Source organism: Squalius cephalus, assembly GCF_949319135.1.
Source record: "Squalius cephalus genome assembly, chromosome: 25".
In the NCBI taxonomy this organism is placed as follows: domain Eukaryota; kingdom Metazoa; phylum Chordata; class Actinopteri; order Cypriniformes; family Leuciscidae; genus Squalius; species Squalius cephalus.
The window spans coordinates 6,453,070-6,525,158 of record NC_137146.1 but is presented as its reverse complement, the minus strand read 5'-3'; the positions used below and the strand labels follow the sequence as shown (position 1 = coordinate 6,525,158).

At 37.2% G+C, this 72,089-nt stretch overlaps 3 protein-coding genes across 8 annotated transcripts; all 3 read right to left on the bottom strand.

Annotated features, from left to right (window-relative positions):
• Positions 1-2,749: 2,749 nt before the first annotated feature.
• dtx3la (deltex E3 ubiquitin ligase 3L a) lies at positions 2,750-5,738 on the bottom strand. Of its 4 annotated transcripts, none has more exons than XM_079863928.1 (5): positions 5,453-5,738; positions 5,193-5,312; positions 4,349-4,494; positions 3,783-3,994; positions 2,750-3,219 (listed from the first exon to the last, which is right to left on the bottom strand). In XM_079863928.1, exons 2-5 carry the CDS (start codon positions 5,272-5,274, stop codon positions 3,150-3,152), a joined length of 510 nt encoding a protein of 169 aa, XP_079720054.1. In that variant the 5' UTR covers positions 5,275-5,312; positions 5,453-5,738; the 3' UTR covers positions 2,750-3,149. The 4 variants fall into 4 exon arrangements, with proteins under 4 accessions (XP_079720054.1, XP_079720051.1, XP_079720053.1 ...); XM_079863925.1 differs by having other exon boundaries at positions 5,193-5,336; positions 5,430-5,533; XM_079863927.1 differs by having other exon boundaries at positions 5,193-5,336; positions 5,453-5,529.
• Positions 5,739-30,845: 25,107 nt separating this feature from the next.
• On the bottom strand, positions 30,846-33,719 carry c1ql3a (complement component 1, q subcomponent-like 3a). The gene is made up of 2 exons (XM_079862700.1): positions 32,683-33,719; positions 30,846-31,232 (listed from the first exon to the last, which is right to left on the bottom strand). The coding sequence occupies exons 1-2, from the start codon at positions 33,274-33,276 to the stop codon at positions 31,053-31,055; spliced, it is 774 nt and encodes a 257-aa protein (XP_079718826.1). The 5' UTR covers positions 33,277-33,719; the 3' UTR covers positions 30,846-31,052.
• Positions 33,720-38,321: 4,602 nt separating this feature from the next.
• On the bottom strand, positions 38,322-71,761 carry rsu1 (Ras suppressor protein 1). 3 transcript variants are annotated; one of them, XM_079862931.1, is made up of 9 exons: positions 71,524-71,761; positions 69,605-69,716; positions 69,329-69,379; positions 65,122-65,242; positions 62,158-62,276; positions 59,911-59,993; positions 59,007-59,121; positions 55,002-55,134; positions 38,322-39,350 (listed from the first exon to the last, which is right to left on the bottom strand). In XM_079862931.1, the coding sequence occupies exons 1-9, from the start codon at positions 71,539-71,541 to the stop codon at positions 39,248-39,250; spliced, it is 855 nt and encodes a 284-aa protein (XP_079719057.1). In that variant the 5' UTR covers positions 71,542-71,761; the 3' UTR covers positions 38,322-39,247. The 3 variants fall into 3 exon arrangements, with proteins under 3 accessions (XP_079719057.1, XP_079719058.1, XP_079719059.1); XM_079862932.1 differs by lacking the exon at positions 71,524-71,761 and adding an exon at positions 69,853-70,003; XM_079862933.1 differs by lacking the exon at positions 71,524-71,761 and adding an exon at positions 69,842-69,995.
• Positions 71,762-72,089: the final 328 nt, after the last annotated feature.

The window sequence follows — 72,089 nt, the reverse complement described above, 5'->3', positions numbered from 1 at the left end:
TGAGACAAGACGTTAATAAGAGATAGAAAACAGAAAAGATGAGAGAATAGAGCAGAGGAGACAAAACGAGGAACCAGGTAGTAAACACTAACTATTTTTGGACGAGAAGAGAAAATGAGGTAAGACAAAATGAGGAGAGCACAAAAAGTGCTCAAGACAAAACGAAATGAGACGAGACGAGACAAAACTAAATGAGACACGGAGAGATGAGATAACAAGAGCAAAGAAAGGCAGATGAGAGGAGAGCAGCAGAGATGAGATTAGATGAAAAGAGAGTAAATGAAAATCAGAACTGAGGAAACAAAATGAGGAACTAGGTAGTGATGACTAGTTTTTCTTGAGGAGAGGAGAGCAACTAGTTAGACAAGGAAGAATTGACTTTGGAGTGCACTGTTGTTGTTGGAGAGGATTCCCTGCGTTCACATCCATCTTCACTGTCTGCGACTCTGCCTTTTAATTAACAACTTTAGAATCTGCTTTGTCTTCTAAAAGAGGATGAAGTCTAATTGTGCTCCAAATTAAACAGCCTAATGAAAACACACCCTCAGCTCATTCATCACAAGCTGCCGGTGCACAGACCAACACTCAGCCCCCCAGTGGGGAATACATAGCAAAACACCACAAACACTCATCTCGTGGGAAGGACGACAATGATTTCTAATGACAATTTGAACTTTGTTTTGCATAATGAGGAGGAGAGGAAGGAGTCATTACTAACAAATGATTTCAGTTCGGGCTTTTCACACTGCTCTTAACCCCGGGTTATCATCGTTCTAATCCCCACTTTTAGGAATGTTTCACACTTGTAATTTAGATGCAAGGTTAGCATCGCTTTTAAACCCTGCTCCGCTTTTGTGCTGTTAAACCCGATCTTAACCCCGGATTATCATCATTCTAAACCCCACTTTTAACCCCGGGTAAAGGAACGTTTCACACTTGTAATTTAAGAAGCTGGGTTAGCACTGCTTTTTACCTGGGGTTATAAACCCTGCTCTGCTTTTGCGCTGTTAACCCCACACTTAACCCTGGGTTATCATCGTTCTAAACACCACTTTTAACGCCAGGTAAAGGAATGTTTCACACTTGTAATTTAGAAGCGGGGTCAGCACCGCTTTTTACCCGTGGTTATTACCCTGCTCCAGTTTTGCGCTGGTAACCCCACGCTTAACCCCGGGTTATCGTTGTTCTAAACCCCACTTTTAACCCTGGGTTAAGGAACGTTTCACACTTGTAATTTAAGAAGCTGGGTTAGCACTGCTTTTTACCTGGGGTTATAAACCCTGCTCTGCTTTTGCGCTGTTAACCCCACACTTAACCCTGGGTTATCATCGTTCTAAACCCCACTTTTAACCCCGGGTAAAGGAACGTTTCACTTCCTTCACAGCTTGTAATTTAGAACCGGGGTTAACACCGCATTTTACCCAGGGTTATAAACCCTGCTCTGCTTTTGCGCTGTTCTTTTGCACGTTGCAGTGTTAAAATGTTACGACTAGATTGCTTAGCAGGCGACAGCCAATCGCATCCCTTATATTCACACACTTTGTACAGTCACAGAAAAACCATGCTTTGTATAAACTGTAGGCTATGTTTCAGCGGTGACAGAAAATGCGACAACTGGAGTAAAGAGACTTTAATTTCTTCCTTAATTGTCTGTAAAGTCCATTTAGCATAAACTTATTAGTACAGTTGACAATATATAAAACGAGGAAGCACAATGCCTTTATGTGAACAGGTTGCATGCTCTGTTAATCCAACCATTGACACTGACACCACAAATATTCAAATAAGAACGTTAACCCAGGGTTTAAGAATGTAGGCGACTGAAACGGCAGCTTATGAATATGATTAATTGTTAACCCCTGGTAAATTGTGAGTACTGTGAAACTTGAAGCAAGATAAGCCAGGATTCCATTTACCTGGGGTTTAGCATGGCTCAGGGTTAACTATTTCAAGTGGGAAAAGCTCTAAGATATAGAAAGATTTTGGGCATAATTTAAGGGCAGGTTTAGTCTTAAGCAGGTTTGGTTTGTGACACATTCAGACAGAGCCTGGCTTCTTCAGGTCGTGAACAGAGAGAGAGGGGGATGTGACGGAGGAGGGGAGAGCTGCGCAGATTGAAGGAGGATGGGGCAGGAACAGATTTGATAGCTGTCAGAGTCGTGGTGGAAGCTGACAGTCGGGACGGATGACTCCTGGCGGAGCGTCCACGAGAAAGTGGTTTAAGAACGCCCCTGGAGATGACGGAGCCCTCTCTAATGGGGCCTGCCAATCCGATTACTCTTTATTGTGAGTATGAAGCCTGGTGTGTAATTCAGTTTGAGGAGAACAGAGGGCCACCGTCAGCCTGGGAAAGTTCACACTCGGCAATGTGAAGACACATTTCAGGCACGGAGGAAATATTGCAGAGGATGTGTTGACTTCACCTGGCAGACTACCTTCACCTCACTACCTTTAACATTTTAATGTTGAACTTTTTTCATTTATACTAAATTATAATCAATATTTGAGTCTGATTCATTTAAAGATGCATGTGAATATGAATCTGTTGTGATGGTTAACTGAAACTAAAACTTGAAGTACTAAAATGACTTAATAAATAACAATAAATTAAATAGAAACATAAAAAATTAATAAAAATGACAAAAGCAAATAAAATTACTAAAAGTTAACTAAAATAAAAGTAAACGCTAATTCAAAATATTAATAATAGTATATAAATAATACTAAAATAAAATTGATATGAACAAGTAAAATGTGACAACATTTACTGATTATTTAAAGAAATCCAGAAAGGGGTTATATTCATTTTTCATTATTTAAAAACACTTTAAGCAAATAAGCAATAGCTAGCAGTGTATACAATACTGTCTTACTTCATGATAGAACTCTGTTTTATAGATAATACACAAGTCGCCAGCGTGCCGTATGCAATTCAGTTTCTGGCTTTGCATATAAAGGTCCTATGTCAAATTGAACAGCCATGACAATGTTCTGTTGATTTGGCTGTAAACGTCAAACTCCATGTAATCATGCCACATCCATATCCATATCCATATCCATATCTATATCCATATCCATATCCTCGTCATGCAGATCAGGGTCATGATGAGGTTGTCAATTTTGTTGTAGTCATAGTAGTCCATTTCCTCTCATTTGATCCCTTTTACCTTGAGACTTTTCCTCACTGATTTCAAATAATCTGGATCTGGATAGCCCAAGCTGACACAAAAGGAGAGAGAATGTTCAACATTAAAGATGAACAACACAGAAAACATAAAATATTACAAAATGTATGTTATCCTAAGATGTTAATTAAATGTTTAACATAATTCCTTATGGTTTTAAAGACAAAATATGCTAAAAAAATATTTATATGAATTCTGAATTCAGAAAAAATTGTGAATAAAAACAAAAATATTCTATAGAATATTATATATTTTTTAATAAATAAATAAATGTTTTGTCTTTCTATATATTATGCATTTATTATTTATATTATTATGGTTTTATGATGAAATCATCAACTAACTATAACAAAAACACTTAACAGAAATCTGAAAATAAATCAATTTGAATTGAATTGAAAATGTTTATTTTCAGGCTTAAAAATAGTGGGTAGGGGGGAAAGACACTGCAAATGAATACAAAGTAAATTTAAATTAAAAAAAATGTTTTTTTGGTTTGTTTAGTGAACTAAAAATATGTATATTTGAACTCGGCAATTATGAAGAACTGTGGTGAACACATCTATTATTTGGAATTATTTGATCATTATTATATACCTTCCAGGTCCCCCGTTGTCCCGAGTCTTGAGGGGTATATCTGCAGGCGTCACGCAGTATTCACCGGTGAGATTGGCCGCCACAGTGAACAGCAGCTTGTGTTCGAAGGCCTGCTCTAGTAGCCGGAAGATCTTGGTCCCCGTGGTGTTCTGAGGCAGGTAGGCCACAGATTTATTCCCCCTGTAGCTGTGTCCCGGGTGCGGATGCCTATCCTGCAAGGCGAGTTACTAAAGTTGATCACTTACATACAAAAACAAAATCTCATCTGATTTAAAAAAACAACAACAACTGATGGACACTGTATGAAAGTTCAAGCACAGCGCTTTATAAACACTTTAGGCATTAGTGTCTATATATCATAACAGGGGATTTCAGTTCTGTAGTGTCTGCATGTGCTCTGTGTGAGAAACAGGCCGGACAGGATTCCACAGAGCAGAGACACAGATAGCTGAGATGTTTTAGAGTTCTCAGTGATACACTGAAAGGTGTGTCTATTGGCATTGTTATTTAAACACTGTCAAAGAGATACTGTAAAAAAACAAAACAAGAACTCATCATGAGCTCACCGACTGGATTCCATCATCAAAATGAAAGGTGATTTGAATGGTGTCACAGTCAGGATATCCCGGCAAACTCCGTCTTTCGATGGTATAATTCATCTGCCCTCCATCTGGCTGGTTTCCTTGTTTTATTTTTGATCCTTGAGTTTCCGCTTGAATTGTCATAAAATATAACAGACAGGCATTAATGCTGTTGCATTAGAATATAAATGTCATCTGCAAACAAATACTGCGTGAGCTTTTCTCAGAACTAAATTGACTTTCCTGAGCTACTTTTAACAGTGGATGTATGATATCAGGTGTCCTAGCTATATATCCAGGTATTAGTAGTTTATTACATTAACTACTGTATGAGCAGTTTGCGTTAATGTTTCACAAAAAAAAAAAATCTTAATTTTGAACAATATATTGATTTTTTTAATCATTTGAAACCTACAAAAAAATTAATTTGTGAAATAATTTGATTGAAATGTGAGCTTGTATAAGGTCCCATTAGTTAATGTTAGTAAAAGCATTAACTAACATTAACAATAAGCAATTCATTTGTTACAGTATTTATTAATCTTTGTTAATGTTAGTTAATAAAAATAGAACTGTTCATTGTTACTTCATGTTAGTTCAGGTCCATTAAATAATATGGTCATTTTAGTAATATATTAGCTGTTGAAATTAACATTGAATAGATTAATAGATTAACAAATGAAACCTTATTGCAAAGTGTTACTGATATTTAATTATCTAATGCAATAGCATTCATGCATTCTTAAAAGCGGAAAAACACGTAGATAGTTATTTTTGGGTAATATTTGTGTCTCAGTGTCATGAACTGCGTGTCGGGTCAGAAACTCACCCGTCTCACCCAGCGGTGGAGGACCTTTGCCGTTCAGGTATCTGGTGCAATGCATCTTATCCTTGCTCTGTGAAGCGCCCATGATCAGCTGGGAGTTAAATGAGCAATGATTTCATAGGTCTGCAGGTCATTGAAAAGAATAAGCTATAAGAATAAGATATCACAGAGGTTTTGAATCAGTTCTGTTTATATCAAATCATTTTAACACATTAATATTTAATCTTTTAGTGCACTAACCTGATATCTTTTAGGATGCTCACCTGCTTCTCTCTTTCTTTAGGGTGAACTGCTCAGCTTCACTCAGGGTTGAATCTTTCTCATAGCTCACAGATTGCACAAATAAATAAGGAAGAGAAGGTAGGTGCAGTTAAACCTGTTCTGGATGAGACTGCTGGTTGAGAACGGGAGGGGTTTTAAGGATTTCGGCAGACGAGAAAGACATGTTGTTTTGATGTATTTGCTTGAGGATTCAGAATGCTTCAACAAACTTTTAATGCGATTTGTGTGTGTGTGTGTGTGTGTGTGTGTGTGTGTGTGTGTGTGTGTGTGTGAAAGTAATGATGAATTGTTTAATCTGTCAAAATAACTTCCCCTGCAGTGACTGCGTGTTTACCTGTCACTCACATTAGATCGACCAATAGCAATCCACAACCATCCAATCAATTCCCGATGGACAAAATCAATTCCTGCCCTACATTTGTTCTTGTTTGAGGGGCCATTTCATTCAGATATTTATAAGCTTGTTTCCGCCACAGAATAAAAAATAAAAAAGGTAACTGCGACTTTTTATCTCACAATTCTGAGGAACAAAGTCAGTCTTTTTTTCCTTAGAATTGGACTTTATAACTTGCATTTGCGAGGTTGATATCTCACAATTCTGAGAAAAGGTGTCAGAATCGCAAGATATAAACTCGCAATTGCGAGTTATAAAGTCAGAATTGCGAGATATAAAGTCAGAATTGCTAGAAATAAAGTAAGAATTTCTCGCAATTGCAAATTTATATCTCGCAATTCTGACTTTATAACACGCAATTGCGACTTTATATCACGCAATTCTGACTTTATGGGCCCTATCTTGCACCCAGCACAATTGACTTTGTACACCGACGCATGTATCATTCCTATTTTGCACCCGCGCAAAGCGCGCTTTTCCCTCCACAGAACGTCGCTAAACTAGGGAATGAACTTGCGCTCCCTGGGCGGTTCAGCGCAAAAAAGGAGGCGTATTCCGGCGCAAACAATCCCTGGTGCTATTTTGCTGTTCCATAAAACAATTGCGCCACTGACCAGAAAAAACCTAGTCTAAAGTCAGTGGCGCGTTGCACGTTGTTCATTATACGATTTTAAGGGCGCATGCTTGGCCATAATGTATAGCGTGCACAACGCGCATATTGATTCTCTCATCTACACAGAAGCAGCAGTTTTCATTTTTGCAAATCATACATTATTACGATAGATAGATAGATAGATAGATAGATAGATAGTTTATTATAAAAGCATACATCTAGCTTACACATTAACCCAAATTATCATACGCCTGTTTAACCGAAGTTAATTTGGGTGGGTTTCTCCATCCCCAATGTCACTTCTCTGTGTTTTACGGCCCTGACGAGAACGTTGGTCTCCTCGGCTGTGAACCGCTGCTGGCGCGCGTCTGGCAAATCCGCCGTTATAATAGGAATCCGCCATAGAACAAGCGCGCCTGCTCTTAAAGGGAATGTGAGATGGCGCACTGATTGGTTTATTTCACGTTACGCCCAAACCACACCTATGAATAATGAAGCTACTTCAGACCAACCCCTTTTAGATTTGCGCCGGGCGCAAGAGTCATTTATCCCGCCGGGAAAATAGCAACAGCGCCGAGACCCGCCCACAAAGTTACTTGCGCTTTGCGCTTGACACTTGCGTTTCAGATCGTTAAAATAGGGCCCTATATCTTGCAATTCTGAGAAATAAAGTCAGAATTGTGAGATGTAAACTCTCAATTGTGAGATAAAAAGTCTCAATTATCTTTTAAAGTGTTTTATTCTGTGGCGGAAACAAGCTTCCATTGATATACGTCACAGTAGGGAAGAAAAGAATATCACTACTTCTGTTTCATGCCAACTTTAATCTTTCTCACCAATCTAGGGAGTTGATTCTTGCGTTCATAGCTCAAACTATCAAATAAATCGAATTATTTTTACAATACTCTGTAACGTCCCAAACACAATGTTTGTCTCATGAGGATTCAGAGGTCACATATTTGACTCAGTCTCATAAGTTTCTAGAGATTTGTTCCTTATCATTCACTGAGGGGGGTTTCCAACTCTATAAAGTATTATGTAATAAAGGAAGGATAGAACAACATGTAGTCTACTTCTCCAGAAGCGTGGAGAGAAATATCACTCAGACAGCATGAATCCGTGGATCCACTGCGGAGGCTCAGAGTGAGATGAGGAGAGATGAGACCAAAGACTCCAGGCTGAGAAGAGATTGAGAATTCCTGCTTTCAGCAGACAATAAATCCAGAGATGTGTGCAGAGAGAAGGACTTACTGATCTGCAGACTGGACGGGACATTTGTTTTTGTTTTTGTGTGTGTGTGAGGCGAAACAAGCTGAATTTTTATGACAGTTTTTTCCGTTCGTCTGTGTACATTCTGTCTTTCCTGCCTCTTTGTCACAAACCTGCGCGAGTGTGCGCACACACAAAGTTCCCTACTTTTTCTTTCTGCTCTCATATACATATTGATTACAAATGCTCAATTCAGCCATGAATTTTTTTTTTTTTTTTTTTTTTTTGAGGAGCATTGTAGGGTCTTGATGGCTTGATTAGAAGTGCAAGGAGCTAATCAACCAGATAATTCAAATACACACACAGAGAAGAGAGAAGCTGCTGATTAATGATATTGATAATCACATGCATTTTCAAAGTACATGCCATCTTATAGGCCACCAATCTCCACCAGTTTGTCATTTTAAAGATTTTAAAAGAATCGCAAATATTTAATATATTTTTGCTACTGTAACTTCAAAAATTCTATGTAAACATATCCTTTTTTTTTCACTTATAGGCTAATATTAATCAAGTGTTTGGTCTGTTGCCTGGCTGCCAGCACGCTATTTGAGTGACATACACAAATTAATAAAATTAAAATAAATATCTAATCATCCTCCATAACGCAATCGCTATTTACATCTCATGTCGTCTGTAAACTCTTGCGTACCAAGGCAATGACTTGCGCATTTTTTAATACATTCCAAAACAAGCTCTGTTATCAAACCCACAGTGGAAAATGAAACCATATCCATACTGGCTGGACTGGATTGGCATGGAATGAAACATTCAAGTAAAGAGAGCGGTTTGGTCCGACGGTGAAAAAGCGGCCTTTACATTTACAATTAAACGTGCCATTTTTGCAACTTTTAAGATTACTATGTAAACGTATAAGGGTATCTGTTATGGTTTTTTATCATTTAATATTACTCAAGGTTTATTGCCGCTAAACTAAACGGTAACACTTTAGAATACTACACAGGAACAAATGAGTAACACACGATTAGCATTCTAGTAACTCACTAACAAGAAACTATTTTTCATACTTCCCAGAGGACTAAGAACCACTGTATACAGGTTCATAATTAATGTGAATTATGCACTTAATTCGGTTGCACTCAATTTTACAGTGCATGCACTTATGTGTACTTACAGTGTACTTACCTAAGAAAGTACTGAGTAATATAAGGTACGGGGTTAGGTTTAGGGGTAGTACTTAGTTATTACCCAGTTATTGAAATTACTGTAGTAAGTACACTGTATGTATGGGGAACAGAACTGTAAAATAAAGTGATACCATTGTTAAAGTGAACCTACTAGCAGTGCTGGGTAGTAACTGATTACATGTAATCTGGATTACATAATCAGATTCCAAATATGAAGTACTTGTAATTAAATTATATTACATTTTAAAATACTCGTAATCAGACTACAGCTACTTTTTTATTACATTACTCTCACAATGGCAGTGAATGATTCATAATTCATTCATTCTCCCTACTATCTTTTTAATTTTTTAAATTTTCCTTTCTTAAAAAAGCCTTTTATACGTTCAGAAGGTCTTTAGGGTTTGTGGAATTGCACACACTAGTCATGAGCCGATCACTGCAAACTGAGAGCCACACATCATTTGAACATTTTTAAAGAAGAGTTTTCTCAACATTGCAACACTGCATTTCTAATAAACTTCTGACAAACACATTGATTATCATTTGAATTTTTATCACTCAGTGAGTCATTTAACCAAGGCGTTTGTCTTCCAAACACTTTCAAATGTACAAATTCATGTCATTTCATATTTACATGCAATGTAGGGATTCCCCAACTCTTTGACCTAATATATTTATTTGAAGTACCACCTGCGATTTTAAATTAATAGGTCAATAATACAATTAAGTCCAATAATAGAATCAAGTTCATGGTTCTCCGATGTCTGTAAATAGTAACTCGACAGGAGTATCCTGTTCAAATCAATGTGATAAGCGAGTTAGGTCAAAAGTAATCTAAAAGTAATCAAATAGTCTAATTATATTACCTTAAATGTGTAATGTAATGAATTACATTACTAACAAAACATTTTGTCATGTAATTTGGAATCAGAAACCGACTGCAATTTGTAAGTAATCTACCCAGCTCTGCCTAATGATTCAAGTATTGCCAGAAGGAATTACTAATTATTTGGATCAGAAAGTGAAAAGCATGATAACTCCCTAATATTGACTTAAGCCATTGTAAGCTTTTGAGGTGTTTGTAAGATTTTTGAAAGTAATGACTCTCTCTAAAGGAATTACTATTTGGATCAGTATTCTAAAGGGAAGATCATGGTAACCCACTAGTAATGGCTCAAGTGTTACCATATCCATCGGAATTACTATCCAAAACCTTACAAAAACCTCACAAGCTTCAGTCAATATTAGAGAGATATCATTGTTAGTTAATAGTAGTCACTAGAGTGTTAAAAATGCGTTACTTATTTTTTCCTGTGTCGTTATACATCAATGACGGAACAGTATTCTAAAGTGTTACCAACTAAACATTTTTCCATAGTAGGCTTTGAGTTTGATGAGACCACTTATTTAAGTTAGTATAAAATGGTACACACTTCCTCTGGGCGGCATGACAGCGTTACAGTCAGAGTGTGTTTTTCGATGTCGCATATAGTGAGGAGAGAGAGGCATAGCTGCACAGCGCTCTGGAGCGTGCCGGAACATTCCTCACAGATTTGGGCGTCAGCTTCTTTCTCTTAAATCCCTGGGAGTGCTGCGTTTCCATGGTGATCGAAAGTTATATGAGCCATCTTTATTCATCACTGTGGCCCAGAGGGCTGGAGAAGAAGCACTGACGATAGAGAGAGATAAAGAGGAGGAAAAAGAGGAAGACAAAGATAATCTCCTGTTGGTTTGCGTCTGTCTGGTGTTGAGTTGACGCACTTTTCTCTATAAAAAATCTCAACAGTGAAAGCAAAGATCAGCGTCAAGACTCTTACATCGTGTCTACACTGCAAGTGATGCAACAAAAACATTTGTGGATTATAAAGGGTGTGTATGAGTGCACGCCAAAGTATATTAATTACTCCCATTGATCCCTGCAGCATACGACACATGAAAAATACACAAGGTTCTCAATGGAGACAGTCATTCACCTAAACAAACAATGAACACTCAGTGCTGTACTAGTTTCATTACCCATCATGCCCACTGGCTCTGAGCCCCTAATCTGTCTGTGTCCTGTCTGAAGTTGTCTGCTCTATTAATAGTCAAATGCAACAGAACGACAGAAACTACATTTTGAGTCTGTCTTGTCTCTCTCTCTCTCTCTCTCTAGTTGCATGGCCTGAGAGCAGATGTCCCGGGCAGAGGTGTAAAAAGTACTCAAAAATGTTACTCGAGTGAAAGTACAAGTACTGAGGGAAAATTTTTCTCAATTAAAAGTATCTGGCCAGAATCGTACTTGAGTAAAAGTAAAAAAGTACCACATTAAAATTGTACTTGAGTATTAAAGAAGTAAAAGTAACAGCAAGAATGAAAACTAGAGATTCTTGTTTAAGCTTTTAATCTCTAAAAACATGAAGTGAATGAACCACATACAAGGTTTTATCCTGCTTTAGAACTGTTTGTATTTAATTGTATTTAATTATCAAACTATAAGATGTCTGCAATATGCTTTAAACAATCCACTAATCATGCTTTTTCCACTAAAAGAAAAGAATTCGCTAAGGTACGGCCACGGGTGCTCTTGATCCTGTGGCTGATTTTGGACTGTGTTCGCAGCTGAAGCCATAGACAGTATATAAACTGGACACAGCAACCCCATAGGTTTCAACGGAGAAAAGTGAAGTCAATTAGAAGCACTAACTTCCTGATGGCTGAGCGTACAGCGCAGACTCAAACTGAGCTTGACGATGTAGATGTGACGTGAGCAACCCGTCTGTCTTCTAGTAGCTGTGCCAAGAGAAATCTGAATCATTCCCTTCCGAAACTTGCAGAGACGGAGAGCGTGAGTAGGAGCTGTCCATGAGCTAGGAGCAGGAGAAACTTTTGCTAAGTATTCTGATTAATTATTTTGTCATTTTGCCTCCACGTCCCCCCGATTGCCCGCGAGCTTCTCCTCCTGTCCATACGGTAATCTCTCTACTGTGCGACAGAGAGTCGCGTGGTTATGACGCAATCGTAAGCCTATTTTTACAAAAACTGCTTCTACGGGGCCATAACGTAAGATACAAGGTAATGGAGCCTTTTATACATTTTCATGTTTCTTTAGAAATAAATAATGGACAAATGGATTCTTTAAACGCCTCAGATGTTAAGTTATTCGCTGTCAAAGTGACGCCAAAATGAATGGGGGTCAATGGAATGCTAACAGCAGGTGGGGGTCGGCTAATCAATGGCGGTGCCCGGGGAAGCTTCAGTGTTTTCCGAAACATTGGCCCCCTGGCTGAATCACGTTCTACCTCCATTTTCTTCCACTGATTGACTGTTATAATTTCTCTAATTTCCAGGTCAAGGTGCTGTGCATTGTGGTAATAGATGCGACATGACGTCACTTCCAAAGGACCAATGAACATGTCTGACCAATTTCATGGAATGTGAAAACGAATCTCATTGGCAGAATAAATAACATTTAAATTAAACTGGGCATCAGCGCAATTCAATTGGTTTAGTAATAGCAAGGGAAAATAGAATGAAGTGATCTCCAATAAGAAGTACTTTTTGACTAAAAATAAAATTGTTAGGAGTAAAAAGTACTTTTTTTTCTTACAAAATGTAATTAAGTAAAAGTAAAAGTATTGATTTTTAATTGTATTCAATTAAAGTAAAAATCCCCAAAAATAATACTTAAGTACAGTAATCAAGTAAAATTACTCAAGTATTTTACACCTCTGGTCCCGGGATACTGAAGAGGGCAACGCTTCTTACATCATCTGATCTCAAGTCATGCAACGTTTGAGGAGAGGTGTGCTATTACGTGTCTAACTGAAGGAAGTTATGATTTCCATCTGGCTGACTATAAAACTGGTGAAAATTCTATAGTGTAACATGTGCCCTGAGTCTGTGTTCGTCGATGTCGTCATATGGACTCTTTATTTTGAAGTTATTTTGTGTGCCCGTTGTCCCGTAGTTTTCTTCCTGTGTTTAGTTCATGTTTGCCTTGTTTGTCTCTGAAGCTACCCTCATTAGTTTCCATAGTAACTTATCATCTACACCTGTTCCTCATTAGCCCTTGTGTTCCCTGTGTATTTATACCCCTGTGTTTCAGTTCTTTTGTCGGTCGTTCTTGCATGTCTCTCTTTGTAAGATGTTGAGTTCATGGTTGCCCCTGTTTGGATTATGTTTCTGTGTCTGTTTTTTTTTTTTTATATATATAAACTGTTGCTGCCCTGAAATAGGAACCAAAGCTGTAGCTACACTATAGTATCTGGAGATCAGTGTTCCTGTAGTATCGAGATACTGTTATAGATTTGAGTTGTTTATATATATGTACTGTATATATTAATCTTTCTTTTTTGTTGAAGTAGTCTATTTCCCCAGGAACCATCTTCGAATCTTGAGAAAATCTCTGGAGCCAATCAATGGCTTCAAGTGAAACTTACATGAGATCAGATAAAGATTAATATTTTGGGAAAGTGAACTTTCTTTCTTTTTGTCATGGATGTTTTTATGAATTTATGTAGTAAAACATGAAAAGTGACTTTTTATATATATAAATATGCAGTGTGCACTGGACATTCTAAAAATATATTCATATGAATATTAGCTGTTGTATCATTGACCCTTTTCAAATTTCCAGGTTTCTCAGACTCGGGAGTAATCATAGTTCGGTGAATGAGACTATTAAATATTTTTTTGTGTGTGTGTTCCAATTTGCTCAAATAGAAAAAAGAAAAGAAAAAAAACACATAAGTGTTTTCACAACTTTCAAAAAAAAAAGGGAAAAAATAGAGAGCATTAAATAGTTTCTTGTAATTTGATGCAAATATAATACTAAGTATAGTGTTATAAATGTATACATAAAAAAAAATTGCAGGATTTACGATGCTGATGACCTTTAAAACCACAGTCTGTTCATATGTGTTCAAATGTGTATATTAAGCAGATATCAGGACTTTTTTTTATGACAGGGAGAGTTTGAATTTCAGCCTTTCAGGAGTGTGCACGGTACGTGACTTTCAGGCTGTGTGTGAACAGCTCCAAACGACTGTGATATATTAGTGAGGTGTAGCAAAGTCAGGCATGCACTCCTAACAAATTGGCTGTAGAGCAATTGACAAGAGATGCACAACAAGAGACTGAGGATATAAGGACCTAAGAACAGGCTATCCCAAACAAGTGTGTTTGAATCTACAGTTCAGATAAAACAAGAGAGAGATAGAGAGAGCTCTTGCGGGGCAAGACAAACTCAATTTGTTTCCTATTGACCAAGTTGAGACCCTTTGCTTAACATGAAGTGTGCAGATCGAGTTGCCTATACCTTTATATATAGTGAACTATTTGAGGGGGCAGCTATTGGTAGTGGTATCTGAAATCTTGGACATTATCCAGTGTTCTCATTCAATCCCATACTGCACTTCAATAAATAGTGTACAACCAATGTACACTCAACGGCTAGCCGCTATTGAGAACACCAATGTATCTTTGCATGGATAAGTGGCATTTCCGGTGAACTCAGTGTCCGAATTCGCTCACTTGTTTTCAATCACATATTAAAGGGATAGTTCACCCAACAATGGAAATCCTGTCATCATTTACTCATCCTGAAGTTGTTGCAAACCTGTATGAATTTCTTTTTTCTGCTGAACACAAAATAAGTTATTTGAGGAATATAGGTATCCAAACCCATTTTTTATGGAGAAAAAAAATACTATGGAAGTCAATGGGGCCCATCAACTGTTTGGTTACCGACATTCTTCAAAATATCTTCTTTTGTGTTCAGCAGAAAAAAGAAATTGATACAGGTTTTGAACAACTCGAGGGTGAGTAAATGAGGACAGGATTTTCATTTGTGGGTGAGCTGTCCCTTTAACTCACTCAATAGTGAAAGAGTGTATGGGACGATTTCTGTTGGTTGCACTGTTCAACCAGTTAGTGGCGAAAAGTGAGTGTCTTTTACTATGATATCAGTGAATCACTGAATCTTTTTTGTCTTTTAGGACAGAATTATTTTTCTCCTTTATTAAAATGAAGAGAAACAGTATGATTCGTTCAATTTAAAAGATTCAACAGAAGATTAACAGTATGTTATTCTGCATAAAATTCTAAAATCACAAGAGGATTCGTTTCTCCTCAAATTTGCTGTCCTACCACGGTCTTTATGAGCGGGGCAAAGGATACGTCTGAGGGGAAATACACACGTATTAAAACTATGGACTAATCGTCTGAGGTCTGTTATATAAACCATTACTGCCACAGTCCATGTATTTTTTATCAACCTTTAAATATAGAGAGGTGGGAGCGTTTTAATACCAGCCGGACAAATAAGGGTCTGACCGCTATCGCGATCAATAAACCTCCTTTGCAGGAAGCTTCAGATTCCCTATTATCCAACTCTATAGTTCTTATACACCAAAGAAGAGCAAGCAAAGATACAAGGCCATTGGGACTCGCAAAGTCAATACTGTTCCCTGTTCACAGGCCTGAGGGGTCATGTAATGATCCATCCTCAGTGCCAAATATTGTTCCAGCCCAGTTTTGAGAGATATTTTCGATCTACCCGCAATGTTGTTTGAAACGGGAGACTTTACTTCATTCCCAGTGTCTAACTCTTTGCCCCGTCTATCAGATTGACGAGCCAGATGCTAATGAGAACCACTAAACCAGTTCAGCTATATCAGACGTTTAGGATGGAAAGTGGATTTTGTTAGCAGAATTAAGGCTTTTGCTGAGATTCGGCAGCCTCAGCTAGCTGACAAATAATTAGCTATCAGATGTCCGCCGCCCTACATGAGGCCGTTGAGTGAAATTAAGTGAAAGCGGAGAATAAATGGACAGTGCGTCCTGATAACCCAACGCGGAGCGTCTTAACAGACAACCTGACTGCTGCTCCACGGATAATTCGGCATTCTCCTGTGTGTCTCACGCTAATTAAATGCAAAACGTTCCATCCAGAAATGTCACAATTGATTTATCTTCTTCTGTGCCCAGTGACTTTACTTCAATCTTTCCATAAGTGAAGAATGAAGGAAAACCAGTGATGTTATTTGCCCCTGAACACTTGCTCTTCATGTCCTTTTCAATCAGATGATTCAGTAGTAGGCCTATGTACTGACACTAAACCTTTTTTCCATATGGACATCATATAATGATAACTTACTGATAACTCAACTGAGTCAGATGTTGATTCAGTAACCGGTTTGATTGATTCAGTTCAGTAAGATGCGCAAAACCGGTCATTCGAATTGTTGAATAATTCATTAAAGGAATTGGTTCAAGAGTCATTTGGTTGTGAATCAGACTTCACTGGTTGTACTAGCAGTTTAACTGGTTGTACAACTGTGTGGTTTTGATTCACTACAAAGAGCCAGTGTTCTGATAACATACTGTATGCTACCTATTAGGATACCAGCACTGTATTTGCATGGTTTTAAGGGTAGGCTTAAGGTTTAGGGTGGGTATGTTTTAGGGACTGTTTTGACTGATGACTTTTATTCATCAGATTAATTCATTAGTTTCAGGAATCTGATTACACTCACTCTGTATGTTCATTTAATAAAAAGAGCTGTCTCAAAAGAATCATTCATTTTGCCAGTCTGAATACTGGTCTCGCTGTATGTTATAAAATCACTGAAAAAAGAATTGGTTCATGTATGTTGTTGATTCACCAAAAAGAACCAGCTCAAGAGTCTTTCGTTTCGGGAATCGGTCACTGTTGTTGATTCAGTTCAAAGAAGCGGCTCAGAAGAGTCATTTGTTTCGGGAATCAGACTATAGCTATGTTTTGAAATCGCAATCACACCCTTCTCTACATTACTCTACTAATAAAGTCCACTTGAAGGAGTGAATGGAGACGAGTGAGTGAATTCGAAGGTCTTCCGCTTTTGCATAGTTTGTCCTTGCCGTCATTTGAAACTTAGCAAACTGGCAGCTCCAGTAGAAATGAAAAGATTTATCTTGAACTCTGTCGTGGAAACTAGTCTGTATAAACCTTAATTAAGATAATATTTCATTGGATCAAAATGTTTTGCACAAAACGAGTTTCTGCTTTTCCCAAGGGCACCTCAGGATGTGTCCTGTCACCTTTGTTGTTCTCTGTCTATACATGTGAAATAAGAATAGAGTGAGAATAATAAATTATACAAATATGCAGATGGCATGGCACTTGTGGCACTTTTATGGAAAGACTGTAAATTCTAAGTATGAGGAACGTGTTAAAATTAGAAAAATGGTGTGAAGCAAGTTCTTTATTGATACATGTCAGTAAAACAAAAAAGTTGATTTTAAATTACCCAGAGCCCTTAACAGAAATAAGGTTATGTGATCAACCTGTTGAAATTGTGAAGTCTTTTAAGTAGCCTATATATGATTGACTGTAAATTGAATTTCTCTGATAATGGATCTTATCTGTAAGAAAGCAAATCAGAGGTTATTCCTGCTAAGGTAATGGAGAGAATTTTCTATAAGTCAGGTTGTTCTGCAAAGAGTTTATACTAGGTTAAGCAAGAGTGTTTTAGGGTATAACATAACTGTGTGGTTCGTACGAGTTACATCTAAAGTAAAATTAAACACAATCATAGGATCCAAGCAAAAGTCAGTCGATCAATTATATGAAATTGCTGTTCAGAGAAAAGCTTTGTCTATAACGAGAGACACAACACACACGTTGAATCATGCTTTTAAATTATTACCATCTCATAAACGTCATAGAAAGCAATTAAAGCAATATAAAGCCCCTTTCAAGCCCCTTTCACACAGCGCATTGAACCCGGGAAATTGCCGGCAAATTGCCGGAACGCCTTCTGTGTGAACGCAAACACGACCCGGGATTGATGCCGGGATCGATGCCGGGTTGGGGACCTAGTAACATTGCCGTGTTCAGTCCCGGAACGCGCGCTGTGTGAACAAAAGCCGTAATAATGCCGTGTCGCAGTGATGACGCTGAAGCGCGAGACGTTCGCCAGCTGTGAAGCGGTACGTAATGCGCAAGTTTATGATCGAATCAGAGAAATAAATGCACAAGCGTGGTTTCGAGAGAGAGAAATCGCAGCTCATAAGCAAACTGAAGACGCTGCTGAGACATTACAAGTCACATCGATGTCACGTGTCTGTCCGGGACATACACGGGTTGTGTGTGAACGCGCTCTCTGATTCCGGAAAATCACTCGCAGTGTGAATGAACCAAAATCAAACGAACCCGGGTCAAATCCCGGGTCACTTTATCAGTGTATTTTCCGGAATCTCTGTGTGTTAAGCAAACTTTTGTACCAAATGCAATAAGTCTCGATTAAGGGGTAGGAAATGTGGATATTTTTAGCTTATGATGTTGAAGTGCATGTTGTGTAGGCCTATTGGTAGGCTAATTGTATTGTGATTGTATGGCGAGACCAAAGACTGATTTTCAGCTAAGGCTGATCAATAAAGTACAATAACTTAACTAACTAAACAATTTAGTAATCAATTAAAAAGGACCATTGGACCAGCGGTTTGGAAAATGAATGGATGGATGATTCATCATTCAGCTTGACCCTCACAGTGCATTATGCCGTTGAGTGTACATAAGTATTGCTGTGCATTATGGGATTGAATAAGTACACTTCTTACAAGTGGTGCAGGTATAAAATAAAATGTTTTGTATATATCACTAATATTTAGTAGGCTAATATTGTAGTGGATATTCTAGTGTGTATGTTTTTGGAAGGCTCTTCTGCCATTGACGTCAAAGCTCAAGATAGTTGCTTGTGAAGGGATCTGTGCACGTTCATATGTTGGCATGATGCAATTTTCTGATGGCTCCAAAATATTTAGGCTCTGATGATTGGCTCAGTGATTTGATTGTGTTAAAGCATCACACAGTTACAACTGACTCCACAATGGCAAAGCAAGAGATGGAACGATGAGAGTCTCTTCCTCTCTGTCACTTCCTTTCTGTCAGAGTGGACCGAACTGAAGCGTCATGTCATTGTAAATGTGTCAGACTCTGTGTTGTCATGGCGACCATAGGAACACGAGCCCATTAGGGTTGTGTGGCCCCTGATTGGCTTGTCTCGCCTGTCTTAAGTCCACTTTATTCCCAAGACTGCCTTGTGCACTGGTTTTTAGTCCATGTGCCAGTTCGTTTCCTGTTTGACCCCGCATCCACCGTGATGGACATACGCTATGAGCGCTTGTGATGGTGAGGGTGTGATTTGACATGTCTTGTCTTAAAACGACGAGTCATGGAATGAGAAAGCCACCAGGACATCGATGTCTCAGGGCCTGTGATCTGTGTTTTTAGTCTAGACACACTCACACACACCTGTCTGTGTGTCTGCAACACACACGTGTGCTTTGAAAATTGATGGCTAAACTCTTTCTGGCATTGGGAGAAAACTGAGTGAGGTGTTTCCCATTAGTTTGGTTTGCTTGTCACTGGTTGAAGTCAGGATCTCACAAACGAATTACAAATTTGATATTTTGACTTCATTTTCAACTTGTAAGAGATGAGTATGTTGTTAGATTTATCATATATTCTCATTGGCTTCATTTTGAACCATTGAAATTAATAAACATCAGCTGACATTGTTGTATCTAAAATGTATGTTACTTGATTTTAAATGTTTAAAAGCAATAGCAGAATGGAAATCGTGCTGGTCTGAATCTGAATTATCTTGCTTGTGTAATTTTCAGTGATATTTTAGCATTATTTATATAGTATAGTATTTATTAATCTTTTGAATTAGCTTTTATGTTAATTTTAATTATAAGTTTGGGTCATTTAGGTACTTTTGTCATTTATAATTTTAAAATGTATACATATTTTTATATATTATATACTACAACTTCGGCTTTTTTATAGTGAATATTTAATTATTTTCAGCTTTAACTAATAAAAATTATTTTTAATAGTGCTGTCAAATCAATTAATCGCGATTAATCACATTTAACATTAAAGTTTGTGTGTGTGTGTGCATGTGTGTGCGTATATATATGTATATATATATATATATATATATATATATATACACACACACACACACACACACACACACACACACACACACACACACACACACACAAGTTAGTGTTAGATGTTAGATGCGATTAATCGATACAGCACTGATTTTTTTTATTTTTTTTTATTTTGCTACCAATAACAACACTGCTTAAATCAAAATCTGTTCAAGATTTCAATCAACCTGAATCAAACTCTTGTCTTTCTAATCAAAACTCAGCTGGTCAAATGAATTATTAAACTGAACATTATCACATCCCATCATGTTTGACTTAAAAAATAAATCATAAATCTGTCAATAAGTTGATCCCAAGAACATTTGCAAGAGATATTAATGACTAATTGGCCTAAAATGAAAGAATGTTACTCATAACAGAGTTTACTCATAAATGAAATCGAATCATGCAAATCTCACTATTTTTGGGGAATTTATAAAATAGGGCAATTAGACCTATTTAATGACGAAGAACCCGCCCACCTGCAGATCTCCATGGAATCATTATTAAAATTCTATAAATACTCTGCATGTTTGTATATTCAATATTTTGATTGAGTTATAATTTGAAAAACCTTTCAGCTTCTCCAGTTTGCTTTACACCTTTTTTCATTTGTCAATTCCATAGAGATTCCATCAAAATCCGTTCAGAAACCATGCAAGAAAAGTAAAGTGTGCAGAATCCATCCAGGCATATGGGTTGGAAAGAAGTTAACTGGTTAAGTTACTCTTAAGTTATCTTAAGTGTTCAATAAGCAATCGGGAAAAGGGCTTTCTTTTCAAAACCACAAGTGATTCAGAGAGTGTTTATAATGACGCTATAAGGAGCTAACTCTGTTCTGTTAGCACAATAATTTATGGGAAATTAATGTGTACACCAATGTTGGTTAAGTCCTTAAAATCCTTAAATGTCTTTATTAGACAATTTCTTGCCAAAGAGTCTCACCACAGTGTGCACAAATCACACTAATGGCAATTATCAGGCTGAGAATGCATGCTAAGGTAGAAGAAACTCACAGCTATTGGAAATAATGTAAAACTCTAAAGAGATTTTCTCAATATCTGAAAGTTATTTGTTCATTAGAGATGCTTCTAAACACTAACAGATGATCAAACTTTAATTTGATCTAGTTCTTAAGACACACACACACACACACACACACACAAAAAGAGAGAGTGAGAAGGGATGACAATGTTCTTTTTTCATCACTCCCCCTAACAGAGCACAGCAGACTTCTTTACACTCCGACAACAAATAGAGATATTAGGGATATTGGAACAGACAAGCCCCTTTAAGCTACATGGCACAATTTGCTCTGAGTTAATGGTCTCCTCTCTGGGAGATTTGATAAGCATGGAGAGCCGTGTATCACATCCCCATCCAAATAGTTCCACAGCACTGTCACAATTGATAACATCAAGGTAGGGAAGAGAGGGCCAGTGTGTGTGTGTGTGTGTGTGTTAATGTGTGTGTGGCGTCCTGATCTCTGCCACCACAGACAATCAGTTGTTTACGAAGCATCAGATGCCTTCATGTTCCCCAAATGCATGCATTGCTTGTGACAGCACTGTCAGTGATACAATAGGGAATTCTGGGGAAGTTTCCGCTGTGCATGTCCGTTACTGGCCTTAAGGCCTGTTCACACCAGCAATGATAACTATAAAGATGACTAGCATCTACACAAACACACGGTAATGTTCTGTTTATTATAAGCATTCTGGTTTAAATGCTCCAGCTTGGATTGATCAGATGGAGGAAATCGTTCTGAAACTGATTCAAATGATATTTTTAAAACTATATATTTATCGTTATAGTTATCCTTGGTGTCCTTGGTGTGAAAGGATCTTTAAGGTTATACTTTTTTTTTTAATGTACAATATAAAGGCCTGGTTTCACAGACAGGGCTTAGATTAAGCCTGAATTAGGCCATTTAAATGGGTGGTATAACGCTCTTTTTAGAAGTTCAAAATACCCCACAGATATTTTTATATAGCATGTAAAAATTGTCACTTTTTGAGGGTGAGCAAAAACACACCGTTTTTGTGTCTGTTCCTTTAAATGCAAATGAGCTGCTGCTCCCGGCACAGAGGGCGGAGCTTCAACAGCTTGTGTCCTTTTACCTCACACATGCACTGGAAATTTCAAAAACTTTTAGCCTTTTATGTTCAAACCAGAGTCAGAAAAATGGAGAGACTCAAGAAGAGGTGACAACATGTAGACAACATTTCTGAATGGTTAGTTGGTGAATTTATGTAGATTATGCGTAGTTATCTTCTAGTCATTGATTAGCATATTATGTCATGATAGTCTATAAATCACATTCCCGGGGTGGGGTTTATGTAAATTTTGGGGTTAGTGATGCACTAACCAGTGAGGAATGTCGTGTAGTCCTTACCAGCCATTTGTTGTTGTCCTTAAGCGATTTCTTTAAAAGCAAATATCTCCCTTGCTTTGAACTTTGAGTGTTGTAACTTTGCAGATGTTGTTTATGCTTTAACAGCAACATTACACACTAACTAAAGTTAGAAAAGTGAAATCATAATCAACCACTCCTTTAAGTAGCTTTTATAAATATGCCTTAGAATACTGACATATTTTAAGATATGTCAGTGCAAGTTGCTTCCAGTTAAAACAGCTCAAACATGCATTTTAGTCTGAGACTAGGCTTAAGCCTGTTCTGTGAAACCGGAGAATATGAATTATATCTACATGACCTGTAATGTGTTGTTTAGATATATTTTGCCAAAATCATTTTCTGAGCTTCCTAATTGAATCACTTGTTTTAAGGATAAGGATTGAGATGCATTTCTCTCATTTTTCCCTCTCTCTGTCTCTCTATTTGACTGAGGGATGTGGGGGGTGGGGCAGGGAAAGGTAATTGGACATATTGGTTTTTTTCACTGTGGATCCGTCAAAGTCCGGGAGGATTTTAGGCTGTCAGAGATGGTTCCGTGTTGGGTTTTAATTATCCTCCTTGGAGCTTTGTCAGGGACAACAGTGTCAGCAGCCCAAACTGTTTTCCAAACAGAGCTTTAAGATCTCAGAGTCCATCTAGCTCAGACAGGGTCATCTGCCATCACAGCCAGTGGCTTGTTTGGTATTCATACATACCACCAGAGACACTCTCTAGTCTGGAAATCAAACCCTGCAGATAAAGGATAGAGTTTAATGTGCAATTCTCCTCACTGCTCACTTCATAGTTTGAAGACCCCTGAAATTGGTCAGAATGTGGCTTTTAGTCCATGTCTGTTAAGTTTTAGGCCATATAGGTTCTTCATTTATTCGTAGCTTTGGATAAAAGCATCTGCTTAATGAATAAATACCCTCCTGGGCAAAAAAAATTGGTCAAGCCAAAAATTGGCAAAAATATTTAGTGGTCTTTTAATGGTCTGTGGTAGATTTTTCCCTAAACCTAACTATCTGGGGCGTCTCAGGGAATCTCTCCCAAGAAGCAAGGCCGGAGGATCTCAGACAAATTCCATTGAGAATCCCACCGGAAAATACAGATACAACAGTTTTTATAGAATCGAGAAAACAAATAAGACTAACATGTCACCTTCAATATGATTGGTTCAATTGGTTCAAAAGCCCCAACCTTTTTCCTCTGTCACTGGCACAAGCAAACTCTGTTTTAATGATGACTTCATTTGTTAATCACAAGATTCTAACAGACTGTCTAGTTTCACTTCCCCTTTCTGTATTTATACACATACAGTCAAAGTCACAAGTTTTTCCCCAAAGAGTTTGGAAACATTAAAAGCATATGAATGTTGTTCCTGCAAGAAAAACAAATGTTAGTTGATTAATTAAAATCTATCACAGGTCTTAACCATTTTAATCACAAATCACTGGTCAGGAAATTAGCAAGAATTGCACAAATACTGTAGATAATGTAATTTAGTATGGAATGACCTTCCCCGACTTGCAGACAGTTAATGTTAATGGCTTCAAACTGTTCATGGGTAGTTGAAAAATGTCTCCCAGTTAGTTTGAGTTTAATGTGAGACCAAATATTCACTATAGGGTTCAAATCTGGACTCTGACCAGGCCAAAACATGAGCCTGATGGACTTGTTCTCGAGCCACTTCTTGGTTGTCTTTGCAATTTGGGCAGGAGCATTGTCTTGTTTAAAAATACCATATGATCTAAAATATAATACCTTTTTATTTGTGGTAAGCAAGCCATTCTGCAAAATTCTCCTGTACTCCAAAGCATTAAATGACTTTTCACAGTGAAGTATAGCTCACCGATCCCATCAGCTAAAAAGGCTCTGCACACAATGACAACTCTTCCTCAATTCTTCACTGTAATAGAGATGCATTTACTATTATATTTCTCACCAGAATTTTGAAGACACCGCTCTGGAGCAACACCGTTCAACTCGTGTTTCAGTGTGATTCATCACTCCACACACAACTTCCCATATTCTGCCAAAAACGTCATTCTGTCTTTGACTTTTTTCTGAGAAGCAATGGCTTCTTAAGTAGTGCATTTGCTTAAATTTTGCTCATTTCCTGACCAATAATTTGTGTTTAAGACAATGAAAGCTTAGTTTAAGCTTAGTTGGCCCGTTTTTTGTTTTTTTGCCCAGGAGTGTAAATGTAAATTTGTATATTAGTGTACCCCTAAAAGTGGAAAAGAAATAAATGCCAGTTTGTACTTTGATATGCCCAGCTTGCTGCTTCTATAGAGAAGTATGTCAACAAAAGATTTGAATTGTGTTTTTCAACCCCTTTCATGGGGTTTAGAAGTTCCAGCCTCAGATTTTAAATGAGTTGAAGTGTAACAATCACTGGTTCCATCTTCTGTAATTAAAGCAATTAGCGACATACATATCAATACTATATTGTTTATTTACCAATATTCCAGAATGTGATTAATATTCTTAATATTAATATGAAAATAGATTAATATTTTAGATTAATATAAAAAAAAAAATCAGAATATACCTTTGCCATCATCTAAAGCTCACTGAAATATATGTGCAGTCCATATATATATATTTATATATATAAGTAGGTCCTACTTAACGTTACTTGTATTTTCTCACTTTCAGAATAGTTTTCTCATCTCTCTGACCTTGATATGCTGAGCATGAGACACTTATTCACACACATGCATTTATCCAGCAAGAACAGTATGCTTCCTCCACTCTTTTTCTCTTTCCTCTCTCTCTCTCACTCACTCACTAGCCCAAAAAGAGCATTTATCTTATTACAGTGCACACTGACCTGATAACTGATACTGATTATGGTTTTAGTAAAGGGATAATTCACTCAGAAATGAAAATTCTGTCATCATACTCACCCTCATGTCATTCACACATCACTCTTTCAGCGGGATTAAATGAGGTCTGAAATGCAAAAAAGCATCATAAATGTAACATAAATGTGTTTTTTTTTTTTTTTTTTTTGGGGGGATGAGCTATCCCTTTAAAAGTTCCCTTTTTTACAGCTGAATGTGATGTTACATTATGAGTGTGATCCTCTCAAGGCAAGACATAAAGAAGAATGTGAAGCTCCGTGAACCTCAACTGAAATACTGGGTTGAATCTTGTTTGTGATCCCCAGTAAGTAGCACAACATGCCAGCATTATGAATGTCCTCTAGGTATAACGGCTCTCAGAAATGAACAATACAGATTGATTTTGCCTCTCCTTCTCCAGTCCGCAGGCCTACAGTCGTCCAATTCCTTTTACTAGCACTGCTAGATAAATGATACACAATGTATTCCCTCAGCATTTTTATCAATTTGTATTGAATTTTGTCCTAGAGACCCTCTTTCTCTCCCAGTAATGACACCCATGGGTCCCTTACACCACTCTCTGTGTGTGTGTCTGTGTGGTTGTCATATTGTCATAGACTTCTTGTTCATTACAAAATATAGTGTTGTGTTTTAAAACTGTTTTAAATTCTGTCTGACAATAATCGTTTCTCATCCCAAAAGATACAATCTCTTTATGATCTCTTTATCGCTACTCCCAAAAAATTCTGACTAGACTATTTTTACCCCCATACCAGATTTCATGTTTCTCATACACATATTCACGTACAGACACCTAGAAAGAGAAAAATACGAGAGCAAGGAAGTAGGATGAGGGTTTTCTGGGCCAACACACCAGAGTGACTAGGACAAAGCAGAGCAGCGATTTAAACTCACAAAGCATTTGAGGAAAGTCAGGACACACACTCACCGCTTTAAAGATTCCTTAAGATCCAGTCAAACAATGTTAGCTTCAGCCCCATGAGTGCGTCTAACAAACCTTCAGTCAAAAGTTTTGTTTTTCTCGATAGGCCTACTTCTTGCAGCTGAAGATCTGATGGCGACGGCTCACAGTAACCGATGCCGGGCAGCGCGTGATGAGCGACCGAGTCAGAAGTGTGAGTTTGACCTTTCATAGCGTGGCAATTTTATTTAGCGTTTGCATAATTAGCTCATAAACTGTGCACTGTCGTTTTGTACAGACGTGGCCCATAAATTCATATCAAGGTCTCATATTTACACTGGTCCACCTGTAAAAGGATTTGTGTGAATATTAGTGCTAGAAAAGAAACTACCCAGGCTATAGTCTAGACTCTAGAGTTATAGACTAAGAGTTAAGAGTTATATTTTATATCGTTTAGGATTATTTTCTTTGGTATAAATTGAATTTTATTTTAAATATAAAAATATTGTATTTTACATTATATTTTTAGATGTATAAATATATATTATATATGTTATTTAAATTTATTTACAATATATATAATAAAAACACGTACATTTAAAATAAAAAATCATTTTAAAACATGAAATGTTTTTATATTATTATACTGTGATTAGAAATTCTAAACTACCCCTCCCCCCCACACCATACACACACTTCCTTACAAAAAATGTATAATTTTTTTTTTCATATTTCATAATTAAATTTTATATTCTCACACACACACACACACACACACACACACACACACACACACACATATACATATGTGTGTGTGTGTATGTGTGTGAATATAAAATTTAAATATGTGTGTGTAGAAAATATAATTATATTTTTTAATTATATAATTTTCTATATGTGCGCGCACACACACACAAACACACATATATGTATATATATATATATATATACATATATATATATATATACATACACATATATATATATATATATATATATATATATATATATATTCTTTTTTCTTTTTTTTTAAATGCTATAATTTCCTTACATTATTCTGTGATTAGTCATTCTGAAGTGTTGACCACACCCCCATTTCCTTACAGCCAATCACTGCTTCCCTGAGCATTAGACCATGTTCAAAAAGTGAAGAAACTGACTGATTATTAAAAAGCCACGTTTGGCTGACATCTTTTCCGACAGAGAGACAAATTCACTTAAACATTTCCGACATGTTATGCATGTCTAATTAGCTGACCGAGATGTGTTTTGAAATCTCTTCACGTTGTCTGGTCCCGAGGACAGTATCCTGGGTGAGAGGTGACTGATGTTGAGTGATGTGTCCGTCGTGGACGCCCCATGAAAGGACTGAGAGTGTCGTCTGAACAGGTGGCTTCTTGGACAGGGTTCCTGGTGATGAATGACATCCATTCAGGGGTGCAAGAAAGATTTTGTTTAGTCACATGAAGAGGGAAAAATGGTGTCGCTCTTGGCCTTGGTCTCCAGTTGAATGAGTGACTGACCCTGTACAAATCCTCTGAGCCCTGGAATCTGATTCAGAACATGATGCCCTGTGACCTCTGAAGCCGAGGGGACAGAAAAGCTTATAAAAACGGATTAGTTAGCTCTAAATTCTTTTGTTTATCAGACCTGTAAATATTGGATGATTCGTGAAATAAGGCTGTAATAAAGGTAAAGCTCTGTCTTTATGAACAACATCATAAAAAGAAGAAAAACCATAGATGGAAATGAAATAAACATGGTAAAACAGTATTTTATTTGACATTATATTAGCATAAAAAATATTGTTATTATTATTGCAATGTGACTTTTTTTTTTTTTTTTTTCATAACAATTAGGCACATTTCCCCTGAATTTTTTCTGGATGCTTTTTGATTAATTATTACTATAAATCAATTATGATTATGATTAGATTTTTGTTGCTAGAATTCTGTACATTCTTACAATAGTACAGTAAAAATGCTATACAACAATGATACAAAAAAAATAAAGAATTAAAAAAAATTTCACATTACAGAATATTTGGGGGGAAATTAAAGTGCTTATTTTTCATGCAAAAAAAAAATTCTGGTCCTAAAAATTTACTTTTTTTGTCTTTGCACAAGACAATGAGGTATATCAGACCATTCATTTTTATTTATTTTGATTTTGGAGTGAATAAAAAGGAAAAAGGAAAGCGAAATAACGAGAGGAAGAAAGAGTGTGAGCTCATTATAAAAGGCTGTCTTTATGCCAGGGATCTTTATGGTTCGTGAATGTTTTACACAGAGAGTTGACTCCTGTTTGACCTCTTGCTGATTGGCCCGGTCACACACACATTTCCCATAGAATAAAACTTAATGCATGAAGGGAAATGCATGCAATTGTTTCATGTCAACTTTGAGAGAGTGGTACGTACACTGCACCAAATATCCATCTCTATTACTGAGGATCTGTTTGACATTATTAAAAGACTAAAAGTGATTCATTTTGGTTCAATCACAGCTGTAGAGGCCAGACCTCCATCTGGAGTGTGTGAGCGAGTCCTCCAGCTGACCTTCACCGTCCACTGTCTACATTTTAATCTGAGAAAGAGGAAGGACCCTATAAAGCCCAAACAACCTGCCGGACTCACTGCACTCAGAGAAACAAACATCTTCCATTTGAGTGTGATAGAAGGTAAAAACATTTACTACCTGCAGGAACTGTTTATAAGACATTCACCCCACACTCAAATGCCGTTTGAAGATTCAATCAGTCCTACTATAAAACTTTACACTCTTAAAAATACAGATTCCAAAAGGGGGTTTCCGCACTGATGCCATACGAACCGTTTTTGGAACCTTTCAATGTTCTAAAAAGAACCATTTTTTCTTAGTGTGAAGAACATTTTCAACTCTTAAAAAGTTCTTTATTGTTCCATGAAGAACCTTTCACATCCTTGAATTTTTTTCCATTGCACAAAAGGTTTTTATAGTGGAAAATGGTTCTTTATAATATTAAAATGCTCTTCAATTTAAGAAAAAAATGGTTCTTTTAAGAACCGTTCGCTGAAAGTGTCCTATAAGAACATATATGGTAATATATAAGAACCTTGAAAGGTTCCATGGATGTTAAAGATTATTCATGGAACCATGACGCCAATAAATAGCCTTTATTTCATTGAAATTGCCCTTGAAATTAAAATTGAGTCTATTTTAATTTCTTAATACTTAGTTTTTTGTCTAATTACAAATGATTCATTGCATGTCATTTCAAACCTAGGCCACCGACTCTTCCATTCAGTTCCCATTGGATGAAATCCCTTTCCACATTTTTTCCTGATTCAGAAATACACTGTCCGTCACATTACAGAAGTAAAATGAGTTGTGTATCCATGAACACCACAAGCTGAGGGCCAAAACCATAACAACAGGCCTAAATGATTACATAAGAGAACAAAAGCTGTGTCCGAAATCAAATACGTTCCTACTAGTAGGTGAAAAAAGAGTAGTATGTCCAAAAGTGATCAGTTGACTTAACTCAATTTTTTTAAGTTAAGTCAACTGATCACTTTTTATAGGCAAAAAGTCCCTGGATGCGCATTCGATGGTCACTTTACTATCCCATGAGGCCATCGGAGAGGATTTATGAATGGCAATGCAACTGCCGCTGGTAGGTCACATGACAGTGACAACATGGCGGATGTAGTACGTCCTGATTACATTTATACTACGCACATTCATACTATATAGAATGTACTTTTTTAACGGTCGTGAAGTACATTCAAATTCAAATTAGTACCTACTCAGACAGTACGCCGCACCAAACTGAAACTGATTCACTGATAGATAAAATAAGGAAAATGCACATATCTGATCAAATTTCCATTTAATGGAAAATGTGTTTGAAGGGTTGTAGACGTGAATGAGAATTACAGCAGCAGGACAGGAAAAGAAAAATAATCCTCGGATAATAATTCATCACACACATTCCCTGCCATCCCAACCTGGAGATAAGAGTGACGCATATACATGACGGTCACCTGATTCTCTTTCATATTGAAACCAAAAAAAAAAAAAAAAAAGAGATCCATTTCCATATTTACACTGAAAATAAGATGCAATATTATTAATCACATTCTGGAAATCTCTGAAGATAGATACACATTTACATATTAACACCCATACTCTGCATAGTGCTCTAAATATCACAAGAAACATATTCCTTCTCGGTCTAATACGTCTGTGTGCAAAAAAAGATGCCGGCTAACATTACATACCAAAAAAACAAACAGGCTTTTGACACCCTGACACTGGGTGACACAGACTAAAATTAAATCGCTGAAAGCTTTAACTGGAATATTATTTCACTGCAAGCCATTACCACCAATGTATATTGTTTTGTTGTATGTCCCTAATTCATAATTAGCACTCACAAACAGTCAGGGAACAAATATCTGCAGTCTTTTAGCAGATATGTATTATGCAAGAGGAACACAAGAGGATCAGTTTTGGTCAGGTTACACTGGATATCTAATGGATGATGATAACATTTGGGTTAATGCTTCATGATTCGAACTCAAGGCATCTGACTAGTCAGGTATTACCGAGATGGAACTGGAATAACAAATATCGTAGTTCACGTTATTGCACATATAGCTGATTATGTCAGGTTACATATTATAAAACATCTCACAGGCTTCTTTGATGGCCACAGACATAGAAAGACACACAGTAACCTCCTTCTCCTCGGAAAGCTTCTTCTCCTCCGTACATCTTTCCTCTGTGATGAAGTGCTTCTTTCTCTGGGCTTTTTTTTTCTTTTTCTTTTTGGTTCTTGATTTTTGGATTGCAGGGCAATGAGTTCTGCCTTCAAACCCACATCTAGAGACTAATGATGAGGGGTGTTTGAGCAGGTCTGTCTGCTTGCCCCGGGCCCAAAGGAAAAATATGCTAAAAAAAAAAGAAGAAGAAGAAGAGGAGGAGGAATAGCAGAGGGGGACAGGATAGACCGACCGTCTGGAGTAGGTGCGTATGTCCTAATCGGCGTATATAATAAACCCAGAGAAGGTGCTGTACTTGTTGTTGTTCCCCCCATGGGCTTTTCCCCCGTCTAGTTTGATGTAGACTTCGTCTCCGGGCTCCAGGTGAAGAACGGCGCTGTTGCTGGCGTAGTCGTAGTTTTGATCTGCGTCCTGGGCGATGGCACTGGCACGGACCTGCGGGAGGAAAGGAACATTTAGTGCAACGTTTCAGCTGTCGGATGCAAAAGAATTGCATATGATATACAGGCTTTCCATGCGTATACTGTATATTAGGTCTCAAGTCTTTATAGACCTAATGAGACCCAGCAAAAATAGGATTGGGTAAGGTCTGAGTGTTTAGTAAATCACATTATGGTGACAATTGTATAAATAAGTTCATATTAAATGTATTACACATTGGCCTATATATATATATATATATATATATATATATATGTAAATATTATCATATTGGCCACACCCACAAACCTTTGGTATTAATGAAAAGTGCCTAATTGTTTCTTTAAGATACACATTTTATTGTAATATGTAAATTACATATTTGCATATGTATTGCATATTATTACATATTACATATTTACTATGTGCAATATATATAATATATATAATTTGGTCTGAGACCAAGCATGCCATTCTTTTAAGTATGTGAAAAAATGACAATTTATTGGGTTTCAGCAAAGATATTTTGATATATTGTTGTTGTTATGTGAGCAAAAAATGACATGATGCATGTAAACTTGCTTTGACTCACTCAAGCTGTTGCATCTATTAACACATTTTAAGTTTTTAACTAAGGTGTGAATATATTCCAATCATTCATTTTCACCTTGTGAATCTGTTCAACGCAATATTATTTTTTAAGCGTGAAACATGAAAACCCAATCTTAATTCCTACATGAACTCAAGTTTGATACTATTTTAATGAAATAAAGATGTTGATTAATTTCATTAGGCAAATGCATTTTTTTTCTCTTTTGGATTAAATTAGTAAAAACTGAAATGTTGTGGGGGGAAAAACAAGCAGAATATCTGGAAGAAAGATACTGCTCATTGTTTTAAAATGCATTTCTCCAATCAGAAAACCATAATGTGACATGAAAACTTCAGCAGTTGATTAAGTTGTAGTGAAATTGTTTAATAAGATAATAACAATGATAATATGACTACTATTAAAAATGTATTATTATTATTATTTGTATTAGTATTAAATCTTGACATATTATTATTAATAATAAATAAATATACAAACAATAGTCATTAATAACTTTAAGTAATAATTAATTACTGTTGGTTTGATGGTCTGATAATTTTACCCCATGTATATTTAAACAGACCCTTTGGAAAATGATTTTATCCATATATAGGTCAGAAATGATCTACATAATCATGAGAATACCGAATTATTTTTCAGAAGGTCTGTGATTTTTGTAAAGCTAAAAGAACCCTTCATTTGGAGCTTAACAGAACATTTTCAAGTGTGATTTTCTGAGGATGGAAACAAACTTTTACGTTAATAGATGAATCAATACAAGAAAGAAAGAAAGAAGGAAAGAAAGAAAGAAAGAAAGCTGTCTTTGAATCTTTTATGTCATATTTTAGTCTTAAGTTGTGCGCGCGCGCTCACCTGGTTGTTCTTGCACAGATCAGCCCACATGCTGGTTCCGTCTCCTCCTCGCATGAGCACATGGTAGGTAAAGAAGTATATTCCCGGTATGGAGCAGGTGAATTTTCCCGTGGTGGGGTCGTAATGATTCCCGAGATTCGTGACCACGTCGTCAAACTTCAGCAGCTCGTAGCCCTCGTGCTGCTTTTTTAGCCCTGCGTAAAAGGCGATTTTGGGCACGGTGCTGTAGGTGGCCGCGCTGATGGCACCGGTGGCCATATTTGGTCCCGGCTGCCCGGGTAATCCAGGTCGTCCCGGTTGCCCCATGTCTCCGGGAGGTCCAGGGGGTCCGGGTGGTCCGGGTTCACCGGGAGGGCCCCTCGGCCCCACTTTCCCCGGGCGTCCCGGTTCACCTTTCGGACCTTGTATAAAAGTTGGTAAAGACTGCATAAGGTTGCTGTCCCGGACTGTTTCTGCTGAGACCGTGCTGGTCGGGGATTTAGTACCATAAGGATCGCAAACCATCCTGCAGGTGCCGAGCATCTCGTAGTGCGCGGCGGATGTCCCGGCAGAGCTCACCAAAACCGGGATCAGGATCACCAGCACCAGGACCATGACCACACCAAGCACCCCAGCCGCGATCAGCCGCTTCCTGCTGACGAGTCTCGTCAGCACCGGCCGATCCTCCTGTCTGCTTTTGGGCGAAATTTTGAAGGTTGGTGAGGCACCACTAGATGAGAAAAAAAAGTCCCGATTGGTTTTGTTAATGAACTTTTGGCGTGGGCCCCAACAGCCTCTCTCCTTTTTTTTTTTTCTTCTTCTTGTCCTCTTCTCTCACTTAACTTCTTTTCTGCTGATGTTGGCTCACTCACAGCCCTGCTTCAGCATCAGCATCTCTCCAGAAGCGCATCACCGTCAGCGTCTCTCCACATGTGGAGGCGCAAAGAAAAACTCCACTGATGCACGAGAAAAGCTGCCCGAGATCCTGGAACACACCCCGGTATCCTTTCCTCGCTTTTAAAGTCTTTCCTCAGTGCACAAAAGACGGGATGAGCTGGATAAAGGTGGATGTCATGAAAATGTGGAGAACTGAGACGCTCTGCGTGAGTGTGAGTGTGAGCGCAGCGCAGGACACGAGAGAAAAGAGGGAGGGAGAAATCCAGCGCTGGCTTATAACACACCAAAACGCAAAATCATAGACATCTACTAAATCAAACACCTACACAGACAGACAGACAGAAACATAAAAAAAAAGTCTAGACTGTTAAACACAATTGAAATATAGCGGGGCATGTTGTCACACTCTACTTTTTTCTTTGGTCAAATCAGCTTAGATAATTAATGTGGTTCAGATAACATAATATTTCGAGTTTCTGTTGATTAAACCGATCTCCTTTGTATTAACTCAATTTTTTTATTTCGATGAACTCAAAATTAAGGCAACCAGGTTACTTCATTTTTTAAGTTAAACCAACAATTAATTAAGATAAATAACTTTTTTTAAATATGATATACTTTCTAAAGTTTAAAAAATCTATTAATTCTATTACAAACTATTGAGGATTTTCAGCAATATAAAACCAGAAATGTTATATATATATATACACAATATTATAATCATAATAACAGAAATAGAAATTGTAATCAATGAAGAGTATAATTCAAATATATAATAATTCAATTATTATAAAAATATATAAATTATGTATATGTATATATATATATATATATATATATATATATATATATATATATATATATAAATTGGCAGTGTGTGTGTATATATATATATATATATATGTGTGTATATATATATATATATACACACACTGTATATATGTGTGTGTATATATATATATATATATGAAGAGTTCAGATGCAAAAGCCTCTAAGTGCCATCTTAAATTTTCTTCTAGAATGATCATTTTTATCAAGCTCGTATATTTAAGTTCAATAATTTCACTTAAATGGCAATGCAAATGACCTATTAATTGTCATTTAAGTGAAATTACTGAACTTAAATATACAAGCTTTATAAAAATGATCATTCTAGAAGAAAATTTCAGATGGCTCTTAGAGGCTTTTGCATCTGAACTCTTCATATATATATATATATATATATATATATATATATATATATATATATATATATATGTTTTAATGTTATGAAATTAGAATTAAATTATAATGTTATGTTTTATGTCAAAAGATGAAAATTTGGATGGAAAGTTTGGACATATAACTACCATGGACAAAACTTGCTTCCAAAACAAGCATCAATGCTTTTGGAATTTTACGTTTACATCACTTGAAATGTGTTTCTTTAACTTTTGGATGCGCAACCCAAACTTCTGCATTCGTACAGTCCCCTTTTTAGTCAAGCTGATGTTCTAGGTCACTGCACAGTGAAAAATGAAGCTATTGGAAATGTTTATTCACGTATCCCTGAGAATGAGCTTTGAAGGTAACGGCGCAAACCACAAAACGACACGTATGCCAATAGTATAGACCTGCCAGTGATGCACTGCCACTACCGGATGCAAGAACAAATCATTCATTTACCTCCAATCTGGGAATCGACCACCTTGCAGTTGCAGGACTGAGTGCTACTGAACGCTTGAGGTGCGTCTCTTGAATTCAACAGGTTAGTGGCCTCTGTTTCGCAGGATCATTGGTTAGACGGACTGGTTGCCTCTACAGCAGTGGCATCGGCACTGGATCTGCTGTATTGTTCCGAGTTTTGACTCAGTGAGGTCTTCAACACACCCAATTATCTTCGGACAACACAATGGACCACCATCCATACTGCTTACCCTGGGCGCTTGATGAAAGTCTAGGTTCAACAGCGTCTCCGACGACGCCGGCATGAGACCTGCTCTCCAGAGGAGTTTCCCTCGCCCCATAAATCAAGTGGCAAAAATCAATGACCTCGGTTAGCGAGGGCCGTAATGCCCTTCAGCGTATGAGCTGCATAGAGAGTACGCCTCGAGAAATCATTTTAAACAGGGTGATAAAACAAACTAAACAAACAAAAAACTAATCAAGCCAAACAAAATCGCTACAAGTCTGTAACTCAAGCAAGGGAAAAAGACATTCAAGGATTTCTCTGAAAGGTCAGTGAGTAATTGTCGGCCGTGCCGCGTGCGCGGTGATTCATCGCCATTCGGACTCATTTTTAAACTTCAACGTCCCACTTCCTATCGACACTGGCAGAAGGATGGGACAAGCTCGGGTCGGGATCTAAAGAACCGTTTCTCCGCGGAGCAAGAGATTGATCGCCTGAAGACTTCAGGCCATAATGAATGTCCAACAGTTTGTGGAAAACTTTTCAAAACCACACCTCTCTCCAAGACTCATCAGTTTGAAATGCAAAGAAAACTTTCGGAAGTGGATGAAGAATTCAGAGGGGCGAGAGACAGTCGAAGAGGCTCGGTACGCGGTGTGGACTTTGCCATTGACAGATGTTCCTGCTGAGCGCAAGAGGAAAGTGTATTGGGCGAAGGTGCGCTGGACAGATGTGCCTGCTGAGAGCGTTCGAGAGAACAGAGAGTGTGAACGAGGAGGACAGGGCGACGCACACACGGCGTCTGGACGGGGTATTAATAATAATGTGAGCAGAAAATTAGCAAAGAGAGACAGGAAATCCCACACGGCTATCATGGACCTTCTACAAACACAAGCGCACAGCCCATCAACATCATCTGAAAGGTCAGCTCCTTTACCCCTGATCTCCTGCCATGGAGGTGGCCTGGACCATGACAGGGCCTCCAATGGGAAAACCATTTTTAGATGTGATGATCCTCTGCAGCCATTTCAGATCACACCCTGCAAATAAAGCATTCTGCTTCAGAACTTTAACTTATTTTTCAAGCACTTATGATTGTGAAAATTACCAAAATAGCAAATGCATGGTTCTGAATTATAGAGGCAACAAAAATGAGATCTAGAATACCTGGAGAAAGCTGTCTCATCTCAATGGTTGGTGCAGGACTTTCCTGGAATGGGCGTCAAAGAAGAAAGATGCTTTCAGGGTTCAGATAGTGAAGTTACAACATCTACCAGTACGAGATTAAATGGTCATGCTAACAAAAACTTATGCACAATCTAAAGGTGTGGTCACATTTACCTTTGTTCGGCAAATTTTAATCTTCGAAATCCAGTCATTTCAATTGAAATCTATGTAATCCCATATTTAGAGTGAGGGCGAAAGATTTCCCCAAGCATTCGATTTTCATAACGGGTTTAAATTGGTTTCTTGAATTTGCTGCACTGACCAATAGAAAGTTGTGTAGTTTGTGACTGTGAAAAAAAGAAAGTGACTGTGTGAGCTGTGCTTCATTCATTGCTACGCTACTGACAATCGAGTGCATTAGTGCCTGCCCACTAGTGCTTTTTCTGCGGCGCTGGTTCCGGACTTATTTTTTTCCATTAATTTCTCCCACAGGGATTTCCAAAAAAAAGTCATGGTTAAAGCATTTTTAGCCAATCAGCTACGATCACAACATTACAAAGCTTGATTTGAAGCAAAAAAGTGTTTGAAAATCGGATAAAAAGATAAAGGTACAAGACTGTGAACTTTACGTCTTTAGTGATAGAAAGAACTACAATCCCATGAAGCATTGCGAACAGCTCAATCGATTTAAAAAGATGGAGGAATATATAACTACTCATTTAAAAATGTTGATTATAAATATATACGTATACCGTATGTTACGTTTATTTAAGTATTTTGAGAGTGTAGGGAAACCGACTCGATTACGTCAGTCAAGGTGCTTCATGAGAGTGGGCGGAGCTAACGAGATCTTTTGCTTGATTCGACTCTCTGATTGGTGTAATTTTCTGTACAGCATCATGGGTAATGTAGTTTCACCACAAAATCAGCTGTTAAACGATTATTTACTGACGGCTTCAAAAGGAGAAAATACCATCCATTAACAACCTCGTAGCTCACAGTAGGGTTGACTTTAATTGTTTATCATTTATTGTTAAAAATAATTTAGTTTTTTGAGTTTTTTTTACTTCCAAAACCCAACTGTTGCACTCTATAGACAATGGACCTTTTTTGACCAATGGGCTTTTTCCCGCACCTTTACACTGATTATACTTGATACGGTGACAACTAATGTTGGAGAGAAACTAAAAGTAGTGACAATTTTCTGGTTCCTGTTTTCAAACTAGTGAAGGTTTTTCAATGATGAGCTACTTTTAGTGTGGCGAGACAAAATGCTGCAAAATTAAAATGACAAGAGAGTAAATTATATAATCAGTTATATTTTTAAAAACAAATATTGTCCCCTAAGTAGTAAGCTACTTTTAGTGAGCATCTTGTAAAGTAGCTCATTTTTTTAAATACTTTAAATTATGAGAAGCATAGTAAGATACAGTTTCAACATAACAGATAAAAACTTAAATTAGCTCACAAAAAGCAAATCAGCATATTAATGATTTCTGAAGGATCATGTGACACTGAAGACTGGAACAATAAAATATTTTAATAAAATATATTAAAAAATAAAAAGTCATTTTAAATAATTGTTCAGATAATAATAAATAATTGTCAGATCAAATAAATACAACCTTGGTGAGCAAAAGAGACTTTTAGAACTTTTGTCAAAAACTTTTAGAAGGTTTTATGACCTGTTGAAAGAAAAACGGAATCGTCCAACAAGATGATGACTTTATTTCAATGTCAAAAATTCAGTACATAGCACACTGATCAGTGTGCACATGATAAAAGATATGAAAATATTACAACTTTAAACGTGATTGCAGTGAAACAGCTTGTGACCTTTTTTAAAATAAACAATAACACATCCGTAAAAAAGTCAAACTTAAATTCAGCCAAGCTTACATGATGTTAGTGTGCGCAATCTGTAGTGAACGATGACAGCAGAAATGACAATTATTGTAGAATGATTAACCCCAAACTGGTTCTTTACAAACGCTACTATAGATAGTTCTGTAAAAAGTTGCACCGTCATGTTAACTTGAATACACAGTAAGAAACAATGGCCAACCGCTTCAAAGAACACCATCTGTGGTTTGTCACGATATCTTGTTGACCCTCTCAAATGGCCACCGGGGTGTTTGTGTCTGGTATCTGCTGTGTACCATCTGAAACTCCCGTTTGCAGCCATTCATATCTGTCATTAAGAGGCAGAGAAAGTGTCCCGCCGGAGACCTGACACAATCCTGCTCAGACTCCACTAAGACCCCCAAACTCTTGCTAAATCCCTCTTCGGTTACAAAACACTCGTCACCACCTCCCAAAATTCACTGCTCCCCTCATCTGGATGGTTGACTAGGACAACACTCCCGCCGCCTCTCAAGAGACGCAACAGACACTTGTTCAGAAATGGGATTAGCACCCAGCGCAGGTCTGAATTGACAGAAGTGGCACTTTGAAGGCAAAAAGTGGCATTGGACAAGAAGGACACTTCTTAAACATGGAAGAAATGATTGGCCATTTGGAGATTACATGATTAAGGTAATACTGAAGCAATAAAAAACATACTTTATGAATAAATATCAAATGAACAAGGCACATGCAGTGAGGTTCATCTCGGATGTTCGGATCAGCTCTTCTTCACTTGTTCTTGGCCGCCAGCGGCTTGCGGCTGATCTTCTTTGATTTGTCGGCGTTCTTTTTGGGCGCCTCGGGGTTGGCCTGCATGTGTCGCCCGTAAAGACTGCAAAACACAAACAGACATTGTGTGATCACACCTGTTTCGCTCGTAGGTTCTGCAAAAGGCTTGAATACAGAGTAGCGAGGAAGAGGAGTTATATTTTTAGTGTTAACCAGCGGAAAGAGGATTAATTGAGTCCAACACACTGACGGGTCCCCCACTGGGACACTGAACTCTCTGTGCTGTCCAACACCCCTCGGCTACAGCTGTGTATGGCACAGAGAGACAATTATCCGCAACCACCCTACACACAGAGCAGCGAGAGAGAGGAGGACATGTACGGAGAGCAATTTCCAGTCCAGTGGTCCCTCTCTATTTCAGAAGCACTCAAAGGCTGGGTTCAGTGATACCAGGGAGAAGACAAAGAGAAAGAGAGAGTAAAAAACAGACTTGAAGTGAATGAGAGCGACAATGTTGTTTTTTTACAGAGGCAGGATTCATTGGCTCTGTACCAAAACCTGCTGAGCTGCTTTGCTCTACATCGCCAACATCCTGAGAGAAACCGATTTGGAACGCTTTACCGAAGTCTCTCATGTCAATTTATGTAGCTGTCATCTTGGTGACGCCACCAGGACGTTTTAGGCTAAATAGTAAAGCTCCTATCAACTTGAATGGAGAAAGAGCAACAAAACAACAATGGCATCATAAATTTTGCTTCTTTTTTCTAAAATGTCTCACACACACACATAATTTATCAGGCTAAAGAAAAACAACAACATTGGATCCTTTAAATGAAAGGCTGGACTTTCAGATCTTGAAGTTGGCATGAACAGGAAATTGCGACCGACTTTTCTTCCCTATTGTTGTCCCTGTATGACTTTCTTCTGTGAAACACAAAACAAGATAGATAGATAGATAGATAGATAGATAGATAGATAGATAGATAGATAGATAGATAGATAGATAGATAGATAGATAGATAGATAGATAGATAGATAGATTTTTTTTAAGTTGTACTTGTGAAATGAAGTTGTACTTCTGATGAAACGAGACACTGACACCATTTTTCATGTTTAATACGGTAAAGCTGCTTGATTTTAAACTAGCCATTGAAAGTGATATAAATAAAGTCTGTACAGCAGTTCCACTGCTTCCGTTACCTCATTAATACTTCTCCCTGATTGGATGTTGACATAGTGGCTGATGATTGCAGGGATGGCGGCTCTACACCAAGCATATCTGGGCCATGACTATGACATTCCCAAGTGTAATTAAGAATACTATTTGAGTTTGAATTCTAATTGCAGTGCAGTGAAATGTCAAGCGGCAGCTCAGATTCATGACTAAAGTTCATATCAAATATTTACGAAGGACCACACACGGCCCGAGCGGAGAGAGCGCAGACGTTCTCAGCCCAGCTCAGCGTTTGAGCCATTTTAATCACATTGCAAGAGGAAATCGCTAAATATTCTTACTGTATCAGTCATTCAGCAATTTTTTATGCAAAGTGACCTACAGTATACTTACATTAACCCTATATTAGGAAAGACACCTGAAGTAAGGAGAACTGGAAATAATAGCTCAGATATCAATGACAAAGACAACAACGTTTACATCTTTATTCTTTAATGTCAAACTGAGCGTCTTGAACCATATTTGAAGGGACAAGAATGCCAGTGTGGTTGTGATGACCAAATGACATTGGAGTGAAACCTGGCACAGCTACAACCGAGGGTCATCATCAGCAAAAAAAAAGTTTTTCTTTTCGCAAAACACAAAGCTATGGCGTCAGAAGACTTGGAATTGAACGTATAGACGTATGCAGTAGTCGTATAAACAATTTTTAAGGTGTTTTTGGTCATTTTTGGAGCTCAGTGACCTCCTTCCTCAATTACTTACATTACAAAAAAAGGCAACCAGGACATTCTGCACTACTAGAAGAAAGAAATGACACAAGATTCAGTAAATTACAGAAATATTTTAGTGAATGCTCTTTACATACTTTGAACATACAACCTACAAACTCAATTCTTCAACCAATACACCACAATCCAAGAACACAGCAAAGCAGGTTTGCAAAATGAAACCTTTGTTTCCCCCACTATGCATGTACATGATCTGTTTTTGTCTTCTATAGTTGTGACTTGTCAGTGAGCACTCCTCTCATCAACAAGTCAGTCTCTCTTGTTCATTCGGTCTCTTTGTATCTCTCTTAAGCTCCAAGCTGCCTGTCCGACTGCGTAGTCCTGTCTGAGGTTCTTCCCTTGGGACCCGGAGGTTCCCGTTCTGCCCAGCCAGGCGCAGAGGCAAGAGCCCAGCAGGGAGGCGCTACTCAAACCCCTACGGACCCTCAGAGTTCCAGAATATCAGAGACCTACAATACAGCTTTATATCTCACACATCCAATGGAAAAACACACACGCTGTGTTTTCATGTTTTATGGGGACTTTCAATAGACTTAATGATACTTATACAGTACAAACTCTCGATTCTATCCCCCTACCCATCACAGAAAACTTTTACATTTTTACATTTTCAAAAAACATCACATAGGGACCAAAAAGTTTCCCCACAAGGACAAGGATTTCAGATATTGCTATCTTTGCGGGGACATTTTGTCCACATAATGTAAGGTTTACCTGAAACACACACACACACACACACACACTTGTATATGTGGTTTAAAGGGATCCTCCATAGGCATAATGGTTTTTATACTGCTGTATATTCTGTCCCCTTATACTAAGCCTATAAACCTACCAATCAAAACCTTTGCCATTTTTTGAATTGTTTAATATGTTTTTTAAGCAACAGGAAGTTCACGTGTCCTTATAAACCATATATACTGTACAAGAACACACACACAAGAAAATTGGCACAGGCTGTAAAGTGTGTGCATGTGCTGGTTTGTAAAGCATGCCTCTTCAAATGTTTAATTCAGTGTTTGGTGATCAAGATACAGGGAATGTGAAGCCAAGAGGGTTTCACATACAGGAAAAAGAGAAACAGGCCACTGTCAAAAAATTAAAAGACAACAATATTAACCTTCCAGATTGTTTAACAGGGACAATACACATAAATTAACACATCCCACCGATGCAAATGTGCTATATTTAGCCAAGATGTCTAATTTTCATCTGTTGTCACATAATGATGTCACTATATTGCTAATGGCATGGAATCTATTCAGTGAAAAAAAAAAAAAAAGATTAAGTAAAATATATAAAAAATAAAAAAATATAAAATAACAAATAAAGTAAAAAAAATTAAATAAATTACAATTAATATATCAAATAAAAAATATATAAATTCAATAAATATAAAAGAAAAACTAATAAAAAGAAAAGAAAAAATAAATCAATTATTGACATGTCCTAGTAAAATAACTAACAGACTGAAGGATTATGGGCTTCCATAAACAAACAAATCTACATTCAAAATATGTAAATAAAAAAACAGAAATAGATGCATTTTATATGTATTTTTGTTCTTTTTGCCATTTTAATTGATTAAACTTGTGGCGACTTAGTTCAATGTCTCACTGTGCATTAAACATGTTGCCAATGTAAACACATTTAAAATGTATTTTAATTGAGTATTTAATGAAGTATTTTAAAATTAAACATTTGTAACTATCAGAACCAAATGACAAGGTCATTTAAAGTCAGATCAGGTGAAGTTAAAAGGGTTCGTGTTTGATTCCCTTGATGTGATCGCACAGGCAGAAGCCGAGAGCATGTTAGTGAGCTCATACGTCCATGTAAGAAAGAAAGTTGTGTGTATGTGCGTAGACTGCGAGACGTTTTGGAGCTGACTGAAGGAATCAGTGTTGACAGATGCACGTAGATGTTTGCGCTGGTGTCAGGGCTAAATTGGGCTGTTTTACAGGAGGCTGATATGCAGGGGTGTGTGATCTGAATCTGAAAGCCGTTCTCTCTCTGTCAGTGTCCCGCAGGCTTGACGGACCCTCTGCTGAGAGGAACTCCCACCACATCTAACACAATGTCTAAAGATCAACCCATGAAGGCTTCATAATGCTGTCATCAACTGACCAAAGACTGCATCCGAATCCTGTCCAACAACCAAACTCTGATGTCAACTACTCGTCTCAAAGCCTTTTTAAATGACTGATGTCTGATTCACAAATCATTATTTTGAATGAACTGGTCAAACCGATTACCAAAGCATTTAAAAATGACTATGTCAACATGTGAGATGGCTGACAACATATGGACTAAATAAAAAACATAGTGATAAACCACATGTAAATCAATTTCCTACATACCTTTACTGGTTTGTCTCATCTCACTCTGCGGATTTACATAACAGTATTTATGCAGATTTTTTTTTTTATCTGGAAAGTACCATGTAATAATTTTCATAATGAACGGTCCACTAACGGTCCACTATCGAATCATTTCGTGAAAACGACCAGCTGTACATTATGTATGCCATAATCAATTAAACAAATTATTTTATGCCAAAAATTAAAGAAAAAAAAGGAAAAAAATGCAATGATCTCTGAACACTTTTGAGTACGGATTCAAAATGAATCATTCAAATGAACCAATTCGCTACATATAATTGAGCTTTCCAGTACTCCTCAGCATCTAAAACCAGTTAAAATCTTTTTATTTGTGACAATAATTACATATTTGTATCAGATTAAAAAAAAGAGAGGAGGGAATGATAGCAGGAGTATTGTAGCATGTTGCATCAGCTGGAGAGAGAACAAATATTTTGCCTGATAAATGCAAAACTAATGTTGCAACTGCATCTTTAAAAGGGAAACTGTCATATAAAGCTGTGATTTCACTCTTTATATCTTCATATAACAGCATAACTGTAGTCCGGTAAGGATGGGAAAATCTGGCCCTGGCGTAAGAAAACATGTTACCACAGCAGCATTGCAGTGCTGAGCGGCTACAGAGTAAACATACAGATTTATTCCCCCATTTATCTGCTTTCCTCATCATTTACAGCCAATTAAAAGTGGACCGGGACAGCAAAATCTACAGAAGCTGCTCCCAGACGCAGTCTTTTTCCTGCGAGTGTTCCAGTTCCACATAGGATAATTATTCTCAGTTACAGTCAAGCGTGTCTAACACAGTCAGGGTGGCCGGTCATAAGTGTGAGTGTGAGTGTGAGTGTGAGTGTGTGTGTGTGTGTGTGTGTGTGTGTGTGTGTGTGTGTGTGTCAGAGACTGTGTTTTTGAGTGACTGTGAGTGGCTTCCAAAGCATGTTCAGGTGTGTCAGAGGTGAGAGGGAATGAATTAATGATAAATGTGTGGCTGACTTGTGGATCATTGATCGGTCACTGAGGTTGGAGGTAATTTGTAAATGACGTTCCAGCTGCCATTGCATTACACGAGATCTGAGATTAGAGAATGAGATCAGGTAAACAAGCCTCAAACTCAAAGATTACAAAACAGCAGTGGCAAACAGGGGCTAAACTGAAATAGCTTGAACCCGAGCTGTAAATGCCACATCTGCAGCTATTTTATTTATTTGTGATAACACTATGAAACATGGCAAATTGTGTGGACATACTTTTAGGCCAGGCTGTAAAAATTATATGAACGCATGCAAAAACAAGAGAATGTATGCTTTTTGTTTTTCTATCCTTTTTTCTTTTGCATAGTACAATAAACCAGTAGCTGTAGTTTTTTTTTTGCCAAACAAACTTAACCAAGTTTTTTTTTTTTTCTCATATTTAAAATATTCAAAAAACATTTTCCTCATATTTTGATGGGTTAATCAATATTGTAAGGTCATTAAAAAAAAAACCCAAATATAATTTTTTTTTTTAGCCCTGACTGACTGACTCTATGTATGTATGTATGTATGTATGTATGTAATGTATGCATGTACATACATCTGTGTGTGCGTACATGCATACATATATACACACACATATATACACACATATATGTATGTATGTATGTATATATATACATATGTTTGTATATATATATATATATATATATATATATATATATATATATATATATATATATATATATATATATATATATATATATATATATATATGTTTGCATGTATGCATTTAAGATATATTATATAATTTATCCACATTACATGCAAAAATTTCTCTCACACACACTATATAATGCACTTATATTATGCATACTTGCATATATATATTACAATAAAATACAATAAATGTACATTTAAATGGGTACTATACGGTTATCCGGACCACATGTGATGACCTACCCCAACCCCACCCCTAAACCTACCCGTCACTGGGGTTACGACCAACCAAGAGCGGTTGTGGTCACATGTGGTCAGGTGTGGTCCGGATAACCGTATAGTACCTTTAAATGATCTACGATTTAAGTACAACTTTACATTTGTTGTACATTTTTGTATAAAAGCAATGCAGACCAAAATCTCAAATGAACCATTTGCTAAAATTGATCAGACTTTTCTGATTAATTTCCGTAATCAGTTCAAACAAAACAATACACTAAACCAAATCAGACTTTCTGATTAATTAAATTAACAAACTGTCCCGATCCACTCACTTTCAGATTCCTTTAAGCTACATTTATTTACTTACTCTCCAACACTGATACTCTTGCAACTAAAGAGCGGGGTTGTGGGAGATAAGTGTGAAAAGTGTTCAAGAAAAAGTACTTTTAAAAGATGTAGAGAGAGAAAGAGAAGGATGAGGAAGCACATCATGGGCGCACTCATTTCTTGTACCCATAACTACGGTTTAACACAAAGAACCTTGCAGCTAAACCTCTTTCAGCACAAATACACAATCACTAGACTCATCTCAGTATAAAACACTATCCACGCTGACAGGATCAACGGAAATCCATGCACTAGGTAAATGAGAGTAAATGACAATAATGAAGACGGATGGTGAACGAGCGGCTCATAACTGATCTCTCCCCTGACGCCCCCATTATCAACAAGATCTGCAGGACCGAGCGACCCCATTACTGCACAGGACATGAGACAGCCAATCACAGCAGGCTTCACCACCCCTTCATACCCGGTTTGTATACGTACAGTCATGCTACATTATCATCTACAAGATGAATGTTTCATGAAACATTTATTGTTCGGCTGAGTTACCCAGCACACTCTATGTCTGGACAGTAAACAGAAAGGTTGTGCTGAGTTTGGGCTGTTAACGTGGCCTTTTATTGATAAACTCTAGCAGGAGTTCCTGTCTGAGTTCAAACTAATGAGGAGTGATGGAACTGCTCTCAACCTTTAAAACCTCCAGAACCAAGAGATGAAGAACACAAATACAGACTATGCGCAACACACACACACTCAGACTGAACTAATCTCTTCAGTTAGTCACAGGACTGTTGCTTTCTAGTAGGCATCCCAATGAAAGCGTATCAGGAGGATCAAAAGAGCTTCACTGTGCACTGAAAAAAAAACTAAACTAAACAAAACAGAACGTAAAATTTATTTACTTTACTTTGCATGGAAAAACTTAAGTAAATGTTACACATGGGATTCATTCAAATTAACTTATTAAAGACTTGGCCAGTTAAAGTTTGTTGAATAATTTTCTACTTAATTGAAGTTTACTTTGCAATACTTATTTCAAGTAAATAAGTAGATTTTTAAGTAAAAATTAAGCCTTTTTTAAAGATTAAGCAATTTAATTAATAGTAAAATTCCATCAAATTGAATTGAATAATACTTTGTATTTTAATTGAATAAATTATTAAGGATTATTCAATTATTGCGTAAATCTTAAAAAGAAATTAAATAAAATATCTTAAAATATTTTTTGAGTGTATACAACATATCTATCTACATAATAGAAGTAATGTGGTACCCACCCGAACAAAGAGATGTCAATACTTGGTACACAATAACAGTAACATTCGTTGGATCATTTTTGAGTATGAATGTGTCATTTTGAGTAGAAAAGTAACTCCAGATGTCACAAAACAGCAAGTTACTAAACCTAACAACAAACTCAATGATAAAACAGTGTAAATACACCTGGAAAACAATGAAAAATGCAACCTTATTAATTATGCATGCCCCAGTGCATGATGGAAACACCAATTTTAGAAATTGAAATTTTACAATGTTGATGTTCAAATTTTCTGATTCATTTATAAACCAATTGAACAAGACAATTTACCGAAACATGACAGCTTTTTAAATTCATTAACATAAACCGCACTAACAAACAGATTCACTAAAACGAACTAGTCTTTCCAAACCATTTACATAAACCATTCAAATAAACTGATTCACAAAAAAAAAAAAAAATCTACTTTACAATTATTTAAATGAACAAACCGATTCACTACAATCAATCAGGCATTTCTTGATTTAATTGCATAAATAAACTACCCTGGAAATCCAGAGTTCTTGTGAGAGCACAAATTGAATTTGCTCAGCGAGTTACTCTGGTGTTGAGTAATGATGCTCATTAAATATGCCCTTGTATCCGAGCTGCACCAATCACATCGGGTTATCTGATATAGGCGGGCCAGAGGCGAGATGACGACAGCGCTGTCGAAGTCATTAGTAAACATTGCAAGATGGCTATGGATGAACACCAGTTGTTTGAAACGGCTTTGGCCGCTACAATGAACGAGTTAGACTTGGCTTTTAATATAAAAGAGGAACAGAAGACGGCTCTCGAATCATTCATTAGCAAGAAGGGTGTTTTTGCTGTTTTGCCGACCGGATACGGCAAGAGTATAATCTACCATTTAGCTCCGCTGGTAGCTATTTAGTTTTTCTACATTTAGTTAACTACTCTCCTCCAACACTTCTGCAACTGAAGAGCAGGGTTATGAGAGATTATAGTCATTGAAATGTGTGCGAGAAAATGTACTTTTAAGGATGTGGGGAGGACAAGACAGAAAGAGAGGATATGGAGGAAAACACTGGCAATAGTAATCTAAATGTAAAAATTGGAGAAATGAGCATGCACAATTCAATATCCAATAGCGGCCGTAGATCTATCTAATATCTAGTAGCTAGTCGTGATCTATCTACAAGTAAACAAGTGCTGCTAGAGCTCATGTTGATGACACAATCAAACAAACAGAGATTCAGAAGATAATACCAAACAGCAACACACCTCGTCTGTTTCATCTGAAAAGAAACTTTTTCATAGAGATCCACATATGAGCCCAGTTTCACTTGTCATTTTGGACTCACAAACACAACACGAAGAGAAAAAGTCCACGCTGACTCTTTTCCTCTTTAAACTGCAGGGGCATTATGGGAAAGCTGGTGTCAGTTCTTTTGCAGCAGGGCTCAGTCGAAGCAGCAATGCATGAATATAATTAGAGAGAATATGGTCTGTCTGTGGAAACATGCACAGTGGATTTAACTTACAGAAACTCATTGCATTAGTGTTCAGAACTCCCAATCGAGCTTTCTTCCAAATTCAGACTAACTGCAATTGAGATTTGAGACGGCCAGGAAGCATTTCGGTGATTATTGGCTTAAATGTTGGTCTGTTTCTCACACAAAGCAATTGTAAGGCACTTGCAATGTGTCATATGGGTCACTATTCACAAACACAATTGACAAATTCTTTACGTCTTCATAAAATATTTTTAAGCGCAGTCCCTATCAACAGCTTTGCACAAAAACAAATAAAAAAAGTCACTGTATTAGTGAAACTGCAATAGAAAATCAAGTGGCTTCATGGTTTGTACAGACAGTAACCCTCATAATCAGTCCATCTCGAGAGTATATCAGAATTGATATCATCTTTAATCCTGTTAGCAAACTGATCTTTTACATCCCATTACTGGCACTATGCTGTCATGTTCTCTGTTTGTACTGGGAGTAAATTATCAGCGCTCTCAGCAGACTTAATCTCATCAATAAAATTACTGACGAAAAGTCAGCTGACTGAAGTTTTTTTTATTTGAATCATCAATAAAACGATTGATTAAAACAAAAATATGATGATAAAATAACTCTGCAAGATATTAATGCACTAACAATGTTTTTAGAAGAAAAATGTTTAAATAATTGATTCACATAATCAGTTTGTTGGGATGGTCTCAAGGTGGCGCATGCACGGTCACAGCCAATGATTGTCTCCCAAGGCTATGCAAGTTATTATAGAGCCAAAAGCGCTGACACCACCACCAACAAACACTTTCATTAGCTCACAAACATAGCCTATTTAGATCAGTTGTTATCATTAACTAAAACTTTTTTTTTTTTTTTAAATCTAAATAAAAAGAAAAGAAAATATTAGATGAGAAACTAAAAAGCTAAATTATAATTTTTTTTGCCTTGGCCACTAACTGACATAAAATAAGTTGAATTTGAAGTACTGGAAATATTAAAATTGTTATATAAATATAAATCTATAGCAAAATTGATCTGAAAACATAAAAAACATGCTGTAATAGTGTATAAATAATAGTAAAAAGCTATATGAGGCAGGTATATACACAATAAAAACATTATATTACAGCTTAGATTTGTGAAAACAATTAAGTGAATGGATTTAAGTGCTAGTCAGTGTCAAAAATGATGAAACTTCCAAAAAGCAGCCAATACTTCAGCACAATCCTCAAAGTTTTCTAGTGGTTTTGTTTCATTTTGTTTATGTTGACAAATCTTTTATTGGTTTGTTACAATTCATTTTGGAAATGACCAACAACTAAAATGTTATTAGTGTTGACTAAAATATGCCATTATATTGCATTATATAATAAAATTTTATGCAATTTCAGTCAAAGAAAATGAAAGAATATAACAAATCATATTAAAGAAAATTAAACTCACAGTCAAACACTGAAAATGTGGCTTTTGACCCAATCTGTCTCAGAATGAGGTGTTGCTGTGTCTTTTTATCACATGCAACAATTCCTGATCTGCGACCTTTCCTTCCCGCTGACTCATACCACTGGTCCACGAGCAGATAGACGCGGGACTTCCTATATGTGTGCAGTCAGGGTCTGTGCCGCTGGGAAGTTAATTGCGGTTGGTTTTTCAGTCAGCCCTGGACAGCTGTGAAGAGAGCTGTGGCGGTTGTACCGCGGTCAACAAGCGTTTAGAGTTAGCGATGAATAAAAGATGGCGGGAAGACGGCTTTACAATATGTTAATGCATTATGAGCACGAAGAGTCTCCCCAATGCTGTCAGTCAGATATAAGATCCTTCTGTCAGGTTAACAAGCCGCCCCATGAAATATGCATGACAGGTTACCCCCCCTCCTCCTCCACTCGCGGTTTATGCTACGACCAAACCTACTGACAGAAGAGCATGAAACGAGAGGAGGGTTAGGACTCATTGTCAACAGTTTTAATTCCAGACATCTGCGTGAATTCAAGATAAATGACTAGAATATTCGACAAAACGTCAGCACTCAAGAAGCAACATGACTCATGATCTTAACGGCCATCAAATGGAACATTACTACAAAACTATAAAATAATATCCTAAAACCAGGGGTGGATCTGGTTTTCGAATCGGGCTTAGCAAATGAGCTTGGCTCATGAATATTAAATTAAGTGTGGTGACGTTTTCCCACTAGTTCTACCCGATTTGTTCAGTAGGTACACCTGATTTGCCAAAAAGCACAGCAAATTTTGGTATTATTATACACACACATTTATATATATATATACACTAGGGATGTGTCCAAAGCCTAATTCCGAATTCGGAAAGGCGCAGAAAATGAATAACACATTTTACGGAGGCCCTAAATGGACATGGTTAGGCTTGCTGCAGTGGCTGGTTACATTACATCAGATTTCACTTATCACATGAAGATAGTGAGGACAGATGATTGACAGGACGAATTTGGTGCTTCATTGACAAATATCTTATCTTGTAAAATGTGTGGTCAGTACCGCCGCTCCCTATGCACACTTGCACAGAGTATGCAGATCGCGAATTGGAAAAGGAAAGTGAAAAAGCGATATTGATAGTAGCTCCCTGATGCAATATAATTACCCAACTATATAGAACTCAAAAGCATTGAAATGTATTTTTTCCTCTCATATCATATTTTTTCCCATCCCCGTGTCCCTTTAGGGTCTCCGTAGAATGCGTCATTTCCAAAAAAGTTTTTGGCTTCGGGCACATCCGTAAGATAAGCCAATATTTACATTCAGAAATTTTTTAAGTATAGTTTTTAGAAATTACAATGTCTTGTCTTCCACTTTATTTTATGTATTATCCTATTATTTTATTTATTTATTTACAATAAAAAAGTGAATATTTTTGCAGGCCAAGTATAATTTTGAACCTAAAATAAAAATCTTAGCATTGAGCCCACCAATGAGCCAATGCCAAATGTTGGTTTCAATGGTTCTCTAATGATATTACATATTAGATTAAAAAAACAATACTAATGTACAATACTGGTCGATACATACTGAACAAAAAAAACATTAATATTGGCTAAATGGGATAGATATATTGTGCGCACCCACTTAAAATAGATGGAGCATGCCAGGGTAAATTGTTACGCCCCTGCCAATTAAAAATGAAAGAAGCCTGGATGTGTCTGTCTTCTGCTGTTTCAACATACTGGTATTTCGAAATGCTGGATCAGTGATCTTAAATGAGAAAATGTCCATCAGGAGTGAAAACTGGATGAGGTGAGGAATGGCGAAGAGAGGGACAGAGGTGTGAGTATTGTGATTTCTAAGCTGAAGGACATCTAGGCAGGTGAGAATGAAACTGTTGAACCGTGGACACACACCTACTGAGAATCACACACCGTTAACACTTGTCTAATGTGAGACAACCTACTTGTCTCTCTCTCGAGAACATTCGCAAGCCAGGCACATAAACAAACACACAGCATCTTAGTGTTTGTGCACTTGCATTCTGTGTCAAAATCCTCATAACCTAGTCCAGAACCTAGAAAAAATATTTGTGCTCAAGACGTCAATAAACAAGTCATGACAAAATTCACCAGATTTACTTTCTTTGCACATTTACCTGGCAATTTAGCTATTTAGCCATTGTTTTGATTAACTGTTTTACTAATAGTTACTGTACTAATTTACAATAATAATAATAATAGCAAATAATGGCATCTGTAAAAAAAAAATATATATAACAATAATAATAATAATAATAATAAAAATTGGTGTTATCATTTGGCATATAACATATGGTATATTATAATATAATCTCCAATGGACAAAATCCTACCTGATATTCTTCCTCAAAAAGTGTCACATTACCCAAGTAAAATGGGTTTTTAATAGGGGGTGTAGCAATATATCGTGTCACAATATATCGCAATACAAAAATGCAAAAATATGTATTGTGGATAGTGACAATATATAGTTTACCCAAAATGAAAATTACTGTGAGAAAAAATTCAAGTTTACAGAGTTTTAGTGTCAGTACTACATTAAACTACTATATATAATGTTGAATATAATGTATAATAATGTAATGAGGGAATATCTGTGGGTCCTGGTAATGCCAAATGTCTTATGATACCAGTAAAAAGTGGCCAACATTATTTTAAATATTTCTATTCAGTGACAGAGTGCAAGCATGTTTGTCTAAAATAATTGTATTTTCAGCTTCAGAATCATGAATATTTTTATTCTGGTGTCACCATTGTCCTGTGCATTGGGTTACCAGCACCAAGACCAAGCCTATTCATTTACATCCACAATGTAATATCAAATTTAGCATTTTAATCAACAGTAAATTTTTTAACCTTTTACCATTGGAGTATCGCAATAATATCATATCGTGAGTTCAGTATCATGATATACTGTATATCGAATCGTGACTTGAGGGTATCGTTACACCTCTAGTTTTTAATGCTTTTTCTTGACTTGACCATGTAAAACCTCCCAATGATACATACGCTGGGTAAACATGATGATAGTTCATGGATCAACCCTGGTAGGCTTCAAACCTGCAACCTTTGGGTTCCCAGCCCAGATCTTTCACCACAATGCTACTCTACCCTTCTGGATGTCGCTCCTCTCGAAGATCTCCTCTCTAAAACTTGAGGAGTAATTCTGACTAAATGTCACAACAAAGTACAAAAGATAACTACAGAAAGATAAATGGTGTTCAGAACTGCTTAGACTTAGATATCGGACTCAAAAATCTAACGCATACGGCAGTTTTGACGACTGCTTGACACAAAATGGATGACAGCTCCAGACTGCATTGATTCACTCAAAAATTCCCATTTATCAAACCGAATCTGCAGTGTCAGCTCTCAGCGACCTTCAAACCTTGTGGACTTCAATACAAAGCAGCGTACAGAAAGTGTCCGAAATATTGAGTTTCGCAAAACACAAGCGCATTAAAACGGATGATATGCAGTCAACATATCGAAACTATTCAAAACATTTCAAGCAGCGATATCTGATTATTACGCAGACATGCACACACGCACGGTCACGGTGTCAGCACACACTGAGATGCGTGGTGGTTCTGACTGTGCCCGTAGGGGAAGATCAGTTCCAGTAAGTGGGTTACGACGGTCCTCTCCAGACAGCGGCACAGCGGCACAGCTAAATGATCAAACAGGGGGGATTTGCCTCTCCTGTTCAGGGGGATTGGTAAGTGGAACAGGGCCATGAAAGATACACTACAATTAGTCTGGAAACTTCCTTCCCCCAGGTCAAAGGGATTACATCAGGTTGGGTCAGGTTTGAGACATATTTGTTTAGTAACATACGATTAAAATACTGCAATTACATTTACTTTTATATAATATAGAAACATATATATAGTGTATATTATAGTATAACTATAAAAACATATACTACTATATATATATACATATATATATATATATATACACACACACACATTCTTTTATACCAGCATATGTTCAGTTTTAATATATTTATATATTATGATATGTTTCTCCACATAAAAATTGAATTTTTTTTGGTTCCACTACTAGATTATTGAGAGCAAAAAGCTGCGCTGTGGCCAGATCTATTGTCGCCCGATGCAAAAAGTCACTGTTTCAAACTAATGCAAATAAATCATTTTTTGCAGAATATTTTATAGTATGTAAGAGGAATGAGAGAGATAACGAAAGAGAGAGAGAGAGCGACAAGACTTTTAGGGTAACGCCTCGAGCTTTCATTTTAATTAGTTTGATTGTGCATTAAATCATCAGATCCTGAAATAATAAGAGAACTGCACCTTTCCTCTCTTTCATCACCATCCTAAGGGTTGTTCCAGAAAAATATGTGCCACAATAAAACTGGCCTGTATAGAGGGACTAAATTTATACTTTGCATTTAGCAAGACATTTCGGGACATTTCTCTTAGTTAAAGACCCATCGAGTCTGTCTGAATCAGGTCTGCTGATGTGCGTTTGATCTAATACGAGTTCCACGACTAGCATCGTGTTTTACAGACTGGAGTTGTAGCAACCGATGCATCAAGAGCTGAACAGGGCCGCCCGCTGGCCTTTAGGCTATTAAAAATGAACACTGGCACATCTGACTGCGGGCTGAGCAATACGTCAAACAAACACCCCAATGATTCTTTAGTGAATGATGCAGGTGTTGAAGAGTTTTTAAACCTGGAGATGGCGAGATGATCAGTCTCGGTCACTACTTTTAGGGACCGAACCTTCAACCTTTGTGCAAGCAGCTAGGAGTAGGATCCCTAACCATCGAGATACTATCTCTTTTGTGTCACTCAGATTCACAGCACATGTTCCTGGATGTTTGACAGCACAGAGGGATGGAGAGATTTACTTACTACTTGTAGGTCTCGGAGCGGATGTACTCAAAGACATGAGAGATGCCCAGCTGGAACTGGTCTGCTATGGGAATCACCCAGGAGTTATTTTCAGCTTTAAACACCTGCTTTGGGCCTGTCAGGTCCAGGTTACCTACAGACAGAGAGAGAGGTGGAGGAGGAGGAATTAGACATTTACCAAAAGGGAAAGTGAGAAAGAAGGTAAAAATCAAACAAGGAGAGGAGACGAGACGAGACAAGAAAAGAGAAGATACACGAAGAGATAAGACAATAAGATGCAATAAGATGGTGTGATGGAAAAATGAGGAGAGACAAGATGAGTAAAGAAAGAAAAAATTATAAAAGACCTGACCAGACAAAATAAAAAAGAAGCAACAAGAAAACAAAAGAGATGAGAGGAAGACTCAAGGAAGAGACCATATGAGATAAGACATGGAGAGATCAGATGAGATGAGATTAAAAGAAACAAAACAAAAAAAAGAAACGAGGATACAAGATGGGATATAATGAAAAGAGAAAAAAATAGGTGCGCTCCATTTGACCATAAGTGGACTCATCATAAGTACTCTGCCATCTTAAGGGAGATTACAATCCGATTGGAGCGAACATGTTCAGGTCGGAGGGCACTGCGAACGGCATAGGGAATAAGGGAACATCGATACATCACTTCACAGGAAGTGGAGAGCGAATATAACCCAACTGTCATTGCGCATCGCATCACTAGTCTGAACCAACGATGGAGCAGAGCAACGGAGTTTACGCAGGGTTTTTGAGTATTCATAAATATTTTGTTGTTATACAAACAAGAATAATTAATGAATGGTTATGACATTGAATTTTACGTTTGCATTTGTTGCAAGTGTTGAAAAGCAGCTGAGGCTCTGTCATTTTTTTATTGCAAATAATAGCTGCAATAGTCAATTAAAATTACAAGTAGTGCATGTAATAAACATACATAATGTTTGTTTTGGATATGTATATTATATGATACTGATATGATGCATTTTAAAGTAAAATATATTACGATAATTATATTATATCATAATCTGCGCGACCCCATCATTGCCTTTCTTTGATGATGATGTAGGGAGTTCCAAATGAACGATTATTGTCAGCGAAGTCCACTTCAATGGATATCCCCTGTTCAGGGAGTAGGCAGCAGTGAACACTGCATAGGGACCCTGTCGAATGGAAGGAAGCTAATGAGTCAAAACAAGAAGAAATGAGACATAAGAGAGAAGAGACCCGATGAGATGAGATTAGATTAGATAAGAGAAAAGAATCAAGACAAAGCAAGGAATGAGAAGACATGACCAAAAAAACATGACACTAGACAAAAAAAAAAACTAAAAAACAGAAACGTGGCATAAGAGAAAAGAGAGACCAGATGAAACTAGATGAGAGACAAGAAAAAAAGACAAACATGAAAGAGATAAGAGAAGTTAAGAGAAAGAGACAAGAAAAAGGGGAATGAGATGAGACGAGACAGGACAAGAAGATAAGAGGAGACAAGATGAGAGGAGATGAGATGAGACAAAGAGGAGAGGGAAGGAAATGAGACAAGAGGAGATGAGACTAGATGAGACAAGACAAGAGGAGAGGAGATGAGATAAGAGGAGATGAGACTAGACAAGAGGAGAGGAGATGAGATAAGAGGAGATGAGACTAGACAAGAGGAGAGGAGATGAGATAAGAGGAGAGGAGATGAGAAACGAGGAGAAGAGAGGAGACGAGACGAGATGAGATGAAAAAAGAAGAGACCAGACAAAACAAGAAAAGAAACAAGATGAAAAAGAGAAGATAATAGAAAAAAATTTGAAAAGGTATGAGACAAGAAGAGACATGACAAAAGAGGACCAGAAGTGAAGAGAAGATAGGAGAAGAAATGAGACGAGATGAGACGTGAAGACACAAGACCAGCAAAGAACCGGTTCACAGTGTGCGGATGGAACAGTACAGGTCAAAGTGGTAATGTGGCTCATCTCAGCTCACAAAGGGGCTAATTAAATAGTTTCTGATTAGCAAGTGTTGAGCGGCCTGTCAAAGAGGGGGTGAAATTAAACCTGGACCCCGACACACAATGCCACACCTCACAAACGCAGTCAGACAAGACCGTTAGTGTAAATCAGCCCTGAACCTAAAAAACCTAGACTACAGTCCTATATGTACAACTATCTCAGATCTCATTGGTCGAGCAAACGTCTGCTGGTCCAGGTTCAATTTCCACCCTCCTCTTCCTCTTTTCATTTCAACATTTCAGACAGTTTAAAGCATCAGCTTTACACATGAGATGTTCTGAATGGTAAAGACTGTCTATCTTTCCTCTTTGCACACTCGTTCAAATCCCTCACTTTTTCTCCTCTCCTTTTCCTTTCCTGCTCTTGGCATGTGCGCTTGGTTGCTCCTTGTTAGCTGTGCTCTCCTCTCACACACACATACACACATCTTAACGAGGCTGGTCTGTGGAGTGGGATTACAGGGACATGACAGAGGGGTCCTAATAAGCTACACACGGGAGTGTAGAGTCTCCCCTACAGAGTGCACAGGACAAAGACCTGCTGACCAGAGCATTCACACACACCTAGAACGGCAATAAACAACTGTCAATTGCTAAAACACTACAAATGTCATAAAACAAAAATTTCAGTGCTGTTTTCCTGTGCAGAACTCTCAGTCATGGTGCTAGTGAGTGGTTGAGGGTGTTGGTATGCAGTTGCTAGCATAAATTTTGCTATTTGTAGCTTGTTTCAAACACAAATTCAAGCCTAAAAATGGCCAATTCTTAAAATGTTTAAAAAATAATTGCAAACTTGTCTACTTACCCTTCACACGACATTTATATGACACTTAAGGTGAGTGCTGATATAATGCTGGAATGCCGGTACACTAGAATCATAAATTAAACTGTTGGAATGGAACAAGAGAGGAGGAAAAACTACTGTCAAAAGGGCAGTTGCTGTGTGTGTGTGGAGGTTTTCCCAAAGTGAAGTCACTCAGGTAGAGAGCAGTTCGACCTGGGTTGACCCCAGCAGTACCACTCTGAGGTGTGATCCAACTCAGAGCTTCCAGCCAATCACATAAGAGATGACAAATCTGTAGCCAATTAGAATGCACAGGAGGGTGCCCACCTGGTCACTGCTCTGTTGCAGGACAGTAGATGTGATTTTGTGAGGGGGTTTATGTTATTTTATTGTGATATTGTAATTTCAGGGAAGAAAAAACAATAAAGACATAATTTAAATGAGGGACACTGCTTATGTCTTGCAGGATGCAGTACAAAGCTCACAATTTCGTGACTGTCCAGCATGGTGGTCACCCTAATGCACAGCTGTGTCTGGAGGAGTAAGTGTGGATGTTTTATTGGCTGAGGAGGGTGTGTATTAGTTTGCATTCCTATCCATCAGCCACTACACTCCAGTTTTAAAGGAGAACTCCGGCCAATTTTAACATTGAGCTCATTTTTTTGTAAATTTGGAGTGCTGTCAGTACAGAGAACAACGACAAAAATTGGTGTTGCTACACCTTGTTATCCTCTTTTTAAAATTTGCACCCTGTTGACTTCAGTGGGGCAAGTTTTAAACCTGCTTTTAGCCTCTTAACATCCTTGATGTGTCATTACAAGTGCCCAGCCATGTGAGTGATTCCTTCAGAGTGAACACGGTGAATCTGACTGCAGTAGATGTGAAAGATATTAATAAAAGTGATGTTAATTCAGCCAGCGCACATACCTGTATTTACTTCCTGTTTTCGGTCGAAGTCCACAGTAGTCGATTGTCGAGTTCACGCGCATAGGTTTAGTTACCTATGATCACGCGCGTGAACTCGACAATCGACTACTGTTGTTCTCTGTGCGTTGTTCTCTGTACTGACAGCACTCCAAATTTACAAAAAAATTAGCTCAATGTTAAAATTGACCGGAGTTCTCCTTCAAGGCCAGGCTTTGATTGGTTAATAGGAATATATAAAGGATGTTGGTCCAGGAACATGGACATGTTCATGTCTTACCAAGTTCAGGAGGCAGTACAGTGAGTCTGTTTCCTTGAATGTGAAGTTCCTTCAGCTGAGCCAGATCCCCGATCTCTTTGGGTAGAGAGATGAGGTCATTGTCCCTCAAACTCAACTGAAAAAAGAGAGAGGAATTAGAAAGGGACAAAAGGTTTATAATTTACCTTATTTGCTTTCTTAATAAATGTCCCTGGTCTTACAGAGCATGATTTATATATATATATGAAGAGTTCAGATGCAAAAGCCTCTAAGTGCCATCTGAAATTTTCTTATAGAATGATCATTTTTATCAAGCTTGTATATTTAAGTTTAGTAGTTTCACTTAAATGACAATTAATAGGTCATTTTCATTGCTATTTAAGTGAAATTACTGAACTTAAATATACGAGCTTGATAAAAATGATCATTCAAGAAGAAAATTTCAGATGGCACTTCATATATAGCTATACTTTTGAAACAGGCTATGTTTCTGGTGCAATGTCTTCTTGTCCCATAGACTTCCATTGTAAATGCATTACTGTACACTCCTATAAACTGCAGGACAAGTCAAAATTATTCTCTGTGGTAACTGACAGCATGTCACATGAGTGCACCATTTAATATACTAACACTTGTATTATAAAAATCATGGGTGTAATTACACCCATATTTTAACGCAACACCAAACCAAAATAGTTGAATTTTATTTTTAAGTTTAAAGTTGTAATTATTAGCTGTTTTATGGGACTGTGACCCTGCATTGAGTCTGATCCTAGCGAGCACAGGGGTGAAGATCAGCCTCTAAATCACCTCTCACCACGTCTGATAGAGAACACACACTGCGGAGAATAAATCCAACACACACGGCACAGAGCACCGCCACAAAAGCAATTGATTTCAGAGGGAATTTAGATAAATTACTCACTATCTGTAGCTTGGCCAGCTTGCCGATGTCTGGGGGCAAAATCTCAAAATCGTTGTCACTGAGATAGAGCGCCCGCAGGGTGGCTGAAATGAGAGAGAGAAGTGTGTGTGTGTGTTAGAGGAGTATTGCAAACACTGATCAATAGAAATGGTCATCTCTGATTGATACAGCATGGCTACAATCTTACACCCAAGCACACACACAATATCAACAGATCGACAAAAAGCATCAAATATACACTGCAAATGTTCAGAAAAGCAATAACCAATTAAATAAACATGTAAATAATTTTCTTAATAAAAATCTTTTTAAAATCCTACACAAATAGGGCCACAACTAACAAGTATTTTGATAATCTATATCTGAGATTTTTTAAAAGTCTTTTTTCCTTTCTTCCTGACCATCCGACGTTAAAGCAAAAGCATCACAATCATATCTATTTCAACTTGTTTTAGAAGTCAGTGTCAATATCACAGCCGATATGACAGCCACTCTCCAAACAGCACTTATAAATAGCGGTTTGGGAGTGTGTGTGTGTGTGTGGGAGTGTGTGTGTGTGTGTGTGTGTGTGTGTGTGTGTGTGTGTGTGTGTGTGTGTGTGTGTGTGTGTGTGTGTGTGTGTGTGTGTGTGTTAGAGATCAGAGACCTTGATTAATGTTAAGATGGTGCTTTCATTATGTGGCAGCCATTAAAATAACAGGTTATTAGAGCCCATCACTGCTCATCAGTATCCTCTGACGGGACCAGCTGATTGGACTGATGAGGATTAGATGATAAGGTTAACAGTTATTTTGTTAGCATATTGTTAGTAGGTAGTCTGGTCTTCATTGCAGCTTATTCTGCCAAAGAACTATTGACAGGAACCCGTGTTATTTCAGCAACCAACCACAATTCTTTCTCGTTTAAGTGACTCTGAAATCAATAATCTCACAAAAATTATCGAGAATGCAAGTGGAAATTACTAAAAACCTGTTGACAATGTAGTCATTAATTTCACTTGATGACCATTTTAGTGACACCATTTTCTTTCCTTATAATTTAATGAGGAAAGACTGAAATCTCCAACACTGTTTGTCAACATTGTTTTTTAGGCTATATCTCTAAGCATTAGTCAAATCTTATCATAAATTTTGCTTCTTTTGATTAAATAACACAAAAAAAATAGTGAGATTTAAAATTCCCTGATAAACTTCAAGCTCAATCAAGAAACGAACTGATGTGACGTAATATAAATATAGGTGTGCTCTGAGGCTCCGCCTTCTTTGGCGTGGAAATCATCTTCGGTTCATTTCTTCTGTTCAATCCATCGAGGTCAGACAGCAGTGAGGGTGGTGTCCGGACTTTCGCTAACAGTACTGTAACTGGTCACGCATTTTTTAGCCCTTAGCGAAGATCGAAAAAGAACTTCACCATGAGTATATCAGGGCCTTAAAGGGATAGTTCACCCTAAAATGAAAGTTAAAGGGGTCATGAACTGGCTTTTTTAATTTTTTTGTATTGTTGTCTGAGGTCAAATTCTGACGTTCGCTTGGTTTTTACATTAAAAAACATCAAAATGAATAAGTAATAGGCTATTTTCTACCCTGGTTTTGAGCCTAGCTCCTGAAACGCTCGGTTTTTATGGGCGTGCCGCATTGAAGACTTGGAAGTAAACGCCCACTGCTATGATTGGATAACAATTTTGCATATTATAATGAGTTTCATGTAATGCGGGAATCGGTGGGCGGGGCTAAACAGGCAGTGTTGAAGTAGGTGTTGATCTTCTTCTGCGGAGGCGGTGTTTGATACCCTTTGACGTCATAGATCCCCACTTTGAAAAACCTGTCGTTCGCTGTGCCTGGTGTCAATGAAAGCTTTTATTGGACTAACAAGGAAGTTTTCAGTTCTGAAACTTACAGGATATTCTTATAGTATGATGACCTCTTATATGTCAAAAGCTCAAGGAAAATTTGATTTCTCAGTTCATCACCCCTTTAAGTCATAATTTACTCACCCTGGTGTTGTTCTAATCCCGTATGACCTTCTTTCTTTTATGGACCACAAAATGAGAATTAAAAAAAAAAAAATTCCCGCTCGCACTTGTCCATATAATGGCAGTGAATAGAATTAGAAATGAATGACTTAATTTGGAATATGCATCAATTGGAATATGCATCAAGTGGTCTATGAACAGTCAGTCTTTTGTTATAAATTAGTAAGATTGATGCAGGTTATACTGCTAATACACTGTGTGTGTTGCAGACTTACTGAGGTAAAAGAAATTTCCGGGCAGTGAGGACTCGTTCAGATTGTTGTACGTCAGATCCAGAACCTCCAGAGCCGGAAGAGATCCGAACCCTCGTGGAAGAGTGCTCAACCTGTTCATCCTACACGAAGACCATAAAATGCCATTTTAACCAAATCATCAGCTTAAAAAAAACAGACACTGCACGTCCACAAGCAGATACACACTTATAAAACACCCGTCAATTCTTGACACAGGGGAACCCATTGAAAATCCTTAGCCGACCTACTCGAAGACATGAGACAGAGACATGCAGTGCGCACAGATCCAGCTCACTGATTTTGATTGATATTTCACATTTATACAACTCAACAGATCTTCTCACATTTATAACCAAAAGTCTGAGTTCCACTTCCACTGAAACCACTTCCATTTTTAATTGTACTCATTTTATACAACATTCTCAATTACCAACTATATTCTCAGCATAACAATTTGAGTAAAAAAAAAAAAAAAAAATGGACCTGCAAAAAAAAATACAGATTTAAGAACGTCTGTTTTTCATTTGACCCCCTTTTGCATTAATGACTGAAATGTCTTATTGATTTTATGTCATAAACCTTTTTTGTTTTTAATTGGTAAAATTCCTAAAAAGTTTTTTAGGTTTTTTTTATTTGCAGATTTAAATTACACTACCAGTTCGGGGTCAGAATTATTTTAAATTAATAATTTTATTCAGCAAGTATGCATTAAATCGATCAAAAGTGACAGTAAAGGCATTTATAATGTTGAAAAAGATTTCTATTTCAAATAAAGAATCAAATCAACAAATTAGAATGATTTCTGAAGGATCATGTGACTGAAGACGGGAGTAATGATGCTGAAAATTCAGCTTTGCCAACTCAGGAATAAATAATATTTTTAAATATATTCAAATAGAAAGCTTTTTTTTATTATTGTAAAAATACTTCATAATATTACTGTATTTTTGACCAAATAAATGCACCCTTGGTGAGTATAAGAGACTTATTTCATATGTGTATATGTGAAAACCAGACTTTCAATGGTTTCAGACATTTAGACACTTTTTAAAAACTCAAGGTATTTCATGATGAAAGTTGAATGTTCAGCTAGCTCACCAATATTAAAAATATGTTGAGTCTGTAAATGTTAAAATCATATTTGCCCTTGAAAGGTAGCGAATTAAATTTTGGCTGAAAACTTCCGACAGAGAACATGGAATCTGAAATTAGAAAGGCTCAAGGTGCCCGACGACGAGGATAAAACACGGGAGATAGCAAGAGAGAGAGGGGCGCCCAAATCAGATGCTGATTAACTCTTGCTTATTTAAGCGTCTGTGCTCCGTCTCTTTCATTCTCGCTTTCAAATGACACTTGGTTGCCATGAAGACAATGAAACTTTAGCAACAGATTTTAAAGAAACAAACAAATTGATTCCACCACATGTTTGCGAAGCAATTACACAAGAAGGGGAATTGTTTTGACAAATGAGATCAGGATAACGGGCGGCCGCACGCTCACACACACATCCTCACGTTTGAGTCGGGAGTAGCGGCCGGGAATACAACAAGCCGGCTTATGTTTTCAAGATTATGTGTAGAAAATGGTGCGTCTGACAGCAAATCGATGAAAATGTGTGGAGTCAGACGCGGGGCAGATTGTGCCGCGCTTTAATCCTGCGTGACATTGAGGAGGCTCCGCCTTCGGAGGAGAAGGAGAACCCTTGGGATTCGGGTGGGGCTCAGGTGGGCTCTAAACACCAGGGGATGACCAGATGACCAGGGATGAAGAGAGTCAGAGAGGAAGAAGAACAGAGGAAGACAGCTGCACTGCCACTGTCAAGGCTTCTTAACCTCACAAAAAAGGATTGACAACCATTCCTAAACCAGATATGCTTTGATAACCAGGAGATAACGGTGTCTGATCAACAACATATCCTAGAATGATCCTCCTCATAATGAAATTATTAATGCCGTTAATGCAGACATGATCTTTGGGAACGATTTCTGACCCAGAAATAAGCAGATTTATGGTTCAGAAAACCAGAGGAGACGGGAGGAGAAAATACAATATTCGAGCAGAGGAGACAAGACGAGAAGATACAAGAGGAAGGGAAAGGAAGGAAAGAAAGAGAGGAGTGAAAAACCAAGACGGATAATATGAGAGGAGACGAGACAGAAAAAAAAGTCAAGAAGAAAAATAAGACAAGAAGTGAACAGACATGAACACAAGAGAAGAGACAAGAAGAGTCGAAACGAGAGAAGAAAAGAGACAGAGGATATGAGAGGAGAAGATATGAAATTATAAGAGACAAGAGGGAAAAAAAGGGGAAAGAGAGGTGATAGAAGAAGATACAAAAGCAAAATAAGGGAAAAATAAAGAAGAGACAAGACAAGAAGTGAACAGACGTGAACAAGAGAAGAGACAAGAGGAGATGAAAAGAAATAAAAGGATACAAAAGGAGGAGAGGTGAAAGTATAAGAGACAAAAGAAGAAATGAAAAGAGATGAGAGGAGGGGAAAGGAGAGGAGATAGAAGAAGAGACAAGACGAAACAAAACAAAAGGCAAAAACACAAAACAACACAAATGAGTGAAAAGTTGAAAAGAGACGAGACAAGAAGAGACCAAACAAGTTGAGAAGAGATGAAAAAAGAAAAGACGAGAGGAGAGGAGATCAGAGCCACTAGACAAGAGGAAAGAAAAGGGGAGGTGTGAAAAAACAAGACGAAAATATGAGAAGAGATGAGACGACAAGAGAAAAGAGACGAGGAAAAAAAAAGACAAGAGGAGAGATAAGAGAAGAGAACAGACGGGAACACAAGAGAAGAGACAGGAAGATTTGAAGAAAAGAGAAGAAAAGAGACAAGTGGATACAAGAGGAGAAGAAATTAAAGTTTAATAGACAACACACAAAAGTAGAGAAGAGAGAAGAGATGGTACAAGAAACGATGACACATCAGACTAACCCAAGGTTCAGATGTTTCAGTTTCTGAAGGCTACTGATCTGAGTTGGAAGCTCCTCAATCTGGTTATTAAACATGTTCAACACCTCCAAGTTCTTCAGGTCTGCAATGTTAGGAGGCACACCTGAAAAAAAAAAAGAAGAGAGAGAGAGAGAGATGGTAAGCATAAACTAATAAACAAGAACAACTTCAATTCTGCAGGTATCATCAATCTCAATCAATCAAAGCGTTTCAATTGACTGTATTATAATCACCAATACAATCCTCAAGGTAAAGCATTCCCAAACGAGAGATGAGGTCTAACGACCAGAGGCCGAAGGTTTAACGGCTAATTATCAGAGTCAGCAGACAGACGTCCCGACCCGTCTTTGATGGCTCAATTACGGGTCCCTCCACCAGCGATAGATTTGACACTTTAATGATGGAGGCCTTAGCATAACGGATCATCAGCAGCACCCCCCCCCCCCCCCCCCCGCCCCCCGCCCCCCGCCCCCTCCAGCTGTCGACAGAGATCGATGGGCCGAACAGGCGCTCTATCCGATTACTGGCTGATCAATGGCCCCTCATTACGGAGGAGGGGAGGTGGGAGAGGTTTACACAAACAGCATGACACGAATACCTCTAGAGAGATCAACGAGAGCTGCCCCGCGCCAGACACAGGGGAGCAAATGATTCAGCCGTCACACAAACAATTCAGAAATCCAACAAGGAAACACAAGCATGAATGCACACGCTCTCACAGCCCTGTGCTTGCTAAGAAACATAGGGATCGCTTTATAATCTACATTCACTAATAGCAGATTCATTTAATACTACTTCTACTACTATTATTTATTATTATTAATAAATTAATTTGTTATTAATGAATGTTTATTGTTAAGTGAAACCCATGTTCCTTTTAACAATATAATAATATTAAAATAATAATTATTAATACAACAATTATTTAATAGTACATGTAATAGGGGTTTAACAATATATTGTGTCACAATACAAAAATGCAACAATATGTATTGTGTATAGTTCACCCAAAGTAAAATTTCTGTGTGAGGAAAAATGTCAAGTTTTCAGAGTTTTATTGTCAGCACTACATTAAACTACTATATATAATGTTGAATATAATGTATAATAATGCAATGGGGAAATATTTGTGGGTCCTGGAAATGCCAAATGTCTTAATGTTACCAGTAAAAAGTGGCCTAGATTATTTTAAATATATCTGCAAGCATGTTTGTCTAAAATAATTCTATATTTTCAGCTTCAGAATCATGAATATTTTTATTCTGGTGTCACCATTGTCCTGTGCATTGAGTTACCAGCATCAAGTCCAAGCCTATTCATTTACACCCACAATGTAAAATCAAATTTAGCATTTTAATCAACTACATTTTTTGTTAACCTTTTACCATATGTCTTGGAGTATCGCAATAATATTGTATCTTGAGTGCAGTATCGTGATATGTATCGAATTGTGACATGAGGGTATCGTTACACTCCTAATATGTACCAAATGTTATGAAATCAGTACATTGTGTACATTCTCACATCCCTATTCAATACATTTGCATGTTAATAAAAAACAAAATATTATTATTATTATTATTATTATTATTATTATTATTATGTACATTCAAATTAGAGACTAACTGTCAGTAATATATATATATATATATATATATATATATATATATATATATATATATATATATATATATATATATATATATAAATATATATATATTAATATATTAATATATATATATACACAGTATATTATATATATATAGATATATATAGATGTATATACACATACATAATTTGTGTTTGAAAGCTATAACAGTAAAGTGTTACAGAAATGTACATTTTAGACATAAAAAAAGTGTCCATGCTAGCGGAGTAAGTTTCAGTTGGATCCTTCAATTCCCAATTTTTGCATCAATCCTCTGACCTTTTCACCTATAAAAGATACTTGAAACATACGATTTGTTTCCCAGTGTCTCATCGGACCAGTAAACGTACCAAGAGACCCTGCAGGACACTGAACTCTGCGCCCCATGTCAGGGTCCCTCTACTCGTCTCCAAATGACACACAAGATCGATCTGTTCTGCCTTTTCCACCCTTAAGACACATGCCTCTACCAGACATCCACACTTTATCTTCTTAAACCACAGACAGGACTCTAACAGCACTACAGACTGTTCTTCTGCTGGCTTTTCTTGCTTGGAAATATTTTTTTATGCACAAGTTGCAAGTACAAAACTGCCTGTAAACACGTTTAAAGAATGTGTGTGTGTGTGTGTGTGAGAGAGAATGTGTGCCCTATTGGAGCCTTTAAAACAGGCAGAAAATGCTGATGGTAATAGGACAAAGAGTACACGGCTATATGGAGCAGAAAGGTTTCCCCCTCTCTCCTCTCGGTCTCATTACCTGAGCTGATGCCTGACCGGGCCGAACAGCAGCCCGGCTTTACTCATGAGCCACTAATGAAAGGGTTCCAAATGTCACTGTAATTCCTGACTACCCTGAAAAGTTCAAAAGATGGCAGATTCCCTGTCTCTGCTCTTTAAGTAGGCAGGATGAGAGAGAAGAGAGGAACAGAGGAGAAAATGCAGAGTGGTGTGGAATATACACAGGAGGGGGGGGGGGGGGGGGGGTTGGGGGGGGGGTATAAAAATACACTCTATCTCCTATTTCTATACAATGAAGTCCAGGAACAAAGAAAAATTATGTTTGTTTGTTTTTTAAACCTAAAAAGTATGTGTGTGTGTGTGTGTGTGTGTGTGTGGGGGGGGGGGGGGGGGGGGGGGGGGGGGTTAAGATAGTGATAAAAAAAAAAATCACTTATTCATATTTATGACCACATAGATTATTCTGATTTATAGATTTCGATAATATAACATAATAATTTTCTTAATATATATTTAATTAATTTCACATTTATTTTTTAAAAGCAAAATAGAAGCATTTTTCTAGTGGTCTCGGGCTATTGGACCACACTTTGTATCCATAAAGTTTAATTTTCTCCCTCATTTAATCCGGCTAAAGACAAGCGATGTGACCTGTAACGAAATGAGTCATTTTTCTCTTCAAATCATAACCATATCAAAAGGCTTTGATCATTTCTAGCAAAGTATAATATAATATAATATAATATAATATAATATAATATAATATAATATAATATAATATAATATATAAAGCATTTTGCTTGTGGTTTTAGGCTTTTGGACCCCACTGTGTATCCATAAAGTTTCACTTTCTCCCTCATTTAATCAGCCTCAGACAAGCGGTGTGACCCGTAACGGAATGAGTCATTTCCTCATCTTCAAATCTTATAAATCATATTAAAAGGCTTTGATCATTACTTCAGACGGTACCTGACAGAAATGTGCATTATCACACTGGGATCTTCATGGAGATTAAGGGAAACGATTCCTGCATAAACAAACAAATCCCCAACCAAACTCTTCCTGTTCAGATCAGATGAGAGTGAACATGGCTTTAGGGCGATTTACCATGGACCCAAAGATTATGTGGGTGGGGAAAACAAGATACAAACATATTATTTCTCCTAATAACTCTCAACTTACAAAGATTATTATTAAACTCACATTTGAAAGAAAAAAGTGTGAAAATGTTCACAAATTGCAATGAAGATTAACTTTACATATACTACTATTGGTGGTACTTAAACTGAGCAGAACCTAAAATCAAACAAACAGTGATCAACAAAGACAAGACAGCCCTCTAGTGGACTTAACCAGTTCTACAGCCTTCATGAACCTGCAGTCTCAATGTAATATTCATAATATTACACTTGTGATATAAAAGTTTACTATACTGCAATAAATATTAAATCAACTTTTGCAACAAAAGCATAGAAAATAAATCAAGCAAATACCAATTTATCTGATTTAATTCCAAAAATTCAACAAATCACATAGGGACTCCCCTGTCATTTGGAACTTTATTACCTTCTACCTGGTTGTTTCCTATTGGATTTCTACTTGGGGAGATAAATTGCATTTCCAAAAGACCCAGAGATTTGTCTTAGTAACCATTACTAACTCCAACTTGGAAACAGCCATGCTATAAAACTTACAGAACTTTTACCATCTCTCAAAGACGTAATGCATTATCTGTAATATAATTATAATTAAAAGCAAAAATAAAACACAAAAAGAGAATTCTCTTGAGACAAGAACTTACCACTCAGCTTGTTGTGGCTCAGGACCAGTTGGGTTATGTTGGACAAGGTGACTACAAAATAAAAATAATTAAAAAAAGACATGTTTACTTGATGTCATTGCATGATGACGTCAACGTGATGACGCCACTAATCTCCTACAGCAATCATATTTTGTAAATAGACAGTACATACTATGACAGCCGTATATTTACAGTGTAAACAAAACTAGCATAAAGTTTATTAATATTTGCACAATATAAAACTTTAAACTTGTAAAGAAACTGTAGCAGACTCACACAATCCAGGAATATCCAGCAAGTTTGATATTCCTCTGTCACACATGTCCACCTCCGGGATATTCTTATCACGACTCTCCTCCACTATCTTTTTTAGGGACTTTGACATTTTCTACAAGAAAAGATTAACCAGTAAAAGAACCGAATACATGCAGAGAATCTTCCGAATAGAGTTTTGCCACTTTGGCCTCAAATCGTGGTTCAAATCTAGTCATTAAAATCAGATAAAGAACTCACTCAGTATTTACCTAACTGTATGGAAAATACGCAAGCATGAAGGAAAAACAGACAACAAATATCCAGGCCCTACGGGCAGTAAAACCAGATCTTTTTAAAGCAAGCCAGTCGCTCACACCCAACCGGAAGTTGATAGTATGTCTGTAAAAGTCTCGCATTCCTTCCTTAAAAGGGTATTTCCGGGGTCGAGAGAAAGGAAAAGAATGTCAGGCAGAATTATGTTCCATTGTCCAATCAGCTGCCAGAGAGTCAGTGGAATCGTTGAAAAAAGAAACACAAATGTCCAATCAGAACGCGCGCCGCTGCAACAGTGCGTATCCATCAATGAAAATGTAGGAGAGACGGGAAGGTATTTTATCGACGCGCACGCGGCACACAATAGTATTGATGCAAAAATAATGTTTGACTTGTTTCTGGTTATAAATGCTAGCTATTAACCTGTCTGTTTAGAACAATAAATGACTTACAATAGTATAGCCTAATAGCCTATACAGGAACTTGTATAGGCATATCTGAAGGCAATGACACACTGAATGATTTATATAGAATTATAGATATTCATATAGTTTTTAAATGAGGTATAGACTTATTTTATTTGAATCTTGTATTATTTTATTCACATTTGTATTAAAAGCAATTAATTTAAAATTAGTGTTATAAAAGGGTAAATCTCACAAATGCCTGTTAAGAACATATCCAAACACACACACATGTAATTTAACCCTGACATAATGTAATATTTAATGCACTTCATGTTTTTGGTAACAAAGAATGGAATATGTTTTCTTTCTCTTATGTATATATATATATATATATATATATATATATATATATGTATGTATATGTATAAAATGTTGAATTTATATATATACATTTGTACATGTTGAATTGTTGTCATTTTCAGATTTTCTGAATGTTAAATGAATGATTAGCCTATATATATATATATATATGAAAAGTTTTTTGCAAATATTGCGAATGTCCCAGCTATCCAAGCTTGTACCCTCCATCTTTCTTGTTTTTTTGTTTTTTGTTTTTTTGAATTGGCATTGTTTTTTAAAATCAGTTTACAATCTTTGTTGAAATATCTAGCTAGCTAACTAAATTTATGAGGGGCATACAAAAAGGGAACTCAATTCCCCCATTAGAATGACTTAAATGGCTGTCCCAGTTTAACAATATGCTATTGGCAAACTGGGACAGTGTCAAAATCACATAAAAAAATAAATAAAAAAAAGATTCATATGAATGTGATTTTTACAAATTCTGATATATATATATATATAGGCTATATATAAGCTATATATAGGCTATATATATATATATATATATATATATATATAGGCTATATATATATATATATATAGAGAGAGAGAGAGAGAGAGAGAGAGAGAGAGAGAGAGAGAGAGAGAGAGAGAGATATGTATAGATATGTACTTTTGAGTTTTTAATGATTTTAAAATAATTAATTAACATAGAGAAAATCCCTTACAAGAAATGCTACCAACATTCAACGTGTATAAATACTTAAATACTTTACATTTATATATGTAACTCTGTTACAAAGAGCACTTTCCCCTCAAAATATCCATCCATCTGAATAATGTAACATTAGTGAATCCAGCAGGTGTCATGGAGAGGGCAGCTGTTGGCTATCGCCCAGATCCCCGGCTATCACCTACCTTCCAAGAGAGACACATTGTTTAGACGTCTACACAAGGTGGAAGAGCAATATGAGTCTTCTCTGTCTCCTCCTCCTGCAGAACCCTAGCATGAGGCAGAGGTATGGATACACTTCTCTTTTCCTTTGGGTTCCTGTGGTCCCAGGTGGAACCATCAACAGACTGGATCTTGGTCTGGGCTCGGTCCTTCCTTTGCCTGTCTCTCGGTCTGTGTCTGGTTCTTGCAGGGTTGATCATGTCTATTGGGGACTGACAAACAGTGGCTCTATTTATAGGCTTGATTATATTTGGTGAGTGGCAACAGATGCCTCAGCGTGGTTGAACTTTGCTTTGCAGAGCGGGAGTTCTGGATTCCAGGGGCAAAGCTTGTTTATGTTGTAAAATCTTTAACCAACACCCTCGGCCAGAAGCCAATGGACGCATTCAGACATGGCATGAGGGCACGGGGAGGTGTGTATTTTATTAGAATCTACATAAAGGAGCTAGCACTGACACTTGACAAAAGTGGGCAGTGAGTTGGGAATGTGTGGATGTCTGAGTGATCTGCTCTGTGATTTATGAGGTGG

What these genes read in the sequence shown, in the direction of transcription:
- dtx3la (XM_079863928.1), bottom strand. Translation starts at nt 5,274, where the DNA reads ATGGGCGCTTCACAGAGCAAGGATAAGATGCATTGCACCAGATACCTG. An exon ending in TTGATGATGGAATCCAGTCG is followed by an intron (nt 3,995 to 4,348) that starts GTGAGCTCATGA and finishes CTCGCCTTGCAG; the next exon opens with GATAGGCATCCGCACCCGGG. An exon ending in GACAACGGGGGACCTGGAAG is followed by an intron (nt 3,220 to 3,782) that starts GTATATAATAAT and finishes CTTTTGTGTCAG; the next exon opens with CTTGGGCTATCCAGATCCAG.
- c1ql3a (XM_079862700.1), bottom strand. Translation starts at nt 33,276, where the DNA reads ATGGTCCTGGTGCTGGTGATCCTGATCCCGGTTTTGGTGAGCTCTGCC. An exon ending in ATCTGTGCAAGAACAACCAG is followed by an intron (nt 31,233 to 32,682) that starts GTGAGCGCGCGC and finishes TTCCTCCCGCAG; the next exon opens with GTCCGTGCCAGTGCCATCGC.
- rsu1 (XM_079862931.1), bottom strand. An exon ending in CGGAAATTTCTTTTACCTCA is followed by an intron (nt 59,994 to 62,157) that starts GTAAGTCTGCAA and finishes CTCTCATTTCAG; the next exon opens with CCACCCTGCGGGCGCTCTAT. An exon ending in AGCTGGCCAAGCTACAGATA is followed by an intron (nt 59,122 to 59,910) that starts GTGAGTAATTTA and finishes CTCTTTTTTCAG; the next exon opens with TTGAGTTTGAGGGACAATGA.